At 43.2% G+C, this 71,861-nt stretch overlaps 2 protein-coding genes across 2 annotated transcripts; both read left to right on the top strand.

The window, feature by feature from the left end:
• The first annotated feature begins 2,465 nt into the window (after nucleotides 1–2,465).
• Nucleotides 2,466–25,165, top strand: LOC126004298 (C4b-binding protein alpha chain-like). The gene is made up of 10 exons (XM_049770755.1): nucleotides 2,466–2,676; nucleotides 3,768–3,867; nucleotides 6,655–6,740; nucleotides 6,828–7,022; nucleotides 8,099–8,281; nucleotides 10,489–10,680; nucleotides 12,421–12,606; nucleotides 21,472–21,642; nucleotides 24,052–24,227; nucleotides 24,902–25,165. Exons 1-10 carry the CDS (start codon nucleotides 2,466–2,468, stop codon nucleotides 25,055–25,057), a joined length of 1,656 nt encoding a protein of 551 aa, XP_049626712.1. The 3' UTR covers nucleotides 25,058–25,165.
• A 15,475-nt stretch (nucleotides 25,166–40,640) lies between these two features.
• Nucleotides 40,641–50,767, top strand: LOC126004299 (complement decay-accelerating factor-like). The gene is made up of 7 exons (XM_049770757.1): nucleotides 40,641–40,734; nucleotides 41,342–41,524; nucleotides 42,851–43,042; nucleotides 43,467–43,566; nucleotides 45,532–45,617; nucleotides 47,656–47,755; nucleotides 50,632–50,767. The coding sequence occupies exons 1-7, from the start codon at nucleotides 40,641–40,643 to the stop codon at nucleotides 50,765–50,767; spliced, it is 891 nt and encodes a 296-aa protein (XP_049626714.1).
• The last annotated feature ends 21,094 nt before the right edge of the window (nucleotides 50,768–71,861 follow it).

Here is a 71,861-nt window from a genome sequence, read left to right on the forward strand (position 1 = left end):
ATAACATTTTTTTTTGGCCATACCCAGCAGTGCTCGGAAGATGCCAATGCTCAGGGTCAGTTGCATGCAAGGCAAATGCCCTCCCCTGTGTACTATCATTTATGTTTTACAACTTTGTTGTGGTTCTTTGATGGTTCTTTGTTCTCCCAAATTAGAATCTCTATACCCTTAAATATGGTGCATTGATTCCCCCATGTAGATTTTCTTTAAACTCTGTTTCCTGAAGACTATCTCCTGTAGTAGACACATTTTCTTCCTGCCGATGGAAGCAGTCTGGATCCTGCTTCTGTCCACTACCTCTGGGATCCCGGCACAAGATGGGGCCATGCCTGAGAGCTTGTTGTTTAAATATAAAATATAAAGTCCTAAGGTGGTGGGGTGAGGATTTTCTCGGCTAAGTCCAGCACCTGTAACTCCTTTCACCAGCAGGTCTGTAGATTTTAGGGGTAAGGACAGAGAAATGATCCACAGCAGTCAGATGAAGTTTCAGGAGTCAGCCAGTTTATTCCATTGCCCTAACCTCCTTGTGCGTTTCTCCACATGACTTCTAAGCTAAGATTTTCATGCAGCCTCTTTGAGCTGTCCTCCATCCATTCTAGCTGCATCTGCTCTCTCCCCACTCCCCCAGGCAATATCTTAATTACCAACTGCAGACCCATCCCAGTTGTGGTGGGTCTGACCATCCAGATAAGGTAATATAGAATTAGGGGGAGGGTAACAAGAGCTCTCCTCCCCTTGGCTGGTGTCTATTCCAGCCATAGTGCCAACGTGCTTGGATGAGAATGGATTCAGTGACACACTCTTCATTTTATGAGTTCTTTCACAGAAAAATGTCCTGGAGGCGCCGGGCTGTGCTTCCTCCCAGAGCCCCCAGAGTGGGCCCCTTCCAACAGGTCATCTGCTCCTTCCCAGGGCTGAAGCAACAACCTGGCCCAGCTCTGCTTCAACTGGCCCTGGTTGCCTCCCTGTTCACCACTGCTCTGGGTGAGTGAGTCTGGGGGGATTGGTTAGTGAACAGCAGCTAAGAAGATGTTCTGGTTACTTCTAAGACTATCAGGGATGATAAAGCTGGTGTAGAAATCTAATTCCAATAACAAAGAGTTTATATGAACAGGGATGTGACTTACTGAAGATTTGAAATTTAGGGGCATTAGTTGAAATTTAAGAAAAATTTGCTTTTTGGATAAAAAGACAGTTTTTTAGGTACTTTTGCATTTGAAATTTCAAGACAATCTGGCAGGGGCCGGAGAGATAAGGTAAGGCGTTTGCCTTTCATGGAGAAGGTCATCAGTTTGAATCCCGGCATCCATATGGTCCTCCGTGCCTGCCAGGAGCAATTTCTGAGCATTGAGCTAGGAGCATCCCCTGAGCATCCCTTGAGCACTGCCGGGTGTGACCCAATAACCACACACACACACACACACACAGATACACACACACAGACACACACACACATAAAGCAAAACAAAAAACAAAACAATCTGGCACCCAACTATGAGTTGCAATAACCTGTTTTTGTCTCTTAGTCTGCTAAGCATTTCTTCTGTTAAGGTTGGGTTCATGAGAACAGACAGTGGTCTGTCCTGAGCTCCTGGGATTCGATTCAGAACAGTTTTCATTCCAGCAAGAAAAACACTATTAGAAGCTTTATGTTCCCAGGCGAATTAATAAAATAAAAATGAATGTTTTGATGCAAGGAGCAGTTGATAATTACCAAAGGGCTGGGGTGTGTGGGTTGTCAAGGTCAAGTGCCCATGCCAGGTGGAGGAAGAAACTGGGTTTTTCAGGGTAAACCAGATGCCACTCACCTTTGTGCTCATCTGCAGAAACAAGCAGGAAGACTGTGAGGTATTGTGATGCACAGTTGCTTCTATAGAGATTTTCCAGGCTTCAAAACACAGAACTAAGCAAAAAAAAAAACATAAAAAATAAAAAATAAAAAAAAAATCGAACTACCATCAGTCCTGGATTGGCTGCATGCAAGGCAAACACCCTACTGCTGTGCTATCTCTGTGGCCCTGCAAAAAAGATTTTGATCTCAAAGACTCCATGCTTCCTCTTTCCTATCACTCAGTATTCTGAAAGCAGTGAAAATGTTGACTTAACAATGCCTTCTTCACCACTCAGCCACCATCTTCCTCCCCTGGGGAAACCAGTTTCCAGAGTATCACTGTTTTTTTTCCCCAGAGTGTTATGAAGTTTTTCTTGTGAGGTGGTTGCAGGACTTCTGGGTCTGAGCACATTCTCTGAGCCAGACCAGGTCTGCCTGGCAGACTTTCAGAAGGCATTTCAAATCAATAGAGAGGGAAGGGCAGATCTCCGTCCATTGTCATTGTCACAGATCCACGAACAAAGGTGAAGTGAGCTCATTGAACCGTGGAACACAGGGAGGGCATCTAGACCAGAGGAGGAAAGGATGGTGCTGCTGCAAAGCCCTGAGGCTGAAGCAGAAGCTGTGTGCCCTAATGTATGACTCTTGTCATTTGCTACCAGGCAAGTGTGGTTTCCCGCCCTCCTTGCCATTTGCATCTCTACTGACTAAGACGAACCTGACAGAGTTTGAAAGTGGAACCTTTCTGAAGTACACGTGCCGCCCTGGTTACAGTCGGAGCGGCTCCAATCAGTTCCTGGTCTGTCAGGACTCAGGCACCTGGAAGTATTCGGTTTCCTGTGTCAGTGAGTGCCCTTCTCTCTCTTTCTTGGTCATGTTTTCTCTCGGGAACTACAAGCATTAGAGACAATAAGATTCCATGGAAATTAACTATGAGTGGCAGTTACTTTAAAATATATGCAACGTCAGTAAACACATCAAACAGGAAAAAAACAGGCGCTATCTAATAGTGCTGTCAGATCAGTCTGTTCTTGACAGCAGAATTCAGGAAAGAGTTATTTTGAAGTGCTTGTTGACTTTTTCCTGTTGACTCTTTGGGGGCAGTTTGGGCCACACTCTGTCTTACTCAGGGGCTACTCCTGGCTTTATGTTTAGTGATCACTACTGACAGTTTTGTAGGTCCAATTGCACACATTCAGTTTGAATGTATTAAAACAAGAGTATGTGGGTCCGGAGAGATAGCACAGCGGCAATTGCCTTGCAAGCAGCTGATCCAGGACCAAAGGTGGTTGGTTCGAATCCCGGTGTCCCAAATGGTCCCCCGTGCCTGCCAGGAGCTATTTCTGAGCAGACAGCCAGGAGTAACCCCTGAGTACTGCCGGATGTGACCCAAAAACCAAAAAAAACAAACAATAAACCCCCCCAAAAAACAAGAGTATGTGTGGAATTAAAAAAAAACAAAACAAAACACATGTGTCTCAGAAGTCTTAATGCAGCTTTTAAAGGAACATTTCCCCATGTGCTTGTTGTGTGGGAGAAGACACTGAGATTCAGTACAGTCTAACAGGATGGTCCAGTAGGTATGGGGCCCGTGTTCTGTGCGTTCTGGCCTTACCTGGGGAAGTATAGGTCTGTTTGAATGACTTGTCTTCACTGGGCCAGTGTGTGGGACCCAGCCTGTGGACTCCACTTCCACAAGGATGTAACAGGAGTTTTTTCTTTTCTTAAAACCAGAAAAAAGAAAAAAAAATAAAATGAAATGTTGGTTGTGTTTATTTTGCTTTATAATAAAAATGTAGTGAGTTGGGATCAGAATAATGCTTGAATTTGAACTTTGGGTCTTTTTGGAAACAGAGGTCAAAGTTAATTCATAAGTCTATATGCCAAAGGTATCTCTTAAGTATTGGGATCTAATCACCATTTTTCTTCTTTTGAGAGAAACGATGCAGTCACCCAGGAGAAATACGAAATGGGCATGTGGTAATTCAGACAGACCTGTCTTTTGGATCTCAGATATCATTCAGCTGTTCAGAAGGGTGAGGGACTGTATAAACAATACCTTTAAAATGAGCTATAGTCAATAACATAGTTTAAATAATTAATATTTTGAATAATAATATATATATATATTTTTTGGTTTTTGGGCCACACCCATTTGACGCTCAGGGGTTACTCCTGGCTATGTGCTCAGAAGTCGCTCCTGGCTTAGGGGACCATATGGGACGCCGGGGGATGGAACCGCGGTCCATCCTAGGCTAGCGCAGGCAAGGCAGGCACCTTACCTCTAGCGCCACCGCCCGGCCCCAAATAATAATATTTTTAATATTATATATTCTATATAATAAAATAAATGATATGCTTGTTATATGTAATTACTATATTGATAATGGCCATAAGCTAATGATATAAGTTAAATTAAAAGTTCATGTACCAGTAACAGTGATATGAAAGGTATATATTAAGAATTTCTTTCTTTCTTTTTTTTGTTTTTTGTTTTTGGGCCATACCCAGTGATGCTTAGGGGTTACTCTTGGCTATGTGCTCAGAAATCACTCCTAGCTTGGAGGGTTGGGGGTCCCCCTGGCTTGGGATGCTGGGGGATTGAACCACAGTCTGTCCTAGGTCAGCCATGTGCAAGACAAATGTCCTACCCCTGTGCCACCATTCCAGCCCCAAGAAAATTTTTTTTGTTATTTTGTTTTGTTTTGAGGCCATACCTGGTAGCATTCAGGGGTTATTTTTGACTCTGCACTCAGAAATCACTCTTGGCAGGCTTGGGTCACTATATGGGATGCTGAGAATCAAACTTTGGCTGGCCTTGTGCAAGGCAAATGCTCTGTACCATTGCTCCAACCCATATATGTTGAGAATTTTATCTTCACTCCATATTTATGTGTCCCATTTATCCCTAAATGGAGGATTTTTATTTAATTTTATGTTCTGTATTAATGTTTCCTTTATACAAGTTTATGTTTTTATTTTGTATCTCTAACTAATAAGTGTAATTTTAACTCTCACTTATTTTTTACTTGTCAGTAATACAAGCATAATTTCCTTGTTTGTATATAAACTGGTTTTTCATTGACTCACTTTTACAGCTATATTGGATTCATGTGTCATGAAATAGTAACCATCTCTTTGGTGGACATATAGCTGTTTTCAATTATTTTGCTATGCGAACAGTGCCTGATCATTCTGTGCTATATCATTTTGTACATATGTTGTTTAATTTGTTGGGTAAGTTCCCAGACTGAGAAATTATATAACTAAATATATAACTAAATATATATAATATATATTATATAACTGAATATAGGTTTGAAAATTTGACTGTTGATAATTTGCTCTTTCTAGAAATTACACATTTTTAAAGAGTATGTATATTTCTGTCCCTCCATTAACTTTCAACTTGTTCTAAAACTTTAGAAAGCAGCATATTTTTGAAAATATTTCATATTTAATGGATAAATGTGAGGTTTCTTTGGAGGTTCAATGTATATATATTCTATCAAAATGAAGTTGAATTTGTTATGTCTTGGTCTTTTTGTTTTTAGCAATAGAAAAGTGTATTGAAAAGCAGGAGAGAAAGAAACTCCACAGACAGTAAGGAACTTAGTAGAGGACTAAGTTTTGTTCTGCATTTTAGAGATATATTTGTGAGTTACTTCCTTTTGCCCCTTCCCCCCATTACTTGTTGAGGGTTTTTTATTTCAAATTTATTTTTTATTCCAAATTCCAAATCTGTTTCTGATTTTACTTTTTATTACTTATTATGCTACATCCATGGTGCTCTGGGCTTCTTGCTCTATGCTCAAGAATCACTCCTGGCTGGAATTGGGGGACCATTTTGGGGGTTTTCATTTGGGGATTTTATTTTGGGGGATTGAGTCTGTGTCAGTTGCACATAAGACAATGCTCCTCCTGTTGAACTATCATTCTGCCATCCTATTATTGATCAGGGGGACCATATGGAATGCTGGGGATCAAACCCAGCAAGTCAAAGCCCTACTTGCTGTGCTTTCACATTGGCCCCAAGGAGAAAATATTTTTGCTGTTAGATATATCAGTCTCCTGAGTTACCTGGGTTGCTGTCCCACCAATTGGTAACATATTTATTTTCCTCCTTTCCAAGTTCTAAAGTTTCTAACTTCCTTGTCTTATCTATTGATGTCTGACACATTGGTCAGGGTTTCCTTGGACAGAATAGATGTAGGTATGACAAGAGTCTCTGCCTGGATTCCTTGTGGAAGTTGGTGAAACCCTGTGTATGGCTCGTGGTCTGTGCCTGGTAATGAGCCAGCAGGGCAGAGGAGCCTGTGCGGTGAGTGGGATTGGAAATCTACCCACAAGACAGGACCTCAGTGCCTCTTGCTGCCTCCCTAGGCCTCCACCTTGAGGAGACGCCGCTGCCCCACCCAAAGGGCTCAGGCAGTGGGTGTAAATGTGGGTCCATGAGGATTAGGTGCTCTGACCTAGGTGGCAGAGTAGAGGAGAAAAAGGGTGCACAGGAAGGAGAGCTTCCCTGCTTGCCACCGCCCTGCAGTGGAAGCCAGACCTGGAAGTACCATTCTAGCACAAAACAAAATATCCATCGCCCTTCAAACTTGGAGTTCATACCTTTTTGTGTGGCACTTCCCAAAAGATGACCGTGAGATCCTTCTGGGACACACATATGTTGGCTCCTGTTCCAAAGAACACAAAGGATGTGCAGCTGTCATTGGTAGCACCAAAATTAGCACATTTACAAGGAGTTACCTTAGCAGTGGGCCCTTTGGATTCCAAATGAAAGAACTGCACACAGGTCTCTGGTCTACTTTTCTCAGGTACATCTTGGTTGGTTCAGACACCAGCTACTGTGATGTGGGAGGCAGAGGTGTTGAGTGGAGTAATCAGCTGCCGGAGTGCATTGGTGAGTACAAACCTGTGCACAGGCTTCTAGGTGCCTGGGCTCGGCATGCCTGCCTACTGACTCCCTTTCTCACCCTGTTTGTTATAGTTGCCAAGTGTGGACCCCCTCCAGACATCAGCAATGGGAAGCACAGCGGCAGGAACAAGGACTTCTATACCTATGGCTCTTCCGTCACCTACAGCTGTAACTCTCCGTTCTCACTCATAGGAACAGCTTCTATCTCCTGCTCAGTGGATAATCAAACCCAAAGTATCTGGACCCCAAGTCCTCCTGCTTGTAGGAGTAAGTCACACTGCTGGTTCTGATCCAGAGAAAGCAAGACATGCTCATGGGAGGACGCAATGACTTAGAAGAAGGATCAATTGTTGGTCATTTGTCCATATCTGACACCCGCTGACTCTAGATCAGTTTCTCAGGCTTTGTGATGAAGTTAGGTCTATCATATAGAGGACATGGCTGCCTGTCCAGAGCTCTTTGGCACAGGTTAGTTGCCAGCACAAACATCCAGGTGTCAGCTTAGTTTTCCTAGTTCTTCACAGGGAGGAGAGAATACAGACTATGCACTGCCTGTCGAGAGTTTTGGCCCAGGTGGTTCCCCTTCTAATTCCCATTGGAGCATCATACCTGCCCACTGCCAGATCCTTGCATTATGCTGCTCATGAAGCAGGTTTGGCCACAGCTTTGTCACAGAGCACTCATAGCTCGCTCAGCTCTAGAGGCACAGCAGAGCACAACAGGGAGGACCCAGGCCTGCAGCTCTTGTGCTTGGTTCCCCACTGCCACTGGCCCAGCAACCCATTCTCCGCAGCATATCTTTGCGTCCATGCAGTGTGGGACTGTGGGTGGTGGTTGCCTGGGAAATGGGCAGAGGCAGGACACTCCTGTGTTTAGGGGAGATTCTGAGTGGGAGCGAAAGCCGGGCCCCAGGTGGACTGATAGAAGCTTCCTCAGTCTAGGGGGGCATCCAGGGACTCCTTGGGTGGAAGCTGAGGGTGAACTAGACAGGCAAATGCTGACGAATAACTGTGGGGTTCTGAGGACCCAAGCTTTTGGCTCTTTGACTCTCTGAGATCTGTGTCCCCTTCAGCCACTTCCTCCCATGTCCCACAGAGAGAGCGGGTCATGAGTGAAAAGGTATGAGGACTTGGTGCCGCAATAATATGGGCATGGCTGTCCACTCAGGTTCCAGCAGGACCATCTTGGGGCCCTCATGTGACAGAGGCTCCAGCAAGTTGTGGCGTCATGGTTGTGAGCTTTGCCACCCCTATCTGGCCTGTGCAAGCTTGTCTCTAGGCCAGCCAGGGGGGACCCGCCATCATCACGTTTGCTTTCTCAACCCTCTTTTTTTCTTTCTCCAGAAATCAGCTGCCCTTACCCAGAGGTGGAACATGGGAAGCTGATAGCTGGCTTCCGCAGCTCATTCCGTTACAAAGACTCCCTGGAGATTGGCTGTGAGGAAGGCTTCAAGCGTGTAGGCGACGGGGTGATCCGTTGTGAAGTTGAAGGCAACTGGAGCCCTCCCCCACCTGTCTGTGAGATTAGTGAGTAAGGACCACGTGGCTGTACTCAGGGTCTGCTCACCCTCAGTCACCAACCAGGCTCACTCAAGTTGCATTGAAAATGCTTGTCTGGAGAAATTAATGCCCAGGAACTGCTCAGCACCCTCAGTGGATGTGAGCGCAGAAGTGTGGTTCAGTGGTGTGTGGTTCAGGGGTTTCCTTTCTTTTCTTTACTTTTTTTCTTTGTTTTTTGTTTTTTTGGGCCACACCTGGCACTGCTCAGGGGTTACTCCTGGCTATCTGCTCAGAAATAGCTCCTGGCAGCACGGAGGACCATATGGGATGCAGGGATTCAAACCAACCACCTTAGGTCCTGGGTCGGCTGCTTGCAAGGCAAACACCGCTGTGCTCTGGCTCTGGTTTAGGGGTTTCTTGAAGTTGACAGAAATTTGTTCTGTTTTAACAAAGCCATCTCCCATGATGGTTGTTTTGAACAATATATAGTAAATTGCTCAGATATTTAGATGACCTTCTAATGCTGACACCAAAAATGATAAGTCAAAAAGATCTTTGTAAAAAGTGTTTGAAGCAATACTTGGATACTAGTCTAGGACATAATGAGTGATCACTGGGTGACTCTTCCCAATGACTTTGGGTGCTTTTCTCCTAGGACTGTTCCCAACTGTTTCAAAGTCATGGCTCTAGAGATGTGGATGGGTAGAGTAGGGATTCCTGGGGTGTTAATTTTATCATCACTAAATGCAGAGTACTTCATGGCTCCTAGGAAATGTATGGTGATACTTGGAGAGCGTATCATGGGTGACTTAGTTAAACTGCCCCAATTAGCAAGGAACTCAGGGTCTTTGTCCAATAGAAGAGTTATTGAGAAACACATATTCCACCAATGTACAGCATATGGGAGTGGATAGGGAAGCCTGAGAGACAGTAGGCCCTGCAGGCCCAGCAACTGGGAAAATGGTCCCACTAGGCAGTGGGGTTGCCTATGGAATGAGAACAGGATGAGAAGTAATGTGCAACAGAGTAGCAGACAGTGAGCATTCCTGCAGCAGCGTCTCAAGACTTCACCTCAGGGGCTGGTGAGGTGGCGCTAGAGTTAAGGTGTCTGCCTTGCAAGCGCTAGCCAAGGAAGGACCGCGGTTCAATTCTCTGTCGTCCCAAATGGTCCCCCCAAGCCAGGGGCAATTTCTGAGTGCTTAGCCAGGAGTAACCTCTGAGCATCAAACGGGTGTGGCCCAAAAAACCAGAAAAAAAAAAAAAAGACCTCACCTCAGTAACCACCAGCATAGCAGAGGTCACTTCCTGTGTCCTCCCACCCAGTGGGAGGGCCACAGAAGGATTCTTGACCAGGTGTTTCTCTCCTTGCCACCTTGAGTTACTCTGAGGAGCTCTGAAGTCTTCCCACAACTGCTAGAAGGGATGCCAGTGAATTTACAATGGCCTTTTGACCCAAAGCCTATGAACATGGATAAGAGCAACTTGTGAACCACGACTGCACTCTGTATGTGGGGAACTTGGGGACCCATCTATGGTAGAGGAACCAGATATGCAGGATACAGGTGGTGTGACTATATTGAGATGACAGAGATGCATCTGAGGGGGGGAGAGAGAGAAGAGAGAGGAGAGAGGAGAGAGAGAGAAAGAGAGAGAGAAAGAGAGAGAGCAGTTAGGAGTGACTTCACAGCAGAGTTGATGCAAATATTCAATGGGCAAACAAATCTGTCTACTTAAAAAAATACTAAAAGCTACTGGATTCTTTCTCTCTTTGAGTGAATGAATTTTATGCTCTGAGACTTGTATCTAATAAATTCATTTAAAACAGAGCGCAACTCCACACAACACTTCACATGTTTGAAGACAACACAGAGTAATGACACCCACATATTTGGTGTGATGTACTTGAGTGCACATAGCTCTGGAAAGGGTGAGGCCCAGGCCCAGGTCCAGGTGACCATGTGAGAGAATGGCCCTGGGCTAGCTCTTGCATGGTGGATACTAGTGAAAGCTCTTAAGTTTCCATGAGTCAGACTCATGATGGAAGCCAACACTTGGCCTTCTGAGGGCCAATGGGAAATGGGCGGCATGGGACATGGGAGATACCAGCACCTGTGGTATTAGAACTCATCTGAAGTGATGCCCCACAAACCACAGGCAGAACTGACTGAGGCACATGGCCTCAGGTGGTTGGATGGCCCCTGACCACATAATTCTTTGGGATTACTCATTTGCAGATAGCTGTGTTGGCCTCCCAACACTCCTGCATGCCAACTGGACCTACAACTACTACTATCTGAGCCAGTTCAAGTTATTCTCCATTGGGACCAAAATGATGTTTAACTGTCATCCTGGCTATCGGGCCAGTGGGCCTACCACAGTAACCTGCCAGGAAGATCTCACCTGGTCCTCACCTCTACCCTGTGAGGGTGAGTCTCTGGTGGGGGAGGGGAATCTGTGCTGTAGGGAGGGTTGACTCGGCTGCTGAGGTGAGCAGATCAAGGAAGGAAGTGGAAGGGGGGAGGGAAGTAGGAAAGGAAGAAGGAAGAAAGGGAGGAGGAAAGGAAGGAAGGAGGAAAGGAAGGAGATAAGGAGGGAAGGGATGAAGGAAAAGGAAAAAGAAGGAAGGACAATATTTTCCTGGGATTCACAAGGCTGCCTAGCTGGTTCATTTTCTCCTGCAGTCACATGTCACTCACAGGGCAAAGGCCATGCATCTGGGAATCAGCATTATTGTGGTAGAGTGGCTTGTCCTTCTATACAGACTTTGGGGTGCTTGGTAGTAGGACTCTTTGGGGGTGTGTTCACAAACCACAACAGCTGCAAGAAAGTTGGTGTGCATCCTCAGTCTAGGGATTGTGGCTGTGACCTGCTTCCGGAGAAGAAAAGGGAGACACTATGAAGGCAGCCTGCTCTTTTGAATCTTTTTTGACTTCTGTTTCTGGTCCATAGCCCAGGGATTACTCCTGGTTCTGTTCAGGAGACTGAACCCAGACTTCAGCATGCAGAGTCTGGGAGCTCTTCCACCAGACACCCTCTGTTTTTGGAAAAGGGCACGGGAAAGAGAGGGCATGTAGAGAGGCAGGTGCATAGGATTTTCCTTGAGTTTTCCTTCCTCCTATGTCAGAATAGACCTTGTGGTAAGTGATGATTCTGAGACTCATATAGATACAAGAAAATTGATTCTACAGATGTAATTTAAAAAAAATGTGTGCACATCAGAAAAAACAAAAAAACTGTATTTGAGCTCAATTTATTGGAAGATTCTTCATTTCATGCTGAAATTGAAATGTAGTTGCAACTATTAACCTCATTGGTGAAATAAAATAAAATTTTTAAAATAAAAGTAATTAAAATATAACAAAGTTATTGTCATTATTTTATGCACCAAAGTAATTACTATGCATACATAGTCTATATACAAGATATAACTAATAAATATAAACAAGTCTTCTATGTTGATCTTTATCAAAAAGTGACTGATATAATTTTCTTATTTGCAGAAGTATTTTGAATTATATTAATTTGAACCATATGGTCCTAGTGATTTAATTATTTAATATGGACATTCTTTATATGTCTGTATTTATATAGGTTTTTCTGCCACACCTGGCAGTGCTTGAGAGACTCCTGGCTTTGTTCTTGGGGTCTCTCCCTCTGGTGTTTGGAGCCATGTGTTGGCAGGGACTGAACCTGAGCCTCCTTTATGCAAAGCCTGAGCTCAGCCCTTGAAGATTTCTTCTTGGACCCAAGGGTATTTTTAACCATGTGAAAAGCAGAAGCAAATGATACTTATGAAAGTTATAAAATCTGCTGAAATATGAACAGGGATTTAACTATTGCCCAATATTTCTGTATTACACCCTCACTAAGGATTGTTCTGGAGTCAGAGCACTTGACACCCTTCCTCTTGAGACAAGATGGATATTTTCATAGAGCTTAGCAAGGATGCTGTGGATGAGGGACCAGTGGTCACTGCTTGGAAGTTCTAAAATTTTATATTTTATGCAGGCTTAATGTAACACTTCATTTTGGAGGCCTTCTAGGAAAATGTAGTTAGGGGGGTGACAAAGGAACACCATAAGGATGGGACAATAGTGTCAGAGGCCTCCACTGTACAGTCAGGGCTCCTCAAAGTGGGACTGTCACTATCCCTGCTTGTTCTTTAGAGGTGTGCTGCCCAAAACCAGTGCTGAAGAATGGCCGGATTGTGTTCGACAGGAGACGCAGCTCTGCCCAGACATGCACCTACTTCTATGGGGATTCCATCACCTACATGTGCCGTGAAAAGGACCGATTTGAATCCAGCTGCCAAAGTGATGGCTCGTGGTATCCTGAGCCCAGTTGTGAGAACAGTAAGCCTGGGGTGCACGATACTGGGTGTGCTTGGACTAAGGCTGTTGCCCTGAGGGGAATTGGGGTCCAGCGAGGAGGAGGCACTACCAGGTTTACCCCTAACCCTACAATTGGCCCCAGCTCAGTATCTCTTCTTGCTGTGCTTATTCCATTTCATAGCCTCTCTCCTGTTCTTGCCTCTATGTTGTCAAAGTGAGATTTCCTCTCAGAGACGAACTGACTTGAAGTGAGGCTTTCTTTTAAAGATGAGACGACTTTTCTAAAGATTGTTGTCATTCTGTGCCATCTGCTCTTTCTTCTTCCATTCTTCTAGCCCATAGACAGGCTTCCACTTTTAGAGTGGGACCCGCCCCATCCACCTGTCCCTGCTCCTCAGAAGTCACATCTCCTCACACTGTGCCTTTTTCTCTCCATGGACTATTTGGACTGTCCTCTCCCCTAGTCTTTCCTCTCTTCTAGACTTTCTCCTACAATGTTCTCTCACATACACTATTTTCTCCCATAGAATTTTCTCTTCCCATAGATTGTTTTCTCCCATAGAATTTTCTCTTATTATAGACTGCTCCCATCAGGATTTCTTATTGTATAGCTGTCACAGTCTCTGGGGCAAATGCACCACTGACAAAGAAGGCCCTGTATGCTGTTGGTAAATGGGTCCCTTGTACTCACTCTGGTCCTAAGATTCACCTTAATTTCACTGAGCCCATCTATACATGAAGGCAAATCTTCAAGTTACAGTGAACACTCCTCTATAGAACCTCATCAGGAAACATGGTGGTGTCTTGATAGCTGGCACTTGAACCCTGTTCTTCACAGCACATTCCCATGTGGGAGCAGGTTCTGAGAACTTCCTGCCATATCTCAGAGACACATGAACAGTCATGGTGGCATAGATCCTGTGTTGGATGTCACCCTTGTGGGACTAGGGCTGACAGTCCTGTAGGCAGGGCCAGTGAGCAATGCCTGTGCCAGTGTTGGTGCCTGTCAGAGTGAGCACTGTCCCTGCAGGACAAGCAGTTCCAAGAATCCTACCAAGTGGCCTTTGGTGTCTTAGGGATGTTATATCTTAGCCTTGATGCTGTTGTTGACAAGTTGGAGAAAGAGAGACGGCAGTGGCAGTGGCCTGTTTTGTGGGCCAGTCACAGGAAAGTTTGAGTGTCCCAATGAAGGTGTCTTACATGGGACAAAGGCTGGGGTCCTGAGAGCAGGAGCCCTGAATTCACGAAGCTAAGGGTCATCATACTCCCTTTCCTAAAAAGTTCCCAGGCCTGAACTATGAGGGTTTGATGGCGGAGGCAAGGACATGTGCCCCACTTCTAGGAGCTGAGGACAGAGCAGGGTTGGCTATGGAGATAATTCTATGGGGTCTTAGCTTGCAGTTTCACACAAGAAACCAGACAGAGCCATGGGAGAAATGCATTTTTGTCCAGGCATTCTTTTTTTTTTTTTTGGTTTTTGGTTTTTGGGCCACACCCGTTTGACGCTCAGGGGTTACTCCTGGCTATGTGCTCAGAAATCGCCCCTGGCTTGGGGGGACCATATGGGACGCCGGGGGATCGAACCGCGGTCCGTTCCTTGGTAGCGCTTACAAGGCAGACACCTTATCTCCAGCGCCACCTTCCCGGCCCCTGTCCAGGCATTCTTAAGAAGCTTTTTGGATCTTATTGAACCAGCCAAGCATCTTATCTCTGCTGCTTTCCTTGCCATCTTTTTTTCCCTCTTTTCTTCCTTGCCACTTTTATTAGCCAGAGATTAACATAAATCACCTGAGGATCAGGGTTGACATCTTGAGGATACTTGTGCTAATTAACTCAAAAAAGGTAAGAGGAAAAAGTAAAGTGATTTTACAGGTGTATGACAATAGTAGCCAAACCTCTTTCTGAGGACCCATTTCTGGTAGCTATGAGAGCACACCCAGACCCCTTAACTGGAGTCTGCTGAAAGAGATGAGGTAGGCCATAACCAGAAATCACAAGTTTTGTCACCTCCATAGAGCTACTACTGTATGTGGGCCAGTATTCCCTCAGGTATGTTCAGGTGTGGACCTGCCACCCCTAGTAGGACAGGGAAGTTGTGGGTGTGGTCGAGAATCTCATGCTGTGTTGCCATCCCTCTGTGATGTGTTGTCCCATGGCTTATACAGCAGAGAAACCATGAAATAGAGGATTGTGACTAGAATGGGGGAGTTGATGTCCAGTTAGTGTGGAGTTAGTATCTAGCTGCTGCACTCTGATTTAGTGCTAGGGCAGTAAGTAGGGACAAATGACCTGCCCACTCCTGTTTGACCACTGTGTGTGTAATGGCTCTGAGGTCCACCTGGGACTGGCCACCTCAGATCTTCCCAGACTTCCTGGGATTAAGCACCATCACCCCAAAGGCCATAGTCCAACCTGGGGTATCTGTAAAATAAAATCTCTACATGCGTATTTCCACTCCTAGGTAGAGAAGTCTGAAGAAGCAGGGTAGTGGCAAAAAAAAAAAAAAAAAAACCACGCCAGTCAGGAGAGAGCCATGGAGTCAGTCTGCACTTCACCTCATGGTATCTCTGTCTGAGCCAAAAGCCAGAACTGTTCTTTCTTTATTAAACCCAGTACAAAATTAAAACAGGTGGGGCAGGGTGGAGTAAGATCCAGGTGGACTTTTACATATCAAAGGAAGAGGTTTAGGGGAAAGAGAAAGATGGGGGACTGCCTTTGTTTTGGGTTAATAACTGGGTGTCATCTTACAGGTGTCAACCCCAATGTCTATTCTGCTTTACTTGGGGGAAGCCCAGGTTGTGGGGTAGGCAGAAGAAGCTGGAGGAGAGGAGAGTGTTCTGCAGCCACAGACTCACATACTCAAGGGTGGGCCTTGCCAATCATGCTTCCACTTTTTATTCTTGTCTCACTGTCCAGGCTGCATCTACCCACCTGACATTGCTCATGGGTCATATGAGAAGGTGCTAACGTTCTTATGGGAAGAGGTGAAATACACCTGCCACCATGGGTACACTCTGGTCGGAACGAACAAGCTCTCCTGCGACAAGGGCAGGTGGTCAGAACCAGCACCTCAGTGTAAAGGTAACCCACAGTCTCCCAATGTGGCTAGCAGAAATGGGAACATCCAGGTGCTGCTGCAGGTGCTGTGCCACAGATGTTTCACGCAGTGTGCATTGCTTTAGATAAACAGTCATGCATTCTGAGAGTGGCTGCAGACAGAAAATGGGGTCTACAGGGACACGAAGAACCCTTTTTCCTTTTCACAGGAATAAGACACAGCTAGAGTCAGTTTTCTTTTTTGTTTTTGGGCCACACCCGGTGACGTTCAGGGGTTACTCCTGACTATGTGCTTAGAAATTACCCCTGGCTTGGGGGACCATATGGGGCACCGGGGGAGATTGAACCGTGGTCCATCCTAGGTTAGTGTAGCATTAGAGCCCTTAGGATGGGCATGGACGGTGGTGGATGCAGAGGGAGGCCTTTCTCCTCCAGCCCATGACAGGTGGCCCTGAAACCCCCTTCAGCTATTGGGGTGGTGAAGAGAAAATCCACTCACAGGCAGGCTTTGGGAGATATTAGCTTTATTTGCCCTGGCCAACATGTGTGGCCTATAATCTTAAACATGGTCTTGTCAGCTTGCCCTGCGTCTAGCTTCTTTCAGCCATCTCTCCTCTGACCTCCATCCAGGCAAATTCCCTTTGCCCTTCTGGTCAAAGCCTTATCTAATCTTCCCAAAGATCCCTCCCAAAAATGGGAGGTCTATTAGCAGGTAAAATTAGGTAGGAGGATTGGGGGTGTGGCAACAGGTTAGAACGTGTAAGGCAAATGCTCTACTGCCTGGACCACTGCCCCAGCCCATAGAGTCAGTTTTCTCATACTTCCTACAAATGCTCAGCTCCCCAGGTGTAGAGCAATGAGGCCTGTGGCATGAGAGAGAGAGAGTGAGAGAGAGAGAGAGAGAGAGAGAGAGAGAGAGAGAGAGAGAGAGAGAGAGAGAGAGAGAGAGAGAGAGAAGATTGGGAAAAGGTTGCCTTTAGGGCTCTCCAGGAACCAAGAAAGAAGGGGTGGTCCCAAATCCAGGGTCATAGATCATTGTGCACTGCCATGTTAGAAAACATCATGACCTTCATCTCTCAGGATGTCATTTCCTCCAGGTAAATGGGGCTCTATAGGGGTCACTTCTGAGCAAAGTCAATGGACTGCATGTTCTGAGTTTGATTTCTGGCACCCCTTAGCCACCTGAATATTGTTGGGATGGCTTCCTCATCCCCCAACCACCGAGTTGGGAGTAGCTCCCAAGTACTGCCAATTATGACCCCAAAACCAAACCAAAAATTATATATATGTATATATATTCCCATACATATACACATATGTATATGTATCAATGAAGGCCTGGGAGGTAGTACAAGTGTCAGGATGTACACTGCACCCATGGAGTTTCATCCCACTACCATATGATCCCCAAAGCATCCCAGGGTGTGATTTTGGCCTCTGAGAACTGCTAGGAAGCTGACAGCAATGCACCCATAAGCCCTGAATTGAACCGAAATCATCGGTGGTCCCTAGACCACCTGAGCACAGCAGGGAGGCTCAGAAGACACAAAGCAATATGTACAAGTCCTATCTCTGATGCATACTAATGCTCAAAAACTATGACAATAACGATCATTTTCCTCATAACAAAAAGAAGTGAATAGTGGGGAGTAGTACGGCAGGGGAAGCACTTGCCTCACATGTGGCTGATCTGGGTTTGATCCCCAGCACCCCAGAAGGTCCCAAGAGCTTCACCAGAAGTGATCCCTGAGTACACAATTAGGAGTAAGCCCTGAGCACAGCCAGGTGTGGCCCCAAAACAAACAAAAGATCAATAGCACCTAAAATAAGTAAATCATAATTACATATAATAAATCACATTATAATCTGATTATAATTAAATCATATAATTTAATATAATAATTTTATATTTTAACTTTTATAATTAAATATAATTAAATTATATGTTTTAAAACTAATCTATTCCCTAAATGCTGCCTGCACTTTAGCCTTGTGTCAGAGACCAGAGGTTAAACATGGGAAATTGTCCAGGAGTGAGTCTCAGTACCAGGAGCAAGACAAAATAACTGTCCAATGTAACACTGGATACCAGTTGGTTGGGAATCATACTATCACCTGCTCAGAGGACAGAACCTGGTCTCCTGAGGTGCCCAGGTGTGAGTGGGTAAGTGCCACCATTGGGAAGTGTCCATGCCCACAGACCACAGTCTAACTAGCCACAGTGGGGCCTGTCTCGTCACAGTGCCAATCAGAACTTTACCCACCTTGCTGGTGACTTGGGAACATTCTCAGTGGTTCAACTCTCTGGGAACCCTGTACTCCCGGGGGAAGGCAATTCTGGGACTGTGTGGCCTGCTCATCCTGAGCCCTGGTGCCCCTGGCCCTGGCCCTAGGCTCCTGCCCCTGAGCTCTGCTCCTCACAGAAGCTGCCTCTGCCCTTCAGGAGTTCCCCGCAGGCTGTGAGTCAGTGGCCAAAGGCTGGAAGATCATGCAATGTCTCCCCAGCCCTGAGGAGGCGAAGCTGGCTCAGGAGATGTACAAACTCTCCCTGGAGATTCAGCTCTTGGAGCTACAGATAGAGCAGGCCAAGAGAGCTCAACTGCAGCCATCAGAACTCTAAGCCCACACGGATCTCATGGAGCCTTGACTCCCAGCATCCCACCACTCCCCAACACCCCCTGCATGTACCAGAATAAAAACTTTGTCAATACCATCCAACATGAGCCTCTCAGTTTGTCCACTGGTCCTCCAGCTCACCAACTCCCAGTTTGGCTCCTGTCTGGTCCTCCAGCTCACCAACTCCTTCCACGCTGAGCCCACTCATTGCACTTTGAGTTTAGGTATCTATAAACCCCAAATCAAGAAAGAACCTCCCATCATGTTCCCACACCTTAAATTCTGAAGGTTGTGCTAAAGAAATCACAGTTAAGGAATATGAGTTAAATAACAAAATTCTCCATTGAAGGTTCCCTCCAAAGGGTCTATGTAAACCCACACAGTCACGACTTTGCTTCCCAGGCATAGTCTTGATGCTTACGTGGACATTGAAGGTGGGTCTTCTTTTAGAGCCAAGACCTTTCTCAGCCCCAGCATGAAGCTGCTCAGACACACCCTGCAGAGAACAGGTGCTGCTGTTCTCTGCTGATGGAAGAAGCCCCACTTGGCTGAGCCTCAGGGTGGTCTGTGGGACCTGCCCTTGTTCCCTCATTAGCAGTGAAGGAAAGCCATGCTGCCATCTCTGCAGCCTCTTTTCCCCATGCCCCCTCTGTTCCCTATGCCCTACAGCCTCCAGTCCCTGCTCCTGAGACTCACTCAGACCTCAGTCTTCAGACTCTGTATCCTGAGCACAGAACCCCAAGGCAGTGCTTTCCTGAACTCATGGGGCACAGAGCTCTGAGGCACTGCTACCATGGAAAGGTTCAGGAATTATGACCTCCCCCATCACCTGCAGCCCTGGGAGAGGCTGAGCTGGGTGGGTAGGAGCGCAAGGGAGGCAGAACAAGGGTGCCAGTACTGAGGCTCCCTATAGACTCCTGACAGGCTGTGACTGGTATGTCCTGCAGGGGTAGGCCTGGCCAGTGGCTCCCTGTCCCGAATCACCTGCTTCCAGGACCTTTCTGCACTGTGGGAACTGGACAGTTTTGTGTCAGGGCTGGTGGCCCTGTGGGATATTGGGAACCACTTCCCAGGGTAGGCAACATTTTGGTTAGTTTCTGAACAGAAAGCTGCTTCTTGTTCCACTTCCTCTCAGCCTGTGGGACCCAAACTGCTGACGGGATGTTGGTGGGTTCAGCACGTGATGAGCACAGTTCCTGGCTTCAGGTCCTGAGGAGAAGAACCTGACCTCAGTGACCTCCTTTCTTCCCAAGTTATCACCCAACCACGGCACAGTCAGAACATGCACTTTTTCTGCTGTCTAAAGAGAAGGCCCCTTCGCACTGAGCAGCTTCGCAAAGTGAATCAGGAGGTGTTTTTACACACAGACCAGGGCTCAGGACAGGGAAAGCCAGTGAGAATCAATCACTACAGAGACTGGTTCTTAATTGGGGAGGAAGGAGACATTCTAGAACTGAGCCCTCATTCTTCTGTGGGAAGTCACTGCCTCTCACACAGACTGTCCCCTTGACAGGCCCCTTCCTTGTCACATGTTGAGAGTTGATGCTGCCACGCTCCATCTCAGGGACCAGCCTCAGACCAGCTCTAACTGTCACAAAGGCCACTAGCCATCCAGGGTGCTTGCCTCAGGCCCACACTTCTCCTCAGGGGGGCCAGGGCCTCTGGCCCACAGTCCACTCAGCACTCCAGCTTCTGGCCACACCTCTTCTCTTGGGTGACACAGCTGGCCTTGACTCCTCTGCTCAGGAGCCTCCCCTCAGAAAGGAGTCTGCATCTTTCAGGGGTCCGGCAGGCTGGGCCCACAGGAGCCCAGAAGCACCATGGCCCCCATGCAGAGTCCTTTTCTGGCATCGTGCTTTTTGGGGGCCATGGTGCTATGGCTGTCCCCTTCTGTGCAGTGTGGTGAGTTGCTAGGGCATGAAACTGGTTGGCTTCTGTAGACCTGGGAGAAAAATAATGTTGAGAAATTAAGGGGCGAGTCACAGAGTAGTGAAAAATAACTTTTTGAGAAAGTTCTATGGACTATGTTATTATTTTTGAAAAGCTTTGAAAATGAGATTTGGGGGGGTCTCTGGAGAGATAGCACAGCAGTAGGGTGTTCGCCTTGCATGTGGCCCACCAGGGGTGAACCTAGGTTCGATTCCCAGCATTCTATATGGTTCCCCCGAGCCTGCCAGGAGCAATTTCTGAATACTGCTGGGTGTGGCCCAAAAACCAAAAACCAAAAACCAAAAAAAAAAAAAAAGATAAAGAAGAGGAAAAAAAAAGAAAATGAAAGTTGTTCTAGAGAAAGGCTATTTTATGTCAAGAACAAAGTGGGTAGTAAGATTGTGCATATATGTTAATTTTCACATGAGTTTCTTTTGTTTACTAATGCTTCATATGTTAAAGTACATTGGCTTTCTAAGTAGGTTAACTCTACCTTCTATGGTCTTTTTGATAGAAGACATAGAAAATTTCCCATCACAAAAGCCAAAATTGTGCTTGCCAATATGGAGTAAATTTTCCAAAGCAACAATCTGAGGTATTTTAGGAACTGTAAGCCTAGGTATAAATGTAGTTATAACTATTGAAATGCACAGTAGTTTCTACAAACTCAATAGAAATGTTTACGAGAATGTAACAGAGAACTCAGTTCTGTTGCTATGAAAGTTAATTAATTTATGCCACCTAAGTAAAATTTTTTTTTGTTTTTTTTGTTTTTTGTTTTTGGGTCACACCTGGCATTGCTCAGGGGTTACTCCTGGCTGTCTGCTCAGAAATAGCTCCTGGCAGGTACGGGGGACCATATGGGACACCGGGATTCGAACCAACCACCTTTGGTCCTGGATCGGCTGCTTGCAAGGCAAACGCCACTGTGCTATCTCTCCAGGCCCCTAAGTAAAAATTTTTAAGTGAAGGGACACATTTGTGAGAGCTAGCCTCTTTTCTCCAAAGGAATGAATTACAATCATGACATAAATGATGATGACTATTTCCTCAAAACAGCCATCATGGCATGGAAATAGAATTTGGGATGCTTAGAGAACTGGGCCTGAGATTAGCTGAGTACAGCTCTCACAGTTGGGAAGCTCTCAGCATGTTTGATCAGTGCACACGAACTCAGTGAGTCATTGCAGTGATGCAACTGAGGGAACAGGTTCCTGAGCACTGTGGACAGAGTAGAGCATTCGAATCTCTGCCTCTAACCCTGTTGTCCTCTAACTGCTCAAGACTGCAGGTTGTTTCCTACCATCGCCCATGGCTCCCACCGAGACGTGAGCTCCTTCTTCTCTTTTACCACCGTGGTGAAGTATGAATGTGACGAAGGGTATCTTCTGGTTGGGGAGCCCAAAATCTCCTGCAGGAACTCCCACTGGTCGGCCACAGCCCCCCAGTGTAGAGGTAACAGAGCTTCACAGGACACCCCCCCCAGGAGGATGTTTGGGGTTCTTGGAAATTCATTTTCTCCCTTTCTTTTGGCTCCTTCCTTCCCCCTCTCTCTTTGGCCTTCTTTGGACATATAATATCTATTTAAATTGTGATTTACTTACAGCATGAATATCCACTGAATCAGTCAGCTGTAAGTGATCACAGTTACCAGTAGACTGTTTCTAGAGATTTCTAGGAGCCATGTTTTGGCCTTGGCTCTGTACAGTTATTTAAATACAGTCCAGGAGTTGTGGAAGGGACTCAGATGAAAGGTCACATGTCTTGCTCCTTTAGTCTCAGGAATCCATTCCTGGCTCCAGCATCACACAGCCCTGAACACTGTAAGGTGGATTCCCACTTCTGAACACCACAAAATCTATCAAAATACAAATAAGTAAACTGTAGTGCCATGAGACTCAGGAGGTATGCTGGCCAGCAATGGTTAATCAGAGTGAAGCAGCTCAGCAAGTGTTGTGCCTTTGACCACAGCAGGGCTCCAGGATGTCTCGAGTGAATGTCTGGCTTGACATTGACCTTGCCCTGAGGTAGCTGTGATTTTAGGCTCTGAGCTCTTCTCTGAAACATGCTCATTGACCTCCCTGTCTTCTCTTGGTGACACAGTCACCAAGTCAGCATTTCCATGGGGATTTAGCTGGGAACAGTGGCACTGGACAGACAGTGGATGGAGCAAAGTTGTTCATGGGACTATGCTGTCATTACACCTAGCATGTGCATGTGCTTGTCTACATCTTGATAACCATAAATTCCACATACTGCTCTGGACAATTCTCCCATTTTCCCTTGAGGTTTCAGACTTTGCTTCTTGCTTAAAAGCTATTTGCTGATCCCCTGCATCTCATAGGGTCCCCTGAGCTTGCCCGGTGATTTCTGAGAGCAGAGGCAGGAGGAACTCCTGAGTGCCACCAGGTTTTGTCCAAAAAGCAAAACAAAACAAAACTTGCCTACAACAAGCAAGACCACAAAAATATTCTCCTAGATTATCTTCCAGAACTATTTCTGTGTTATCGCTATAATACCTTTATTGATGATTTCAAATCTACTTGAAGTTTCTGTGTTTCTATGGAGGGCATTGGAAAGCATTGTGTGATTTTTCCTGGGATAATCAGGAGATTAGAAACCCTGAGCTGCCCATGGAGCTGGGATGTAGATCTGCATCTGCATTGACTGACAGAATCGAGAGTGTCTGGGAGGGTTTTGCTAATCTCAGTCAGCACCTGCCAGTGCTGGAGCTTTGGGTAGTTCCCAAGGGCTTGAAAGAAGTGTCATTCCCTCAGGGCCCACACATGCCATGCCTTATCAAAACAAATGCCTGGGAGCTCGATGGTGGTGTATGTTGCTTTTCTTCAAATAGGCTCATTCTCAGCCAGTCTCAGCTCATTGTGTTGGGAGCCACCAGAGCTACTTTAGCAGTGCTGGAGGCAGAGAACATAGTACCAGGGATCAAGTCCAGAGCCTCACACATGCCTGCATGTGCTCTATCATGGGGAACATGAGCCCATCCTTGCCCTGTGCCACTTTATGGGGAGGATATCTCAGTAGTGCTCGGGAGCCCTGGAGGTTTGGTCACTCCTGGTGAAATCAACCCCTGGAGAAGGGTGTTTCAATGCCAGGTTTGGTGACAGGTTCTCCCAGGGTCCCAAAATGTGCTCAGATAGAGCACTTATACTCTTGCACATAGCTAGGGTGATGCAGGCCACCCTGCAGTGTTTGTCCTTGGGCCCTTGCATGGAGCTGCCAGCCCAGTGGGCTGGGAATTGCCAGGAAGGCTGCTGCTTCTTGATTGTACCCTAACAATAGTTACAAAGCTAATTTACCACCACTGTCTCTATTTCACACAGAAAATTATTAAGATAATGAGAATAAAAATGACCTAGTTGGAGAGGCCAGAGTGGCAGCACAGTTGGTAGGGCATTTACTTTGCATGCCATTGACCCGAGTTGACTCCCTGGCATCCCATATGGTCCCCCAAGCCCACCAAGAATTATTTCTGAGTACAGAGCAAGGAGTAACAACCGAGCACTGCTGGATGTGGTATGGTGGAACATTCCCATAAAAAGACCCTGTAGGGCCCTGAAAGGTCTGTTCTGAGATATTATAGTTGTGGGCTCAGGTTCCAGTATAGAATAGCTCATCTGGGTCATAGCCAGGCCATGTAGGACCACAGACAGTCCAGGACCCTCTTGCAGCCATTTTCTTCCCAACAACATGGGCATGATTTGAGTCTGTTCAGGAATGTTCACCCGACTACCTTGTGTGGGGCTGAGCTTTGGGGTTATGGTGTCTCTCCCTCTGTGATCTTCATGCTCCTCAAACCTTATTCTGAAACCCTCCTGGGGGACCTATGTTGTGTTTCCCTTGTAGCTCTGTGTTCGAAACCACAGATAGCACATGGTCTGCTGTTTGTGGAGAAGGGCCAGTATGTGGAGCAGGAGACAGTCACCGTACACTGTGAACCTGGCTATGACATGGTCGGCCCCCAAACCATCAGCTGTTCAGAGAACAGGACATGGTACCCACAGGTGCCCAAGTGTGAGTGGGTAAGTGTGCACTGGGTGCTGCCCCATGGATAAATGAGAGTGGTCAGAGCTCATGGAGCTCCACCATGAAGTGAGAGATGGGTGCTCCACCATATATGAATGATCCTCCATACATGGGTGCTCTACCATGAAAAAGTGGGAGTGGTTAGAGCTCATTGTGATCCACTGTGGAGAAGTGGGTGATAAGTGTGCACTGGGTGCTCCTCCAAACATGGGTGCTTCTCCATGGAGAAGTGGGAGTGGCAGGTGTGCACTGGGTGTCTCACTCACTACTTGTGCCACAGCATAAACGGTTACACTGTGACCTGCTTTGCTGGGACTTGCCTAAGCCATTTCAGCCATGTGAGAGGTCAGTGTTGGTGCAGACCTCTGTAGCACTGGCTGGCTTTCTCTTGGGCAGCAAGAAGGGCCTATGGACAGGTCCCTGCACATAACAAAACTTTGGTTTTCTGCAGCTGATGTTGTGCTCTGGTTCTGGTCTGTGCTTCACTGTTGCCTGACCCTACCTGGGCCTATGTACCTGGTTCTGATGGGTCTTTGTCATCACTCATAGCTCTTCTGACTGTGGGCCTCGGTGGGTTCCCCTAAGAGCCCAGGTTATTAGCTCTCCCTGCAGTCAGTGACTCACCCTGGAAATGGGGGCCTCACTCTGCACCCCACCCCATCTCTTCCAGGCGGTTCATATAGGCTGTGAGCCAGTGGTTGCAGGTAAGAAGCTCATGCAGTGCCTCCCCAGCCCCGAGGAAGTGAAGCTGGCCATGGAGCTGTACAAACTCTCCTTGGAGATCAAAGCCTGGAGCAAGCGCGAGTCGTACGGAGGATCCGGCTAGAAATCAGAAATGGCTTTCGTCCCACCCATGTCCCAAACCCAGAAAGAAGCTTCTCTCTTTCCCCACCACAACCACCCTTGCACCCCTTGGCTTGATGTATGCTGGACAGAAGCATACATTGGTCCTTGGCAATGATGCAGGAACTCTTCTCTCCAGGTCCTGTGATGCAGAGGCAGAAATAAATGACCCTGGTCATAAGGCAGTCTGCGCCAGTCACATCTATGCTGAAGCTTCTCTGGCTCACTCTGGAAGTCGCTAGGCATAGGGCCCACCCTCTCGGCCCCAAGTACCTTCACCTACACCCACAGATCCAGGCTGTCTCCCTAAGCCTTCTTCTCCTGACCTGATACATGTCTCTTGGGGTTCATTTGGCCTCTTCCAGCATCTCAGCTGCATTTTAGGGGGGAGTTTGGGTCACACTCAGTGGCACTCAGGGGTTACCCTTGGCTCTAAACACAGAAATTGCTCCTGGCAGGCTCAGGGGACCAGATGGGATGCTGGGAATAGAACCAGGGTCCATGTCCAGTGTTGGCCGCATGCAAGGCAAACCCCCTACTGCTGTGCTATCTTTCCAGCCACTCAGTGGCATTTGCATCCCTGCTGGTGCTCTTTTGCCAGGTCCAGATTCCTCCAGGCTCTCCCAGGGCACAGCCAGGCCCCTGGGTGGATGGGTGGGTGAACTTTTGGCAAATGAACCTGGAAGGACCCAGTGACTCTGAGACATCCCAGGAGGGGACTCGCCATGTGGTACACCTATCTGTCAGGGGAATTGAATGTTCCTGAGTGAAAGAGTCTGGTGTACCCTATTGCTTAGGCTGTGGATGTGCTGCCTGCTTGCTGAGGCATCCCCTCTCATGGAACAATGCAAGGCCTGGCCCTGAGAACCCTGAGGTACAGAGACCAGAGTGGGGAGGGACCCCAAAGAATGCTGTCTCTCCCGGGGTGTCCCACAGTTCTGAGTGCTCTGAGAATCTTGCCCTGCTGACACTCCAATGCTCCCAAGCGGGAGGGTCCCTCTCTATTCTGTATTAATACCTTGTATATTAATACCTTGTAATACCTGTATTAATACCCCCTGCTGGGGGTGGGTGGGCTCTGGGTCACCCACCTCCCATGTCTTTCCAAGAACAGCCATAGGAGCAGGAAGAGGCTATCAGGCAGGTCTGCTCCCTCCCTAACTGAGTCTCACCCCCGTTGGCTCACTCAGGTTACTCCTGTATTGACCTCCCTGGGGCCTCCAGGATCTCCTGCCCAGGACTGTCCCTGCTCAGTTTCCCTATCACCTGCCAACCTCACAGTTTATTGCCTTCATGCTTGGGCACATTTCAGCTCTTTCCCCTCATCTTGGGGCTTCACTAGCCAAAATGCACTGGTTCTCAGATAAGCAAAGGTCCTTCCTGCCCTGAGCACTGATGCAGAGACCTGGGTGACTGAGTCTCCCCGTAGGACAGGAGGGCTTGTCTCACCCATGGGATTAATGTTGTCTTTTCATCTGCAAAGTCAGTGGCACAGAAGTGCACTTGAGAATAAGATATGCACCTGAAAAGAACCCAGACCTCACACAGGAGCATGTGAGCAATGAGAGTGAGCGTCTTCAATCTCAAACCTCCTAAGCTCTTGCATGACCTATCAGATCTTCAGGGTAGACCCCACATAATGCATCATGAGATTCTGGCTCCAAACTCTGCTCACACCTCCTGTATGAAAGATAAGTTGAGATCCACTTCCCTCTCCTTTCTTACTAGGCGTAAAACTTAAGAAGCTCTGAATTTAGAGGATTTTTGACATTTCATGAGCTAAGACTAAAACAAAAGATTAATCATTAGGATTTGGAGGCCTGAGGTGCCACAGACCAAGCACAAGTGATCATCCCCTGGGCATTGCAGAGGAACAAAGCACAGCCAGGTCACTTTGGAGACAGAGGTCTAGAGGACTGGGATCCACCAGTTTCCAAGACTTAGAAGCCTCCAATAAACAGGGTAGCATACATCAGTATAAGTAGAAGTAGAAGATTATTGGTGGTTCATCACATCACCCACTGCAATTTCTATTGATTTTATGGTATTTATATTGATTTCTAAGGAGACAGTGTGGTAGAGAAGGTTTTATTTTGGGTGGATTTTTGGGCCACACCTGGTTGGTGCTCAGGGGTTACTCCTGGCTCTGCACTCAGAAATCACTCCTGGCAGTGTTCAGGAGACCATATGGGATGCTGGGGATCAAATCTGAATCTGTGTGCAAGGCAAACACCCTCCCTCTGCGCTATCTATCTAGGCTCCCTCAATAACAAGAGAAAAAGAAAGAAAACACAGGCATTCCTTATTTTAGCTTCAAAGCTGCAGAATCTACCATTTCCGGTTGGTCTGTGAATATCCTGGGATCCGGGTGGGCCCCTGGGTATACCAGAGGAGCATCTGCTTCCAGAGGGTTTGTATCTGCCTATACCAGGGACACTCAGGGAAGGACAAGGAGAAGTGAGAGGGTCCTCTCTTGCTCTAAATCACTTGTCACAGTACAATGCCACACAATGAGCTTGCTGAGGGAAGGGAGAAGAGAGAGGCCCATGCAGCGGGTGTATAAAATGGGATTCACTGATGAGGCTGTGTGAGACCTCTGAGATGCAGCTGTCCTGAACCCAGGACTCTGGTAGTTCTTTTTTTTTTTTGGTGCCACACCCGTTTGATGCTTAGGGGTTACTCCTGGCTAAGCGCTCAGAAATTGCCCCTGGCTTGGCGGGACCATATGGGACGCCGGGGGATCAAACCGTGGTCGTTCCTTGGCTAGCGCTTGCAAGGCAGAACCTTACCTCTAGTGCCACCTCGCCGGCCCTATAGTTCTACTACTCTTTCTCACAGCAAGGTATCCCCCAGATACTGATGTTTCCTGCTGACTTTCCACAAATAGGAGGAGCAGATGGAATTCTATGCACCAAGGAATGGGCAGGCATGATGGGCCCAGGAATTCATTCTAAGCTGGAAGTCAGGCATGGCTCTGGATCTAACAAAGCTTGGCACAGAGCAGGTTTCCTCAGCTTCCAGGTCTGGGGCACCTCTTCCCCTGAAATCCACAGTCCCTAGCTAGGTGGCTACCTCAGACCTGGGCTCCGGTGTCATAGTCAGAGTCCCAGTCCAGGGCCTGTGACCTCTGTGCCCTTTTGCCGGTTGCTGAGCAACAGTGCTGGTCCCCAGGGCTGAGCAGCAGCTGAGTTTGGCTTACCTCTTAGCACAGCCCCCAGAGACACCTGCAGACCAGCCCAACACAGACTCTGCAGAGAGCCCAGCTGAAGGTGTGGAATAAATAGATAAATAGATCTCACTTAAAGCATCTTCTACCTTGCCTAGCTCCCTGGGGAAGGATCAGCTCAGAAAATCTCTGGGGTATCTCTGAAGTTTACTGAGCCCTGAGATTCCACACCTGAGCTAGCAAGTACCAAGGGGAAAGCCTGGGGGTGTCCTGAGCCTGGCTAGGGGCACAGCTATGCCACTGATCATCTGGGAGTCTGCATGGAAATGGGGAGTGAAATGAAACCTTCAAGAAAGGGGATCCCTGCAGAGATGATCTTCTGGGCCAGAGTGGGGTTGCGAAGCAACAGGGGTAACAAGTTCCAGAGTTCATCAGAGCCTCAGCTGCAGGGCGGAGCTAACAGCATGGGTGCCCAGTGGGTGTGGGGGTAATTCTGTGGAATCTCAGCTTGCAGTTTTGCACAAGAAACCAGACAGATTCAAAATTGCATTTTGGGCCAGAGGTGTTGAGAAATTTCTTGGATCTTACTGAGACAGCCAAACTTTTCTGCTGCTTCGCTGCCACTTTTATTGGCCAGAATTTAACATAAATCATTTGAGGGTCAGGAATGTTTCACTCCCTTTAGTTGAGGGTGTAAGGAAGACACGGAGATTATTATGCTGAGAGAACTGAATCAAGGAGAGAGGGATAGGCATACAATAATCTCACTTATTTGTGGTATTTAAGAAAAATAAAAGACAGTATGATAATAGTATTCAGAGACAATAGAGACAAGGGCCAGAATGACCAGTCTAAGGCAGGAAGCTTGTGACAAAGAGCCGGGATTGCAGTTAGGGTAGAGAAAGTTCCACTATGACAATGATAATTAGAACTGATCACTCTGGACACCCTGGGTGCTGAAAGGGGATAAAGTGATATGTATGGTTCCCCTTCATTATTACAGTGCAAACCAGTGTCAGAGAGAGGGTGGTGGTGGGAGTAAAATGCCTGTCTTAGAAAAGGCTGGGTGAAAAGAAAACTCGGAAACTGGTGACATTGGTGGCAGAAAATATGTACTATATGACAAACTCAATCATCAACAATTTCGTAACCACGGTGCTTAAATAAATTTTTTTTTTTCAAAAAGGAAAACAGAGGCCGGAGTGATAGTGTCACGGTAGGGCATTTGCCTTCCACGTGGCTGACCCAGGACAGGCCTGGGTTCAATCCCCTGTGTCCCATATGGTCCCTGAGTCAGGAGCAATTTCTGAGTGCATAGCCATGAGTAACCCCTGAGTGTCACTGGGTATGGCCCCCAAACCAAAAATAAGTAAATAAATAAACCACAAAAAAAAATGAAAACAGACTGAGAAACAGTTTAACAACCATCTCTTTAGTGTTGGCTAAAGAAACTAGAGAGGACCTGTGTCTGGGAAAGGCAACAATGAGAGTCAAGAAAGACTATGAGGGACTTGAGAAAGGGGCCCTAGGAGGACATTAGTCCCAAAAGTGAGCACAGCTCCTGCCAAGGTAAGCAGCCATCTTGCTATGTCATCACCTGGCTTCACCCTGGAGACATACTCCCTCTTAAAAGGCAGCTGCCTCACACTGTAACATAGAGCTGGGAAATGTTTACCCACTAACGAGAACATTTGAGGACAGTCAAGAAGCTTCCAGCTTCAGCCACGCCTCCAATCAGAAGGGGCAGATGTCAGGTCCTGGCTCAAATCTGGGCTCTGCTGCTGATTCCCTTGTCATCTCATGGAGTGACAGTGACGTCACACAGGGGACCATGATTGTCTGAGAGTGAAGCAGGAAGATTAGAGCTCAGACCAAGGGTGGGGTCCACAGTCCCTGAGACACATGTCTTCTCTCATTGCACCTGCTGGCCTGACCTCAGAGTCCTTCTTCTTGATAGTGAAGCCACGTCCAAACAGGAAATGCAGATGGACTCCAGAGCAGGGAGAAGGGGAGCCAAGGTTCAGGCAGGCTGGGGATCTTGGTGAATGGCCTGTCTTTGCCAAAGAACACATTCTAGAGTGTGGGGAACAGAAAGGGGACTAGCTGGTGATCTCAGGTCTTCATTTCCAGCTCTGTGATGCATATCTCAGAGCCCACATCATGACACACTCTAGTTTATAGATACTGTGAAGAATGGGCTGGTCCTGGTCCATGTCAGCCACTGCATCTACTGCAGTAAATATTTATCTAAATTTTCTGTGGGCCAAGAAATATCCCGGATGCTTCATATTCATTCTCTCATGTGTCCTCACAGATCCTATGATATAGGGAACACTGTCACCTCTTTTATAAGTGAGTTTCTCTGAGGCTCCTGCAGCTGAATCGCATGCCACCTGTGAGGGACTTGAAGTCAGTTAGTGTTTGGGTCAACCAGACACCAACTCGCAGACTGATACATTCGCAGTATACAGAAAGACTCAGATATGCCCTTCACACACTGATGGCCAGTTCGAGACTGGTCTCTGCAAGTTGCAGATACACAGGCACCAATACTCCCCAGACCTTCAAGCATCCTCCACCACTGATACACATACTATCCCACATACAAATAAATTTACAGACACCCAAACTCACACAAATACTTTAATATTCCCCACCACTGATACACAAACTCTCACACGTACATATAGACCCACACACAGACACAAATACAGATATACAAGCAGTATCCACCACAGATACACAGACTTTTACATATACACATAGATTTATATATAGGCCTCAGTATACTAATAGATACTTAAGTATCCTCCACCACTCATACACAAACTCTCACGTGGATACACAGACTTATACACAGCACCAATACTTATACATATAATCTAGTATCCTCCATCACTGATATACATACTCTTACACATACATATATGTGTATGTGTAAGACAGACACAAATACTCATACATAGATACTCAAACACTCATCAACACTAGTACAGATACAATTATACACATACTATAGATTTACACATACCATATTTTTCGGTGTATAAGACGACTGGGCTTATAAGACGACCCCTAATTTTACAGTTAAAACATAGGTTTAGGCCTATATTCGCTGTAACAGACAGAACGTTCCTGTGCTGCAACTGTGTGTACCACAGTGAGCCAATCACAACAAGCAAAGATTCAAAGGTTCTACTGTAGTAGACTTCCTCTCTGACTCTGGGCAATTTGAGCAGGCTTTTTACAGTGTAGATTCAGGTCCAGAACACTGTCTAATTTGCATGCTTAAAAAGCCTGCTTGGATTGGCTGAGTTAGAGAGGTGGTCCAAGTAGCCTTGAGTGATTGGTGCAGGATCGAGTTGGAAAATTCATTTTGTGGCAATATTCAGACAATTTTCGTTTAGTGGCATATTGAAACATTTTTCGGGATATACTTGGCGTATAAGACGACCACCGATTTTCGGTTGACTTTTTTTGTTTCAAAAGTCGTATTATATGCCAGAAAATACGGTAGATACCAATATATATACTTGAGCATCTTCCACCATAATACTCATGTACATTGTCTAACTTGATACACACACTGATTTACACATGGAGACACTAATACACTCACAGATACCAAAGAACATGTATTTAGATAAACACATACTCAGAGTTATGCATACAGATACAAAACATTATCCAGATAATATGGCATCCTCCACCATGAAAATATATGTATGCACATACATATACATAGATTTACACACATCACACACTGATACACGCACAATTCCCAGGTTCTATTCACCACCATATACACTCAGAAAACTGAAACACACTGTTATGCTCACACACACTTCTGTATTGCACACAAGATATACTTACACATGGGTGCTCTGATGCATGTTCACACAATCATGCACAGACCTCAGATACAGATACAAAGAGATTCACATATACACAAACACACATTCTCTGGCTTTGCCAGAAATTTCTCTTTAGAAAAAAGTTGTCGCTCATAGAAAACATATGGTTGGTGAGGAAACGCTTGCTAAAAGGAGCCAAACATTGTACTTCCTTTGGCCGAGGGCCTTTGCTGTCATGCATAGAGAGCTACTGCAGAACCACGGAGTTCAGGACCATGTCATGGTGTTTGGCCTGTTTGGCCTGGTCACTGACAACCAGCCCTGGTATATGAAAATAATAGGTGTGGGATGCCGGGATTTGAACCACCATCCTTCTGCATGCAAGGCAAATGCCTTACCTCCATGCTATTTCTCCAGCCCCTATGTGTCATAACTAAGATGATCTTAGGATGAGTGAGGGAAACTCTAAGAAAAATGCCAACCCCTTGGGGTTGGTGGAATTTGGTTTGAGCTTAGCAAAATTTGTGTTGTGTTGTGTGCTTTTGGTTGAGGCTTGTGTCTATCTTTGATAACTATTTAATCAGCAACTCTGGTATCAGTTATTTACTCCCCTAGCAACAGCCCAGGAACAGAGTGGGGGGGGGGGTTTGGGAAACTCTAGACATTCTCAATCAGTTGACAGGGCTCAGTTTGCCCTGGAGACGTCAGTATTTATTTTTTCTTGACATTCTTAGGGGGAGGCAGAGGAACATAAACTGTATGTATAAAGGTATGGTGCTCAGCCCTTTGTTGTCTGTGTGAAATGCTAAAATTGTTAGTCAGGGTGAAATGAGAAGAAGTACTTAGACCTGTACAAATGGCATTATCATCAGAGGATGTGTCTGTCTTGCTTCATTTCTGAGTCTGTTATTTTTTTTTTATTTTTTTATTTTTGGGCCACACCTGGCGTTGCTCAGGGGTTACTCCTGGCTGTCTGCTCAGAAATGGCTCCTGGCAGGCACGGGGGACCATATGGGACACTGGGATTCGAACCAACCACCTTTGGTCCTGGATCGGCTGCTTGTAAGGCAAACGCTGTTGTACTATCTCTCTGGGCCGTTATTGTTATTTTTTACCTGTCTCTTCTCTCCTCCCAACAGTGGAACTGACTGGAGATTGTCAGAATGCAGATAAGATCAGTTTGACTCTAGCTGGTAAAAAGGGAACTATTAAGGCATTGGGCATTGGGAAACTTTGGAAACTCATGCCTAAAGAAGTTAAAATACTCCAGAGAAAAGGCTAAGGATACTTTGAAAAAGAGAATGCCCAAGGTTTAGCTCTCTCTTTTATCACCTGCCCCTAAGGAATTCCTCAACTTTGGGCATTTATTGAATCTAAGGAGTCATTTATAAATGACAGACTAAAGGGAAAAATTGGCCATTTTAAAATGTAGTCCAAGCAGGATACAAAGAGCAGCTTTAACTTTTAGTGGTTTTTACTAGAGTATATAATTTTGAAAATATTATGAATTGATTCTTCAGCAATTAAGGGGCAGAATTTGCTTCAGTTATCTGAGCAGGGAATCTATTCTTAGCTCCTCCTCCTAGATAACCCAGATAATTTATTGTCTGTTTGCTAACGAGTAAACAGCTGATAACTGACCAAAAAAGAAAGAAATAGGCCATTTTAGTTTTCAACTGTAGAAGAACTTTAGAGGTTTCTATGAATGAGGAAGAAGGTGGAGAATGTTGCAAATTATTGTGGTTTACTTTTTCATACAAGGTTATTAATTACTTTTCCCAATTCATGTGAATGCATGATATTGTTCAAGTGAGTCAATTTTATGTCAATTTTGCCACATTAAACTTAATGTTGGCTTTAAGATAGCGTTAAGTGTGAAAATCTCAATGAATCATGGTAAGCTTAATAAAGGCTATCTTAAACATAATTGTACTTAATTGTGCTTATGTTAAAAAATGGGAAATTTATTTACAGGTATTTAATAGGTACCTTAAAGGACAATTAGCTCCTTTTTGTAGAAGTTGGCAGTGGCCAGGGCAGTGGGACCACCTAGTCGAAGGATGAAGAGAGAAGAGGTTAGAGAAAGTATAGATGTGCAAGAAAGATAATGGATAGTGTTGTTAATGTTGGGGAAAATAACAAAGAGAATTCTGTGAAAATGTGACCAGTTAGTTACAAATTGGAAAGAAGGAAAATTACAGAATGAATGTCAAGGAATGTGCAGAAGATTTGAGGTATGTGTACTAAGGAAAGAAAATGTATGGTCAAACTAGATTGTTATTAGTATTTCTCTAAATTAGAAATGATCTAATGTTTTTGTATAGGGAATTCTATGGAAAAGGAGCTTATATGATCTAAATTCTTTTCTTATTAATATCTCTATTTAAACACCTTGATTACAAATATTATTGTAGTTGGGTTTCAGTCATGTGAAGAACACCCCCCTTCACCAGTGCAACATTCCTATCCCCAATGTCCCACATCTCCCTCCTCTCCACCCCACCCTCACCTGTACTTGAGACAGATTTTTTGTGCCGGCCTGCAGCTTTAGTTTATTCGTGGTTGTGGAAAGGATCTGCACCTGAAAAGGAAATGGGTGGGGAAAAGGGGACCACCAAGGATTCTGATTATGGCGTCGATTTATTTTTGAAATGCCATGACATACAGTTTTTACACAAAGGGAAGAGGGGACAATGCAAACATTTGTCAAGCAAGCATTTGTCATCATGCAGTTTAAAAGGTTTGGCATGTGCCTGTTAATTTAATACAAGTTTCCTGAGGAACATCCTATTATCACACCAAATGCTCTATCTATAGGTCTGAGTTTCCTGAGCCAGAAGAGTGTGACCTTATGGTTCTTTTGATCTGCGTCAACTCATGGCCAGTTGGCACATACACAACATATATAGCTCAATTAAAGGACAGGCCTGTTAGAAAATGGCAGTTTGCTACAAGATGGCTGTGCTTAAGCCAAGACTGTGAGGGTGAATCTGGCTCCCTACAGTTTTCTACTTCCCTCATTCATTCACATTGTTATGATAGTTCTCAGTGTAGTTATTACTCTAACTGCACTCACCACTCTTTGTGGTGAGCTTCATGTTGTGAGCTGGACCTTCCATCCCTCCTCTCTTTGTCTCTGAGGATTATAGATGCTCTAAATTCTAAGAGCCTAGTGTTCTTAGAAAATTGGACCTTTCGAAATCACAGGAAATATAAAATTATATGTATAATTGTTGTTCTGTGTGTTTTGTAAATTGAGAAACATTTACTTTTTCTCTTTTCTTGGCACTTTCAGTATTTTTTATGCTTCATGGTACTATGTTGGTTTGCATAAATGCAAGTAGAAAGTTTTCTTCTCTGCAGTGAGGATTACTCCTCATATAGACAGGAAATCTTAAAAGTCAGACAGGGAACCCCCAGAGCCCTCTTTGAGTGAAACAGAGTTGAAAAGGGTTGAAGTTAAATGACAGGAGCATGTCCAGTTAAAATGGGTACTGTTATAAGTACTATGCTAACCTCAGGAAGACCATAGAGGCAGAATGGATTAAGGATATCAGAAATCGTCTAGGAATATCTAGATCTGCAACTATTGGCCATGGCCTGGACCTTGCTCTAAGCATTAGAAAAGTCCTGGAGTCCAGGGTTTCTCTCAACCCTGGAGGGTGATGGGTAGATTCCCTCCTACCAGGTCACTCCTACAGAGAATGAGAAGCCCAGGGCTATTGTTGGCTCATAATGCTAACCTAACCTTTGCATTTTTACATCAGTCTAGCTATGGTAACCCTAACATAACTGGTAAAGTATTAATGCCTTTATTGATAAACCACCCACTCTGTCCTAGATCAATTCCCAGAAACTCTACGTAAATAATGGGGTGCCCCAAATGGAGTTTCTCCAGTCTTGTTGGGTTTATGTAAAGAAATAAGCCAAGTTTATTTAGCCATCTGGCAAGGTTCAAGGTGAAGTAGAAAGAAAAGCTATTTTTCTGTAGCTGACTGAATTAAATGTATTCTAATGTGCTTAACTTAAAGCCCACTCCTCTTGGATAACCCACATGTAAGTATATTTACTGGTTGTAATAAACTGGTCATGAAGTAACTAAAAGCTATAAATGCTATCACTAGTCTGACTAGGATAGCAGAGGCCAGAACATTACCAGGGAGAAGTTAGGATAAGCAGGGCAATGGGGGAAGTAATTATTGTTGCTACTGAACCTAGTGGGAGTTCTAGGCCTCCTCTTGAGGCAACACCTATATAACAGTAGAGAGCTTATTCTGAGGAAGACTGCCAGTGTGATCTCACACAGATGCCTAAATACTCAGAAAACAGGTCCATCTCAGAGAGAGCATCTTCTACTGCTTTGTCCTCCTAAGGATAGAGAAGACCATTTACTGCCTGGTCATTTAAAATGGTATTCCTCTGTCTAAATGATAATAATTTCAAATGTTGGTAACTGCAAACCAGAACCAGTCAATTGCCTGGGCCCTCATTAAAAGCTAAGGGAACAAGAGAATTCACCCCTTTTGCAGGTAGTCTACCATTCTTTTGCCATCCTGAAGAAGTTATAGAAAATGGACCATCTTCCACACTCCCATTAATGACTTCTAGGGTGATGAAATCTCTGGGAAAAATGTAAAGGTTAGCAGGAAAGCTATCAGGAGAGTAGGGGCAAGAAGTGCAACAAGAACTAGCTAAAACCTAGCAGGAATTACAGCCTAACTTGAAAAGAATTAGCATCAGGTGTGGGAGGCATTTCTGATAGAGTCACTGCAGGAAGGGCACCATCCTTCACAGCCTGTCTTTTTAAGCAACTGGATTCTAGGGCCCTATGTTGTTGTCCTCTCCACTCCAACAGCTATTAAAATTGCAGAATTGAAGAGAACCCACCTTGTTTCTCAAGGTGGGGGTTCACCCACCTAGATGAGAAGGACCCCCTTGAAGATTCAGCTGACTAAGCTTCCAGACCAAGACAGAGTTCAGATCATCCTGATACTCTTGCAGATGGTGGTGAACATGGGACGTCTGGCTGGAATGAACACACTCATTTGCTTATGGACTATATTTGTACTCTTAGCTGAACTGTGGATAGAAGGTCTGTTGGTCAAACTGTCAACTCAGAAATCCATCTCCTAAACTTTGACTTATGCAATTTGTTTAGGTTTCTGATTATGGTCAACAAGATCTATTTACCTGTTTTATTCAGGCTTGCACAGGTGCAATTAAAATGCATGTACAAAGGTCCCAATATGCAGCCATTGACAGAGGCCTGGATGGGAAACTAAGGAGTCAAAGATTTGACCCAGGTTTATTTAAAAAGGAGTAAATGTGAAGGACCCTGAGTCAGTTGTTCTGGGTCCAGAGAAAGACCAATTGGGCATATTCTGCTTTATGTATGTAGTTACTTGTTCTTGAGCAGCATAATGCAAGATCCAGTTATAAGCTGCATGGAGTTGCCCAAGGCATCTGACCATACTATCTAAGAATAAGCCAACAACAACAGAATTGAAACCCAATCTACAACAAGCTAGACACAGAAGAGACCACTTATACTAGCAGCCCAGGGGTCAAAGGAGAGAGATTGAGATGCATACTGGGAACAGCGGTGGAGGGAGGAAAACACTGGTGGTAGGAATGCCCCTGATTAAATGTCATTATGTACCTAAAATATTACTGTGAAAGATTTGTAATCCACTTGGTTAAAATAAAAATTATTTAATTAAAAAAAAGAATAAACTTCCATTTCCCACTGTGAACTTCCCTGTGCAAACTCCTATATAAACTGCTTGTGACTCTGGGAGGGGTTGCCTATTTAGTAGGTGACCCTGGTTGGCCAGTTTGGAGCTGTTGGTAGATGGAATAAAGTGTTACTTCACTTGAATCCACTTGAGTGGTCTCGTCCTTCAACTCCAGACCCTAGCAGAAACTTTAGCAGGGTGACAGATATTTGGTTTTTGGAATAACAAGACTGTTTCCCCTTGACAGAACTTTGTCTTCTAAAACCTAATTGGAGACATGTGTTATCTAGACTATTGCAGAGTAAATCGAGATTCAGAACTGGCTCTGGTCTCACTCACAACCTCTGCCCATATCTCTGAATCCCTCATCTCCATCCTCCCACCTCCAGGGCTGCCTAATGCCTCCTGCTGCATATCTCCCCTAACCTCTTTCTATGCTCTGACTGTTCTTGGCCCGATGCAACTCACTTAATTTGGATCATGTTCATCTGGCCCATGCTTTTCTTTATTGCACCAAAAGTCATTTGTCATCCTAGCTCAGGACACAGACTTCTCCCACCCAAGCCCCTCTGCTTTCTAAACCCTACATTAGATTTAGTACACAAAGCTTGGTATGAAATGAGAGACAGTTTTTTTGGTGTGTTTCTCAGGACTAAGGAACCTTTGATTAAGTCACTGTACAGGACTAATCCTGTTCACTCAACACTCCTAAAACGTTTTTAAAAAATGATTTTCTTCCTCATCTCACACATGTATCTTTGGGGAACTAGAAAACTCTATACAGATTATTTTATTTCTAAAACTCTTGGGGGGTATGTAAAGTGTATGTCTCTAACTTATTTCTTAATCAGTATGGCATAAAGTCTGGCATAAAAAAGGAACATATAGTTGGTCATATAGTTGGTCCCATGAAGATGAGCATATAGTTTGCATGCTAGAAGCAGTTGAATTCAAAACCAAGCAAGAGAATTCAGCCAAAAACAACCTTCCCTGAGACCCCACACATAGAAACCATCCCAGAAAATTCCACCCAAATTTATAATCCCAGAAAAATTCTTTCAGAGAAATTGTTCCACAGAAACCTTCTAAGAAAATAAAACCCACAAAAACCTACCCAATAGAAACCCACACAGAACCTCCCCCCCCCCCCGAGAAACTCACCCGCAGAACCTACCACAAAATATCACCCAAGAATTTGCTGCTAGTGCCTCAAGTGCTGAGCACAGGTTGCAGATAGATGAGCCTCAGGCCTATGCTGGGTCTGTCACACAGAACTAGTGACCCTCTCGACCTGTCCTATCTAGGCACCATGCCCAGTGTCTCCACTCCAGACACTGGTGATCTGGCTTCATCTATTCAAAGCAATTGGAATACAGCAACAAAGACCATCACTAACTTTAGAGATGCAAATCTGCTGTTTTCTTCTTCACCTGGATGACTTTTAGATACATAGATCTAGGTAAACCAAATACATGGAAACTGGATTTCTCTTGTGCCTTCAGAGTGTGGGGTATTTGGGAATGGTCATATATTCCTAAAGATTCCCCCAGTGACAAAAGTGTATTTAATAAAAGGGAGGTGGTGAAGAGATAGCACAGCAGTAAATCATTTGCCTTGCATGCAGCCAAGCCAGGACGAATGGTGGTTCAAATCCCGGCACTCCAAATGGTCCCCTGAACCTACCAGGAGCGATTTCTGAGTGCAGAGCCAGGAGTAACCCCTGAGCAACACCAGGTGTGACCCAAAAACCAAAATAAATAAATAAATAAATAAAAAAGAGGGGCCAGAGAGATAGCATGAATGTTTGGCGTTTGCCTTGCATGCAGAAGGATGGTGGTTCGAATCCCGGCATCCCATATGGTCTCCAGAGCCTGTCAGGAGCGATTTCTGAGTGTACAGCCAGGAGTAACCCTTGAGCGCTGCTGGGTGTGACCCCCAAAAAAATAAAAAAGAAATAGGAGTTGGCTGATCTCCGGCATCCCATATAGTCTCCCAAACCTGCCAGTAGTGATTTCAAAGTGCAGAGCCAGAAATAATGCCTGAGCACTGCCAGTTGTGACCCCATAACAAAAACAAAAACAAAAAGAACTGTATTATTAAGACATGTTTTAGGACTAAACCTAGCTGTGCTCAGAAGTTGCTCTTAGCTCACTGACCAGGGGTCACCCTCACTAGAGCTTAGGAGTTCATGCAATGTTGGGGCAACATTCAGAACTCCTAACCCTTGAACTATCTGACTTAAGCACTAAGGCTTTGGGAGTTGGATACTTAGGAGAGGATTCTGACAGAGCAGAGCTCCTGCCTCTGTTGGATGGAAGCTTCTCTGCTCACTTTCTCCAGACCAGAGCTGCCCACTGTGGCTCCAATTGTCATCATAATCCTCACCGCTGGCACTCACCATGAAGCCACTATGCCACTCAGACCAGCCCCCCCCCCCTGCTCCAGGGTATGTCCTTAGGTTGCCCAGATGAGCTCACATCCCAAGGTGTTTGGATGAGGTGTTTGGATGACACCTGGCAGGCAGAGTCCTCATAATAGGGCAGTCCTAGGATCCAGGAGGTGGGGCCTGACTTTCCCCCTGTATGCCCCTTACCTGCCTGGCAGAGCAGGGTAGGGTGGGGAGGTGCCTCTTCCAGGCAGAAGTTTCTTGGTTCTCAGCCTGGCTGAGAGTTCCTGTTTTCTGGTCAGCAGGTGTCTGCTGGGCACTGTACCCCACCTCTGGAGCTCCGAAGCTGTCCCTTGTGAGTCAGCACATGGACCACGACAGGACCCTCACCTCATTACTTGAGTTCTTGCAGCCTGGCTTGAGCCATGTGCCCTGCTGTGTGCATCCCTAGCCCTGTGCTGGGTGCCAGCACAGGTGCACTGCTGCTGCTGCTGCTACTGGGGCCTCTAGGAGCAAATGGTGAGGGGACAGGCTCCCCCCAGAGTTCTAGTACTCTGAGGTGGTGCAGTGTGTGGCGAGAGGAAAGTGTTCAGGATGCAGGGGGTCCAACAGGGGGACACCGTGTAGGGGTCCAGGGCAGAACAGGGGTCATCAGCAGGCCAGATCAGCTAATATGTCCACGCTCTGGTGCTTCTGAATTGCTAGGCTGGTGAAGGTAAAGATCCACCATGGCATGAGACCTAGAAACTGAGGTTGCTGGGACTGACCTGTCTAAGTTATGCTTAGATGGGCTGGGACTGACTCCTTTGTTACCTACTCAAATGGACTGGGACTGGCCCCTCTGCATCTGCTCAGATGGACCAGGATTGACCCCTCTGCTACTCACTCAGATAGGATGGGTCAGACTGACCCTTTGTTGCCCCACTCGAATGAGCTGGGACCCTAGACATAGGCCTGCTATTATGAGGTCAACCCTGAGTCTGGCTCCATCAGCCGCATCCTATGCCCTCTAGACCACACCTGGTTCAGACCTTCCTAGCTACCAGTGTTAGTGCAGAGCTTGGGGCCCCTCTCTGAATGCCCCCTGGGGATCTGGTAATCTTCAGCTGTGCCCTTTGCTCCCCAGGTGACTGTGGAATCCCCCCAGAGATGCCCAACTCACAGCACAACCTGAAGGGGGTGAACAGAAGTCCTGAGGGGACCATCGTGACCTATAAGTGTGACCCCGGCTTTGTGAAGTTGCCAGGCCTGCCTGACTCTCTACATTGTGAAAACGGCCAGTGGTCCCAGTTGCAAGTGTCCTGCAAGCGTAAGACCTGGCTGCCCAGAGCTACGGGAAGGGAGCGTGTCCTAACGAGGTTAATGGGTCCCTCTTTGGTGACTGTAATTGATAGTATTCTGGCTTTATTAAACCCCAGGGCCTCCCGTGTAGCACCTTACACTCCAGCTAATTGACGGTGCCACTTCTTAGAATAGGTCACGTCTTCATTAATGGTTTTTTCTACCTCTGGCTCCTGAGTTGCCTATAGAGAGAATAAACAGTCTGTGCAGGGCAGAGAGTGCTGTGTGGGGCCCTGGAACCCGGGATTGGGTGGGCCCTGGTTCACTTCAACTGGAACTCACCCAGGACACTGTAGGCACAGTCCAGTTCTCAGGAGCCTGGAACCTGCCTGCAGTTTCGGCCTTCTAAGGCTCCAGGCAGCCAAGCAAAGATCTGGGCTCCCCCTCCAGGGTGAGAGTTGAACCTGGGAACAAGATTTTGAGATCAGGTCAGGGCCAATGAGCTGAACCACAAAGCATGTCCATGTTTTAGCTGTTCTACCTGCAGAATGTCAGATTCCCCAGGTACCTGAACTATGAGGAGGGACACTCCAATGCGGGGGGTGGGGGTGGGGGCAGGACCTCAGAAGTTGACCTCCTCCCTGAGGCCAGCAGTCTTTGAGCTGAGATCTGGCCCATCTCTGCTGCCCCTGACTGACTGAGCAGTGTCATGGTGCCATTGGCTGGTCTGCTTGATTTTGGAGTCACGGGCTCACCTGGTTACATGAGTAAAAGGCTTAGCAGTATCGATGATTGTTGGCTGTGACTAACTGGGATGCAGTGTCTGGGGTGCTTGTGTGATCATAAAATGCTGTTGTCTGTGCTGGGGGTACCTGGTACCATCCTGGCAGTTGCAATGGAGTGGTTTTCTGAGCAAACCCAAGGAGTTTGTGCCATGTGCCCACCACATTGGCCTCCAGCAATCAGGGCAAGAGAGCCAATGTGTGACATTCTCATGTACCACTGACCCGCTAATGTAGACCAGCTAATTTCCTGGTTGTACAAGTACTGACAGTTGGGGGTGGAGCAATAGTAAAGTGGAGAGGGTGCTGCATAATGCCAACTAGAGTTCCATCCTGAACACCCCACATGGTCCCAAAGCCCTGCCAGGAATGACCTCTGAGCACAGCCAGGGTAATATCAGAGCAGTTCCTAGTGTGGCTCCAAAAGAATGAAACAAACCAATAGACAGAAAAGTAACAAAACAAAACAAAACAAAAAACCTGGGAGAATCTAATGCTCAGATAAGTCCAGGCTGTAATACCGAGTTGATCAAAATACGTTAATATGACTTTTTCCTTATTGCCACATGTAGGCAGCTGTAATGTTCCTACAAGACTACTTTTTGCAGCTCTCCAAAAGCCTTATAATAGCCTGAATTACTTCCCAGCGGGCACCATTGTGGAATATGAATGCCGGCCAGGCTTCTATAGGATTGAATCTCTCTCCAGGAAACTCATTTGCCTCCAGAATTTTACGTGGTCCAAAGCAGAAGAATTCTGTAAAAGTAAGGATGGTTTTGATGACTTTAAGTTATCTCTTTCTGGGTGCTGGGGTCTCACCATGGAGGTAGACATGCTGTACCAGAACAGTCCTTAATCAAGTCTTGAAGAATTGCATCTCTCCTCATGTTAAACTCCTTGTGTGCACAGTAATTTAAATGATTCTTGAAAGATTGATAGTATTTTTATCCTTAATTAGGTACATTTCTGTTAACTTGGAACATTCATCGATTTACAGATTTTACCTTTAATTTCTTTGAAACATAAACTTAAGTAAGCCTATATTCTGAGTATATGCTTTCTTATTGTATTTAAAATGTCATGAAATGAAAGTCTGATGTCTAAGATTAAAAAATAAAGCTCAGACACAATATTGGCTCAGAGGTGCCAGATAATGAAGTGAAAAGGTCCATTGGTGTTCTCTTTAAGGAGAGTCATGTCCGGACCCTGGAGAAATAAAAAACGGTGATGTCCGAGTAACAACTGACATTCTATATGGTTCATTCATCACCTTCTCATGCAATGCAGGGTAAGTCTGGCAGAAAAGTCACCAAATAGTTAAGATTGAGTTTGGAAGTTCTTAGATTCGTAGCTCATGTAAAACAACCTTGTTCTCAAAGATCCTTCTTGATTCAGCACAGTTCCAATGTCTAAATGGGGCAAGATAGAAAGATAGAACCAGGTTCTCCAGCTGCTCAAATCACTACAGGTGTGATTTATTAGAAAATTCTGGATGTGATTAGTCATGGGAAACTTGTGATATGCAGCTGATACTTATAGAAATAAAATACTTCAAGTAAGTAATCTAAAACTTTCATTTTCTTAAAGCAAGAGTTTGTGTTTTTTCGCCCATATGTACACTGTCTATTATTAAATACAGTTGAAAGGATGTGTCACTTGATAAAAGATGGTGGGAACTGACCATTGGAGGGGCAGAATTTGGGGGTGTTGAGTGATAGCTGGTTGTGCTCAGGGAGTACTCCTGGTTCTCTAATCATTAATCACACTTGTTTGTGTGGCGCAAGACATTGAACACGGGTTGGCCATGTGCAAGATGTGTATCCACTATATCTTCTCCATGGCTCTTAAATACATGTATTATACACAAGGTCTCTACTAATTGGAATTTTAGAATGAAGAAAATGAAATATTAAAAATATTTATCTCTTAATTATGTTTAAAACATTTTTACTATTTTCAACTATATGCTCTCACTAATAAAGATGCCTTGTGTATCTTCAATATTGAATAGCATTTATTTTAGAAGCCTTTCTAGATAGTTACAATATTTGCTAATGAAAATTTTAGAATATTGGTGATGTGGAGAGAAGGGAACTCTCATTCTTGCTGGTGAAAATGCTTTCTAGTCCAGCCTTTATGGGAAGCAATATGAATATTTCTTAAGAAACTGGAAATTGAGCTCCCATATGATCCAGCTATATCACTTCTAGGGATACACCCTAAGAACACAAAAACACAATAAAAATGCCTTCTGGACATCTATATTCATTGAAGCACTATTTATAATAGCCAGAATCTGGAAACAACCCAGATGCCCGACAACAGATGAGTGGCTAAAGAAACCATGATCCATATACACATTGGAATACTATACAGCCCTCAGGAAAATAGAAGTCATGATATTTTCCTGTACATGAATGAACATGGAAACTATTATGCTGAGTGAAATAAGTCAGAGGGAGAGATAGACACAGAATAGTCTCACTCATCTTGGGATTTATGAAAAATAAAAGACTATTGTAATAATACTCAGAGACAATAGAGATGAGGGCTGGAAGGACTGGCCCACGGTATGAAGCTTATCATGAAGAGTGGTGAGTTCAGTTAGAGAAATAACTACACTGACAACTATAATGACAATGGTAGTGAGTGAGAGAAGTATTGTACCTGTGTCAAAAACAAGTAGGGAGCGTGGGAGGATGGGGATGGAAATATTAGTGGTGGGAAAGTTGCACTAGTGAAGGGCGGTGTTCTTTTTTTTTTTTTTTTATAACTGAAACCCAACTACAAACATGTTTGTAATCATGGTGCTTAAATAAAGATATTAAAAAAATCTTTAAAAAATTTAGAATATATTGGGCCCGGAGAGATAGCACAGCGGCGTTTGTCTTGCAAGCAGCTGATCCAGGACCAAAGGTGGTTGGTTCGAATCCCGGTGTCCCATATGGTCCCCCGTGCCTGCCAGGAGCTATTTCTGAGCAGACAGCCAGGAGTAACCCCTGAGCACTGCCGGGTGTGGCCCCCCTCAAAAAACCAAAAAAAATATTTAGAATATTTATTGATGCAACATTGGTTTATGGTGTCACCTTTAAAATACAATACTTCCTTGAAAGTGCAGATGAAATTTCTATACCAGTAAACTATTGTCTGTCTCCATCTACTGGCACTGTTTATTGAAGATACTTTACTGGACAACTGACAGGAAGTGAAATATCTGTGAACTGACATGATTCTTCTTCCCTGGTTGTTCTAGGTACAGATTAGTTGGGGAAGAGTCTAGCTATTGTATCGTGATAAAAGGCAAAGTTGGGTGGAGTGACCCCTTGCCAGAATGCAAAGGTAAGACAGAAGCATTCAAACCAGCAGCCAGGCAGGCTGCATCATCCCTGTGGGTCCCTCAGCTGTTTTGAGCATTTTTGGCTGCTTCTGAGGCTCTTCCTGTGACTGGTCTTTGCTCACATGGTCTTTTTCTCACACAGCCTTTGTAGCCATGGTCCTGGATAAGGCACTGGAGCTAAAATGCTGGGAGTGTACATGGCCCTTACCTGATTGTTTCTTGACATCAGATGAGAGGAAAGCTTCCTCCATATCATTATCATTCTCGGGTGAAATCAGCTGATCAGAGATGGGTCTTGTGCCCCTGTTGAGAAACCAGAGCTGCATGTATGACCTCAGACCCTTTCTCTTGCCAGGATTCTGCTTCCCGAAAAGGCTGAGGGGCATGAGCTGAGCAGATCACCCACAGTAACCAGCTGATCTCTCTCCTTACAGAGGAACAGACACAATGGCATTTTCCTTTAGGGTTTGCTTAGGGCATAGTGTGCAAGAATGATCCACTGTGAGCACATGAGTGTCCACAAGAGACAGGCTGTCCTGAGAGCTGGGAACTGGGGAGGTTGCTCCATCTCTGACCATACTACTGTTTCCTCTTGTTGGATAGGTTGACACATTCAATGCTGTACAATGTGAAGAATATGAATGACTGTCGTTCCTTTATGTGATGGGCTGGCCATGAGCATTGCTAGGAGTAGATATCAATCTGAGGGATGGAGAGAGGGAGAATGGGAGGTTGGAAAAATAGAAAGAAGGAAGGGAGGATGGAATGAGGAATTGAAGAAAAAAAGGATGAAAGGATGAAAGTAAGGAAGAAAAGAAGGAAGGAATGAATAAAAGAGGAAGGAAGAAAAGAAGGAAAGAGAAAAATGTGTAAGAAATATCAAGCCAGAACCTCAAAGTTAGTTGCCTTGTACAACATTCTGTTCCCTTAGTACCTCCAGGAGTCACTCCTGAGCACAGAACTGAGAAATAGCTCTTGAATACACTGGGTATAACCCTAAAACCAAAAAGCAAAAAGATACCAATTATATGTTTGATACTTGAGTGTCTAGTAACAGTGTTTTTATTCTGTACACATTTTTATAACTAATTTCATTTTTTTTTTGGGCCACACCCGGTGGTGCTCAGGGGTTACTCCTGGCTGTCTGCTCAGAAATAGCTCCTGGCAGGCATGGGGGAACCATATGGGACACCGGGATTCGAACCAACCACCTTTGGTCCTGGATCGGCTGCTTGCAAGGCAAACGCCGCTGTGCTATCTCTCCGGGCCCACTAATTTCATTTTTAAAACTTTGAATTTCCACTAGGAACACAAAGTTCTAATTAAGGTTCCTGTGTATATTCTTTGTGTGTGTGTGTGTGTGTGTGTGTGTGTGTGTGTGTGTGTTTGGGTCACACCTGGCAACACTCAGGAGTTCCTGGCTCTATGCTCAGAAATCACTCCTGGCAGGCTCAGGGGACCATATGGGATGCCAGGATTCAAACCAATGACCTTCTGCATGCAAGGCAAATGCCTTACCTCCATGCTATCTCTCCAACCCCCTTGTATATATTCTTAACTTATTTATTACATTAATATTCAAGTTAAATTGCATGTAGGGATTGCAATGTTTAGGCAGCACATGTTTTATTTTTCATGTTGAGTAGACTGATATTTTTAGATTAAAAGAGGGTGAACAATTGTGTATGATAAGGATGGCATGGAATCTTTGTTTTCATTCACAATAAATTAATGTATACACATTAATTTAAATAATTCTTGAAAGAATGACAATTTTGTTTTGTTTTGCTTTATTTTAGACCTACACTTAGCAATGCTCAAGGCTCACTTCTAGCTTTGAACTCAGGAATCACTCCTGGCAGTGATAGGAAGACCATATTGAATGCCAGAGGTTGAAGCCAGGTGGCTGCATGCAAAGCAAAAGCTCTTTTGCTCTGGCAAAAGAGTATTTTCATCGCTAATTAGATCAACATCTTTTGCCTAGATAAGTTAGAGGTGCCTGATCATTAAGTGAAAAATTTCATTTGTATTTCCTTCTAGAAAAGTCCTGTCCTGATCCTGGAGAAATAAAAAATGGTCACGTCAATGTAACACATGGCATGCTGTTTGGTGCAAATATCACTTTCTCATGCAGTAAAGGGTAAGTATGGCATCCTCAGCACTGTAAAGATCAAGTGGACAAATAGTTCAGATTGAGGATGGAAGTTCTCAGATTTGTAACATGCTAGTAGTAATGAAACAGCCTCCATTCTCAAAGCTCTGTCTTGACTCAGCACAGTTCCAATGACTCAAATGGGGTAAGACAAAAAGAAGAACAAGATTCTCCAACTGCTTTAATCACTTCAGATGTTATTTATTAGAAAATTTTGGATGTGATTAGTCATGGGAAACTTGTGATGTGCATCTAATATTTGCAAAATTGAAATTCTTCAAGTAAGAAATCTGAAACCATCATTTGCCTAAAGGGTTTGTGAGAATTACAGTACAGAACAGACTCACCAGTGAACCTCCAGGCCACATCCCATGAAGATAGGTTCATGGTTGGTACCAAACTTCACATGGAAGTCAGAAATTTACTCCATGTTTCTGAAGTGGCTGAACAATAATCTCACGTCCTCCATAAAGCTTCCTCAAATATCTCCATGGCAATGAGGAAGGCACCAACTAAGAGGAAAAGCTACACCTCCAGATTAAAAAATGAGCCATAATAAAGAATCCAGAATCCCAGCATGGGTAATGGGCAAGGATTATTCCTTAGGAATTTATTAGTAATAGCCACCTATATATCTCTCTTAAAAGGGCTTTACAATGAAAATTCTTAGGATCTTTAATGAACTCAAAGAAAACATGAAATAAATAGCTTCTCCCTCACCCCCAAATATAAACCTCACAAAGATGTGAAAAATTAGATACTGCAAACAGTAATGTCAGAATTGAAAAACTGGGTAGGTAAAATGAAAAACTCACTGGAAGGCTTCACTAGCAAAGTAACTAACAGTGCTGAAGATAGAATCAGTGAACTTGCAAATCAGGTCTCAAAAACCTCCAGGTCACAGGAAAAGATGGAAAGAAGCCTAAAACAATAAGATGATGAGAGAACTTTGGATTAATTTAAGAGGAACAACATAGAAATCATGGGGTTTGTCATTGTGTCTAGGATGTGTCTTGGGGTGTCTTTTTTCGGATCTCTTTTATCTGGTACTCTTCAGGAATGCATGATTTGGTTGCATGCACTCTTTATTCTGGGAGTTTCTCTGCAATGATTTCCTTGACCATTGATTCTTCCTGGGAGTTTTCTACCTGGGCCTCTGGGACGCCAATGATTTTTATGTTATTTCTATTGAGTTCATCAAAGACTTTTATTTTCATTTGTTTACATTCTTTGAGGATTTTTTCCACTGTCTGATCATTTTTTCAGTCTCTTCCATTCTCTTTTGTTGTATAAAGTTATTATGTATCTCATCTTCCAGGTCACTGATTTAGTCCTCAGCTGCCATTACTCTGTTGAAGAGACTTTCCAGTGAGGTTTTCATTTCACTTACCAAGTTTTTCAGTCTTGTTATCTCAAATTCTAGTTTTCTGATTTTTATTGTCATATCCTCTTGATTCTTATTCATGTTCTGTTTCGCTCAATCTATGCTTTCTTTGAGTTCTATGAACATCCTTTATATCTCTTCTCTAAAATCCTTATTCGAGAGGCTATATAGATGGTTGACTTTTTTTAATTTGATAATATCTTTATTTAAGCACCATGATTACAAACATGTTTGTAGTTGGGAATCAGTCATAAAAAGAAAATCTTCACCAGTACAACATTCCCACCACCATCTCCATCCTCCCCCACCCTTGCTGTATTCGGGACAGGCATTCTACTTCTCACACTCATTAACATTGTCATGATAGTAGTTAGTGTAGTTATTTCTCTCACTGTACTCATCACTCTTTGTGGGGTGCTTCATATAGTGAGCCAGTCCTTCCAGCTCTCTTCTCTATTGTCTCTGGGTATTATTACAATAATGTCTCTTACATTATTACAATAATGTCTCTTATTTTTCCTAAAACCCATAGATGAGTGAGACTAAGATGTTTTTCTCTCCCCTCTGACTTATTTCATTCAGCATAATAGTTTCCATGTCCATCCATGTATAGGAAAATTTCATGACTTCATCTCTCCTGACAGCTGCATAATATTGCATTGTGTATATGTACCACTGTTTCTTTCTTTCCTTCTTCTTCTTCTTCTTCTTCTTCTTCTTCTTCTTCTTCTTCTTCTTCTTCTTCTTCTTCTTCTTCTTCTTCTTCTTCTTCTTCTTCTTCTTCTTCTTCTTCTTCTTCTTCTTCTTCTTCTTCTTCTTCTTCTTCTTCTTCTTCTTCTTCTTCTTCTTCTTCTTCTTCTTCTTTTTTGGTTTTTGGGCCACACCCGGCAGTGCTCAGGGATTACTCCTGGCTGTCTGCTCAGAAATAGCTCCTGGCAGGCACGGTGGACCATATGGGACACCAGGATTCGAACCAACCACATTTGGTCCTGGATCGGCTGCTTGCTGTGCTATCTCTTCGGCCCTGTTTCTTTCTTTCTTTTCTTTTCTTTTTTTTGGCCACACCTGGTGACACTCAGGGGTTACTACTGGCTCTGTGCTCAGAAATCACTCCTGGTTTGGGGGACTATATGGGATGCTGGGGGATTGAACTACAGTCCATCCTAGGTCAGCCGTGTGCAAGGCAAACACTCTACTGCTGCACTATCCCTCCAACCCCATGTACCACAGTTTCTTTAGCCACTCATCTGTTGTTGCGCACCTGGATTAATTCCAGATTCTGACTAAATAGCACTGCAATGAATACAGGTGTAGTTGCACTTTTTGGGTCACTGGAGCTGCCATCTTCATTCTTTATGCATGGTGTTGGCCTGCATTGTTTCCCTATGTTGAGTCTGTAATGTGATGTTTTCTGCATGTCGTGCTAGGGTTCATTGAATAGGAAATTTGTGGCTGCAGAGTGAAGTGGACCTTCTTGTAGGGTTGGCAGCAGAGGCTTGAGAGGCAGTCCAGGTTCCACCCTTTTTGAGAGGTTCCAGTTCACCTCCAATCATGTGGATTCCACAGAAGCTTCTGGCCAAAACCTACAGTTGCGAATTCAGGTAGCAGCAGCTTGAGAGGCTGTTGGCTACGATTAAGTTCCACCCTCTTGGGCAGTGCCAGTTCACCTCCAATCATGTGGTTTCTGCAGATGCTTGTAGGCAGGGTTGGCCCCAAAACCCACAGTTGTGGGTTCAGGCAGCAGCAGCTTGGAAGTTGGTATATGTGGTCAAGCTCCAGGATATTTCATTTTTTTCAAAGAAATTAAAAAAAATCATACACAGAATGGAAAAAACGTATCACTCAATGTTCATATGATAAGAGGTTACTATCTAAGATATATAAGGTAATTACAGAGATGAACAAGAAAAAATTATTCATCCCATGAAAAATGGGGAGAAGAGATGAACAAAAACTTTTTCAAAGAAGAAATACAGATAAAAATAAGATACAGGGGGGCTGGAGAGATAGCAAGGAGGTAGGGCATTTGCCTTGCATGCTGAAGGACGGTGGTTCAAATGCCGGCATCCCATATGGTCCCCTGAGTCTGCCAGGAACAATTTCTGAGTGTAAAGCCAGGAGTAACCCCTGAGCACTGCCGGGTGTGACCCCCTCAAAAGAAAAGAAAAGAAAAGAAGACACAGGAAAAAGTGTTCCACATCATTAATTACTAGGGAGATGCAATCAAAACAACGAGATATCTTATACCACAGAGACTGGCACACATCAAAAAAGAACAAGAGCAATAATGAGTAGTGGCATGGATATAGAAAGAAAGAAGCTCTCATTGACTGCTTTAGAAATATTAACCTACTCAGACTTTTGGAAAAACAATATGGACTCCCCCACCAATAGAAATTCAACTTCATAGACCCTGAAATACCACTCCTCAGAATATACTCTAGGAGCTCATTGCAGAAAAGTTATCTGCATTTCTACAGCACTGTTCACAATAGCTATTTCTATAAACAAACCAAGTGTCCGAGAACGAATGAGTGGATACAGAAACTATGGTACATCTAAACAGCTTTTAGGAAAAGTGAAGCCATGAAACTTGCTTATATATGAAAGGATATGCAGAGTTTTATGCTGAGCAAAGTGAATCAGAAAGAGGGTGGACATAGAAAAGTGGCACTCATTTGTAGGCTATTAAGATATTATAAGAATAATATTAAAAAAAAAGAAATGAGGTGAGGAGTGTAGTTAAAATAGAGAAGGGATTCTAAGACAATAATATTTGGATATGATCACTCTGGACAAAAGCTGGGTGCTGAGATTAGGTATATTGATATGCATGGTACTCTTTCAGAAACAGTATTGTAATACAGTACACCTAAAAAGAAAAAAAGGTAGAAAGAATTGAGAGAGAGAATAAAAATGGTTTGCTACAAGAGGGAAACATGGGAAATTGGTGGCCAGAATATATTGAAGAAGTGATGTGTGTTGTTACATTGTATGACTGAAACTTAACGATTAGGAACTTTTTAAACCTGTATTTCATTGTGATTCAATCAACAACAAAAGAAATAAAAAATGAAGGAAAAGAAATAAGAAAGAAAGAAAATAAAGAAAAAGGAGGAAAGAGAAAGAGAAAAGGAATAGAAAGAAGGAAAGAGAAAGAAAGAGAAAAGGAAAAGAAAGAAGAATAAAGAAAAAGATAAAGAAGAAAAAGAAAAAAGAAGAGAAAGAAAGAAAAAAGAAAAGAGAAAGAATGAAATAAGAAAGAAAAGAAGAAAGATGGAAGAAAAGAAAAAAGAAAAGAGAACAGAAGAAAAATGAAAATTAAGGTTAGAAAGAAAGAATAGAGAATATAGAAAGAAGAGAGAAAAAGAAGGAAAGAAAGAGAAAAAGACAGAAAGAAAAGTTTGCCCATTTTATTTCCTGTACACACACAACCTGTTATTAAATATGGGTTGAAAGTGTGTGTCTTTCCAGTGAAAGTGAGTTGGACATGGCCTGTTAGTTTCAGTCTGTGGACAATAGTCACCCCTATGTGAGGGATGTTCCTGTCAGATATGACCTGGCTTTGAGAGTGACTTCAGAATCCTTCATCATTTCAAGTTTGCAGAATGTCATATCTCATGCCATTTGTGCATATGTGTCCTGCTGTAAACATACCAGCATCCTGTGTTCCCTGTGCTAAATCAGGGGTCTCAAACTCAATTTACCTGGGGGCCATAGGAGGCAAAGTCGGGGTGATCCTTGAGTGCAGTCAGTAGTAAGCCTTGAACATTGGGGGGTGTGACCCAAACAACTAAAACAAAACAAAACAAAACAAAACAAAAAAAGATTCCTCTAGGGCAGGGCCACAAAATGTTGTACGGAGGGCCGCAAACGGCCCGCGAGTTTGAGACCCTTGGTTAGATGAACAATGTCATTAGTGTAGAATTGGAAAAAGGGCTTTCAACTTACTCAGTACAATATACCAGTAGGAAAATGTGACACTTTGCTTGCTCGAGGTATACTCTTTGTTATATGCTCAGGTATTCCACCTGTTTGTGCTCTGGGGATCAATATGTAGTACCATGCATAGAACAAGGGTTGGCTACGTGTGAGTCAAGGATTCTACCACTTTACCTTCCCTCTGACCCTTAATAGTACATTGAGTATTCTCTTAGATATATTGAACTGAATTTTAGCATGAAGACATATAAAATACTAAAACATGTTTATCACTTGAAATGTACAAAACACTTTTACTATGTTCAATTATGTGCTCTCACCAATCAACAATGTCTTCTGTGTCTTTAATATTGGATAGCATTCTTTTTAGAAGCCTATCTAGATATCTACAATTTTTTCTAATTAAAAATTTAAGGTATATTTATTTATTTGTAGTTTTTGGGTCACACCTGGCAGTGCTCAGGGGTTACTCCTGGCTTCATGCTCAGAAATTGCTCCTGGCAGGCACGGGGGACCATATGGGACTCCGGGATTGAACCGATGACCTTCTGCATGAAAGGCAAACACCTTACCTCCTTGCTATCTCTCCGGCTTCAAGGCATATTTATTGATGCACATTGGCTTAAAAATTACAGTGCTTCCCTTGAAAGTGCATATAAACTTTGTATGTATAGACTATTGTCTGTCTCCACATACTACATACTATTGATTGAAGATGTTCTCCTGGACAACTGACAAAAAGTAAAATATCTGTGAACTGACATGATTCTTCTTCCCTTGGTTGTTTTAGGTACAGATTAGTTGGGGCAAAGTCTAGCTATTGTAACCTGATAGGAGACACAGTTGGGTGGAGTGACCCCTTGCCAGAATGCAAAGGTAAGACTGAAGCATTCAAGCAGCAGCAAGGCAGGTTGTTTTCTCCTTGTGGGTTCCTGAGCTGAGTATCCTTGGCTACTTCTGAGGCTCTTCCTGTGGGTTGGTCTTTGCTCACATGGTTCCTTTGCAGCCATGGTCATAGATAAAGCACTGGAGCAACAATGATGGGAGTGTTCATGGCCTTTACTTGGTTTTTTCATGCCATCAGGCGAGAGAAAAGCTTCCTCCACAATCATTATCGTTCTGGGTTGAAATCAGGCTGATCAGAGATGGGCCATGTGCCCCTGCAGAGAAGCCAGAACTGCATGTGTGACCTCAGACCCTTCCTCTTGCCAGGATTCTGCTTCCTGCACACCCTGAGGGACATGAGCTCAGTAGGTCACCCACAGTAACCTCTCTCCTCACTAGAGGAAAAAGGTCGTACACTCACAGGCACTATGGCATCTTTCTTTGGGTTCTGCTCAGGGCAGAGTCATGTGGGCATATCAGTGTCACCAGAGACAGGCTCACATAAGAGATGAGGGCTGGGGTGGATGCTCCATTTCTGAATGCACTGTTTCATCCTTTTGGAAAGATGGGCACATTCAATGCTGAATGATGGGAAGAATTTGAGTGATTGTCGTGCATTTGTGTGCTGGGCTGGCCATGAGCATTGCTAGGTGTAGATCTCAACTAAGGATAGGGAAGGAGAGAGGGAGAGGAGATAGGTTGGAAGGAAGAAAAGGAGGAAGTAGGGAAGAAAGGAAGGAAAGAAGGATAGAAGAAATGAGGGAGAAAATGTGTAAGAAGTACCAAACCAGAACATGAAGTTTTTTTTCTTTCGTTAAGCACCATGATTACATACATGATTTTAATTGGGTTTCAGCCATTAATAGAACACCCCTTTCACCAGTGCACTATTCCCACCACCAATGTACCTATCTCCTTCCTACCCATCCCCTGTCAAGACAGGCATTCTACTTCTCTCACTCATTAACATTGTCATGGTAGTTGTTAAGTGCAATTATTTCTCTAATTGCACTCACCACTCTTTGTGGAAGCTTTATATTGTGAGCCAGTCCTTCCAGCCCTCATATCTATGGTCTCTGGGCATTGTTACAATAATGTCTTTTATTTTTCTTAAAACCCATAGATGAGTGAGACTATTCTCTGTCTCTCTCCCTCTCACTCAGCATAATAGTTTCCATGTCCATTCATGTACAGGAAAATGTCATGACTTCATTTCTCTTGGCAACAATATAATATTACATTGTGTATATGTAGCACAGTTTCTTTAGCTATTCATCTGTTGAAGGGCATCTTGGTTGTTTCCAGAGACTGACCATTGTAAATAGAGCTGCAATAAACATAGGTGTGAGGAAGGCATTTTTTGTATTATATTTTTGTATTCCTAGGGTATATCCCTAGGAGTGGTATAGTTGAATCAAATGGGAGATCAATTTCCAGTTTTTTAAGGAAACTCCATATTGTTTCCCAGAAAAGCTGGACTAGACAGCATTCCCACCATCAGCGAATGAGAGTTCCTTTCTCTCCACAGAATCACAAAGTTAGTTAATTACCTTGCACAACATTTTTTCCCTTAGCACCACCACGAGTCACACCTAAGCACAGACTCAGAAATTGCCCTGACCAAACTGGGTGTATCCCAAAACCAGAAAGCAAAAGGAACCAGTTATAGAGTTTGGAAAAAGTATTTATTCTGTATACATTTGGTTTTTGGTCCACACCCAGTGATGCTCAGAGGTTACTTCTGGCTATGAGCTCAGATATCACTCCTGGCTTGGGGATCCATATGGGATGCTGGGGGGACCCAGCAGTTTGTGCTGGGTCAGCTGCATGCAACGCAAACTCCCTACCGCTGTACCATCACTCCAGCCCTGATTCTATATACATTTTTATGATTTTTTAAATATTTTTATTTATTTATTTATTTTTGATTTTTGAGCCACACCTGGCAGTGCTCAGGAGTTACCCCTGGCTGTCTGCTCAGAAATAGCTCCTGGCAGGCACGGGGGACCATATGGGACACCAGGATTCGAACCAACCACCTTTGGTCATGGATCGGCTGCTTGCAAGGCAAACGCCACTGTGCTATCTCTTCGGGCCCTGATTTTTTTATTTTTAAACTTTGAATTTGCATTAGTAACACAAAATTCTAATTAAGGTTTCTGTATATATTATTAACTTATTACATTAATATTCAAGTTAAATTGCCTGTTGGGATTGCAAAGTTTAGGCAGTACATGCCCTTTTTTTATATTGAGTACTAATTGATACATTTAGGTTAAAAGAGTGTGGACAATAGTGAATAATAAGTATGACATAGAATCTGTAATTGTGTATAATAAGGATGACATGGAACCTGCGTTTTCTTTTTTTTTTTGGAATCTTTTCATTATACTAAACTCTGATGTGTACACATTAATTTTAATGATTCTTGAAAGAATGATAGTACTTTTTTGTTTTGTTTTGCTTTATTTTAGACCCACACTCAGCAATACTCAAGACTTACTTCTTTTTTTTAATGATCTTTATTTAAACACCGTGATTACAAATATAATTGTAGTTGTATGATTACAGTCATGTAAAGAACACCCCCCTTCACCAGTGCAGGATTCCCACCACCAATTTCCCAGATCTACCTACTCCCCACCCCACCCACACCTGTACTCGAGACAGGCTTTCTTTTTCCCTTATTCATTCACATTGTTATGATAGTTTTCAGTGTAGTTATTTCTCTAACTGCACTTATCATTCTATGTGGTGAGCTTCATGTCATTAGCTGCACCTACATGGGAGGATGGGGGGAAGTAAGGGTTGGGACTGAGGCAGTAAAATATTAGAAATGAGCTTTGTAGGCCAGTATCAAGGTCCCAATACAAGATGGATATTATGGATATATAGAATATATACAAACAATACTATCAATATGAAAACAAAGAGAAAAAATTTCCACTGACTGTCCCAACATAAACCAGTGCTAGAACAGCCTGCCCTCCTCACATAGTGCATTCCCATTAGTGTAGGGAGAGATAGGGGGAAAGCCTGTTGACCCCTATAGAGTCCACCAAGACCGGTGTCCAGGGAAAGGCTGAAGTCCAGGGGAGAAAAACCCTATACCTGGCAAGAGCTGGTCTCTAGAATCAAGGAGGAAACCGGAAGCCAAATGTCTGCCCGCCCTCCTCCCCATGCACCTCCCCCCTGGAGCACAGAGGGAGGGGGAAGCCTGAGGACCACTAAGAGTCCACCTGAACCCACTTCTGGCCATCTGAGCTGGCACCCAGGGAAGGCCTGGAGTCAGGGGAAAAAGACAAGCATGGCTGGGGGCCTGCTAAGCCTCCCAGCATTACCCAGGCTAGGGAGAAAGGCTCTGGTATGGGGCCTCCCCAAGCCCCATACCTGGCAAGAGCTGGTCTCCAGCATCAAAGAGGAAACCGGAAGCCAGATGTCAAGACTTACTTCTGACTCTGCACTCAGGAGTCACTTCTGGCAGTACTTAGGAGACTGTATTGAATGTCAGAGGTTGAACCAGGTGGCTGCATGCAAAGCAAAAGTTCTATTGCTCTGGCCCCCAGTATTTTCTTCTTTTTCTTTTTTCTTTTGGCCCCCAGTATTTTATTGCCAATTAGGTCAACATCTTTTGCCTACATAAGTTAGAGGTGCCTTATAATTTAGTGAAAAATTCCATTTGTATTTCCTTCTAGAACAGTCCTGTCCTGATCCTGGAGAAATAAAAAATGGTCATGTCAGTGTAACAAAAGGCATGATATTGGGTGCAAATATCACTTTCTCATGCAGTGAAGGGTAAGTATGACATCCTCAGCATTGTATAGAGCAAGTAAACAAATAATCAGGTTGAGGATGGAAATTCTCAGATTCGTAACTCTAGCATGTGTACATGCTAGTAGTAATGAAACAACCCCCATTCTCAAAGCTGTTTTTTGACTCAACACAATTCCATTGATTCAAAAGGGGTAAGACAAGATAGAACAAGATTCTTCAACTGCTCAAATCACTACAAACGTTATTCATTAGAAAGTTCTGAATGTGGGGCCGGAGAGTTAGCATGGAGGTAAGGCATTTGCCTTGCATGCAGAAGGTCTGTGGTTCGAATCCCAGCATCCCATATGGTCCCCTGCACCTGCCAGGAGCAACTTCTGAGCATACAGCCAGGAGTAACCCCTGAGCGCTGCTGGCTGTGACCCAAAAATAAACAAAAAAAGAAAATTATGAATGTGATTAGTCATGGGAAACTTGTGATATGCAGCTGATTACTTACAGAGATGAAATTCTTCAAGTAAAAAATCTGAAACTATGGGGCCGGCGAGGTGGTGCTAGAGGTAAGGTGTCTGCCTTGCAAGCACTAGCCAAGGAAGGACTGCAGTTCAATCCCCTGGCATCCCATATGGTCCCCCCAAGCCAGGGGCAATTTCTAAGCGCTTAGCCAGGAGTAACCCCTGAGCATCAAACGGATGTGGCCCGAAAAACCAAAAAAAAAAAAATCTGAAACCTTCATTTGCCTAAAGGGTTTGTGAGCACTACAGTATAGAACAGATTCATCAGTGTGCTTCCAGGCTACATTTTATGAAGATAGACTCATGGCTGGCACTACATGGAATTTAGAAATCAACTCCATGCTTTGAAAGTGGCTGAACAATAATCTCCCATTTTTCATATAGCTTTCTCAAATATCTCCAACCTAAGAAACATCCCAGTTTAAAAAATAAGCCATAGTAAAGCATCCAGAATCCCAGCATGGGTAGTGGGCAAGGATTGTTTCTTAGGAATCTATCAGTAATAGCTACCTCTCTTAAAAAGACTTCAGAATGGAAATTATTAGGATTTCTAATAAGCTCAAAAAACAAAACAAAACAAACAAAACAAAACGGGGGCTGAAGAGATAGCATGGAGGTAGGGTGTTTGCCTTGCATGCAGAAGGATGGTGGTTCAAATCTCGGCATCCCATATGGTCCCCCAAGCCTGCCAGGAGTGATTTCTGAGCGTAGAACCAGGAGTAACCCCTGAGGGCTGCAGGGTGTGACCCAAACCAAACCAAACCAAAACACCAAAAAACCAAAAAAACAAAAATGGTATAGATAGCCTCTCCCCCACTAAAAAAAACAACCTCTTAACAGTATGTGAAAACATAAATGAGAAAACTGCAAACAGTAATGCCAGAATTGAAAATTTCAGTGGGCAAATTGAAAAACTCACTGGAAGGCTTTACTGGTAGAATAACTAACAAAGCTGAAGATAGAATCAGTGAGCTTGTAAATGAGATCTCAAAAACCTCCAGGTCACAGGAAATGACAGAAAAAAGCCACAATATAAACAGATAATGAGAGTATTTTGGATTAATTCAAGAGGAACAACATAGAAATCATGGGGTCCCCAGAGTGCCAGGAAGCAAAGCTCAATGAAAAAGCAACAGTTAAAGATATCATTGATGGGACATTCACAGAGCTGGAGAATGTATGTACTGACATCTTGGAGGCCTGAAAGGTATCAGGTTGGAGAGATCCAAATAAAAATATTTCAAGACATCTCTGATCAAAGTGATTAAAACCACGTAGAGATAGAATACTAAATGGAGCAGTGTCAAAGTGGGAAATTACATACAAGACACTCATTAAGATTGATAGCAGACTTACCAGACAAGACCATCTGAGCCTGAAGACAATTGTGAGATATGGTAAAATATACAAATAAGAACAAAACATCTAAAGGAAATGAGTGCCTCACCAAGAATTCTTCACCCAGTTAGACCTCCACTCAGATTTCAAAGAATTATACACAATCTAGAAGAAATGGATAAATTCTTGAACTTTTACAACTTCCAAGAGCTAAACCAAGATGATTTGGAGTACCTGTAAAGATCTATCACTAACAAGGAATTTAAAATAGCAATCAAAAATCTTCCCCAGGCCCAAGTAGATTCATGAGTGAATCCATTCAAATATTTTAAGAGGACCTAATGCCATTTTTTGCATGCTCTTCCAGGAAATTAGAGAAATATTAACAGTCCTAAATAATTTCTATGAAGTAAACTTCATCCTGATGCCAATATCCTTGAAGAACACAGATGCAAACTTTTTCAACAAAACTCTAGCAAAACAAGTCCAACAAATTATCAAAAAGATCATACACTATGAACAAGTATTCATCCCAGGGATGCAGGGATAGTTTAACATATACAAGTTAATCAACCTAATATATAATATTAGTAAGGAAAAATAAATACTGGGGCCAAAGCAGTGATGCAGTGGTAGAATGTTTGCATGCTGCTAACCTTGGATGAACTGTGATTCAATCCTCCAGTGTCCCATATAGACCCCTAAGCCCGGAGCGATTTCTGAGTGCATAGCCAGGAGTAACTCCTGAGTGTCATTGGGTGTGGCCCAAAAGCAAACAAAAAACTCCCAAACAAACAAAAAAAGGAAAATAAATATCATATGATCTTATCAATAGATAAGATGCAGAGAAAGATGCATATCAATAAGATGCATATCAATATAAGATATAATCTAGCACTCATTCATGAGAAAAGAAACTCAACAGGATGGAAATTGAAGAAACTTTCCTCATCATAGTCAAAGTCATTTATCACAAGTTTATGACATTATACTTAATAGAGAAAAATTAAAGCTTTTTTCTTAAGATAGTCTGGCAGCAAGATTGTCCACTATGCCACTTCTATACAGTATAATCCTGAAATTACTTGCCATAGCAATTAGGCAAGCAAAAGATATCAAGAGCATCCAGATAGAAAAGGAAAAAGTCAAGGTCTGACTTTTTGCACATGACAATATATTTAGAAAATGCAGAAGATTATGAAAATGTTCCTAGAATCAATTAAATTATATAGTAACATAACAGACTACAAAATAAACACCCAAAGTCCACGATCATTCTGTGTACAAATAATGAAAGAGAAGAAAGATATATTCTAAAAATCTCATTCAGAATTGTGCCTCAGAAAATTAAGTACCTCTTAATAATACAAATTAAAGGGGAAAGAAACTTATACAAAGAAAACTACAAAACACTCTTTCAAGAAATAAAAGTAATAGGAGGAAATGAGAACACATCCCCTGCTCATGGATTGGGAGGATTAATATTATAAATATGGCAAATCTTTGTACAGAGCTGTCCCTATCAGGAGACCCAAGCTATTTTTTTCAAATAAATAGATAAAATCTTCCTAAAATTCATATGGAACCTAAAGAGTTGCCAAATGGCTACAGCAAAACTAGGACGAAAAGATGGAAGGTTTCACTTTCCCAAAATTCATGCTCAACTATGAGTCAGTGGTAATTAAGACAGCTTGCTACTGGAATAAAGGCAGGCACTCAGATCAATAGAGTAGAGTTAAATATTTTGAGACAGACCCTCAAGGCATAAGAAAAGTTAACCTTTAATAAAGGAGCAAACAAAATGAAGTGATGCGACAAAGTCTCTTCAAGTGTTTTTGGGAAATCATATCACTACCTGTCAAAAATGAACTCAGAACTCTTTATAATACCATGCAAAAAAGTAAAATAAAAATGAATTTAAGATCTTGATATCAAACCTAAGCTAAATCTAAATCTAAACTAAACCTAAATCTGTAAGGTACATAGAGAAAAACATAGGCAGAACTGTCTTTGACATTGAAACTAAAGGTATCTTCAAGGATGAAACACCATTGGCCAAGAAGTGAAAGAAAAGATAAACAAATGGGACTACATTAAACTAAGAAGTTTCTGTACCTCAAAGTAAAGAATGATCAGGATGCAAAGATCATTCAGATGATTCAAAGATCAACTGGTTTCCCCCAGGCCTCTAGAGGTGGAAAGGGACCAGTGCCTGGTTCACTGCCCTGAAGGAAACCAAAAGGAAGATTAATCATCAGGGAGATGCAAATCAAAATGATGATGAAGTATCATCTCATGCCACAGAGACACAAAGAAGGAGAACATACAGAGCTGGTGTAGATGTTGGGAGAAAGGACTCTCATTCAATGCTGGTGGGAATGTCATCTACTCCAGTCTTTTTGGAAAACAGTATGGATGGTCCTCAAAAAACTAGAAATTGAACTCCCATATGATCCAGCAATACCACTCTGAGGGATATATCCTAGGAACATGAAAACACAACACAAAAATGCCCTCTTCACTCATTTGTTCAATGCAGCATTATTTTCAATAGCTAGAATCAGGAAATAACCCAGGTGCCTGAGACAGATAAGTGGCTAAAGCAACTATGGTACATCTACACAATGGATTACTAAGAAGCTGTTAGGAAAAATGAAGTAATGAAATTTTAATATAAGGAATTTACATGGAGACTATTATGTTGAATGAAATGAATCAGAGGTTGAGAGATAGATTCAGAATAGTCTCACTCATCTGTAGAAAATAAGAAAATTAATAGTATGGTAAAAATATCCAGAGACAATAGAGATGACAGCCAGAAGGACCAACCCACGATATGAAACTTACCATAAAGAGTGGTGAGTGTAGTTACAGCACTAAGTGCACAACTATCATGACAATGGTAGAGAGAGAAGTAGAATGCCTACCTGAAGACAGGCAGGGCATGGGGAAGAGAGAAATGTGGAACACTGGTGGCGAGAAAGTTAACACTGTGAAGGATGGTGTGCTTTTGATGACTGAATCCCAAATGTGAACATTTCTGTAATCATGGTGCTTAAATAAATTGAATTAACTATGGTGCTTAAATAAAAAAATTTAGGAAAAAAACTATCCATTTACACTTACAGAATGGAAGAAATTAATCACCCAATATTTATATTATAAGAGGTTACTATCTAAGATATACAAGGTAATTACAGAGATTAGCCAGAAAAAAAAAACCATTTACCCCATGAAAAATGAGGAGAAGAGATGAACAGAAATTTCCTCAAAGAAGAAATACAGATGAAAATAAGACACAGAAAAAAAGTGTTCTACACTGTTAATCACTAGGGAATTGCAAATCAAAACAACAATGAGATATCTTACACTACAGAGACTGGCACATATCAAAAAGAACAACAGTGAGTAGTGGCATGGATGAAGGAAGAAAGGAACTCTCATTGAGTGCTGTTGGGATTATTGACCTGTTCAATTTTTTTTTTTGGAAAAACAATATGGATTCCGCCCCTGAAAGTGACCTTCATAGACCCTATGATACCACTCTTCAGAATATCCCTAGGAGCTCATTGCAGAAAAGTTATCTGCATTTCTACATTTACTGCAGTACTACTCACAATAGTTGGCATCTAGAAAAAACCCAAGTGCCCAAGAACCAGATGAGTGAATAAAAAAAACACAACTATAGTATATCTAAACAGCTTTTAGGAAAAATGAAGTTATGATATTTGCTTATATATGGATGGATATGCAAAGTATTATGCTGAGTGAAGTGATTTAGGGAAAGTGTAGACATAGAATGATAGCACTCATTTGTAAAATATTTAAAAATATCATGAAAATAATATCCAAGACAACAGAAATGAGGTGAGGAGTGCAGTTAGAACAGAGAAGGGACTCTATGATAATAATATTTAGAGATGATCAATATGGATGAGAGCTGAGTGCTGAGAGGAGGTATATTGATATGCATGAAACTCTAAGAAACAGGATTGTAAATCACAGTATCTAAAAGGATAAAAGGGTAGAGAGAGTGAGAAAGAGAAGACAAATGTTGGGCATAGTGGTAAAGTTGGGGTTGGGTACAAAAGGGAATGGGAAATTAGTGGACAGAATGAATATTGGAGAAGTGATGGGTGTTGTTGCATTGTATTATGAAACTCACTTAACTTTTAAAACCAATATTTCATGGTGATTCAATAAACAACGAAAGAAATAAACAAATGAAGGCAAAGAAAGAAGAAAGAAGGAAGGAAAATAAAGAAAAGAGAAGAAAAGATAAAGAATAAAGAAATAGAGTGAAGAAAAGAAAAAGAAAGTTGAAAGAAGAAAGAAAAAGAAAGAAAACTGAAAATAGTAAAAGAATAAAAGAAGAAAAGAGAAAGAAGAAATAGAGTTGGAAAAATATATTGCGAAGAAAGAAAAAGGAAAGAAAGAAAAATAAAAATGAAGGAAAGATAAGAAAAGAGAAGATAGGATAAATAAATGAAAGAAGAAAGGAAGGAGGGAAAGAAAGAAAGAATGTGATAAGAGTTTGCCCATGTTATTTATTTTCTTGTGTGCACACAGCCTGTAATTAAATATGAGTTGAAAGTGTGTCACTAAGTGAAAGATGGTTGGACATGACCTGTCCCTTTCACTCTGTGGACAGGTGTCACCCTTGTGTGCAGGACTTTCCTGTTAGCTATGACCTGACTCTGAGAGTGACTTCAAAATCCTTCATCATTTCAGGTCTGCAGATTGTCATATCTCATGCCATTTGTGCTTATGTGTCCTGTTGTAAGCATATGTCCTGTGTTCCCTGTGCTAAATAGAGTTTAGATGATCAGTGTCATTAGTGTTGAATTGGAAGTAGGGCTTTCAACTTGCTCAGTACAATATGCCAGTGGGGAAGTGCAACACCTTGCATTGCTCGAGGTGTACTTCTTGTTCTGTGCTCAGGTATCACACCTGTTTGTGCTCTGGAGATCATATGTGGTACTCAGGCATAGAACAAGGGTTGGCCATGTGCAAGTCAAGGATCCTTCCACTGTACCTTCTCTCTGACCCTTATAATACATTGAGTATTCTCTTAGGTCTATATTGAACTGAATTTTAGAATGAAGATATATAAAATACAGAAACAACTTTATCACTTAAAATGTACAAAATGTCTTCTGTGTCTTCAATATTGAATAACATTCTTTTTAGAAGCCTATCTAAATATTTACAATTTTTTTCTAATTAAATTTTTAGAGCACACTTACTGATGCAACATTGGTTTAAAAATACAAGTCTTCCCTTGAAAGTGCAGATGAACTTTGTATAGACTATTTTTTGTTTCCACACACTACACACTGTTGATTAAAGATGTTGTTCTGGACAACTGACAAAAAAATTAAAATATCTATGAACTGACATAATTCTTCTTCCCTTGGTTGTTTTAGGTACAGATTAGTTGGGGCAAAATCTAGCCATTGTATCCTGAGAGGAGACACAGTTGGGTGGAGTGACCCCTTGCCAGAATGCAAAGGTAAGACTGAAGCATTCAAGCCAGCAGCCAGTAAGACTGCATCATCCTTGTGAGTTCCTGAACCATCTGAGTATCCTTGGCTGCTGCTGAGGCTCTGTCTGTTTGGTCTTTGCTCACATGGTGCTTTAGCAGCCTGGATAAAGCACTGTAGCAACAATCATGGGAGTGTGCATGGCCCTTACCTGGTTTTATCACACAATCAGGTGAGAGAAAAGCTTCCTTTATAATCATTATCATTTTGGGTTGAAATCAGGCTGATCATGATGGGCCCTGTGCCCCTTCAGAGAATCCAGAGCTGCATATGTGACCTCAGACACTTCCTTTTGCCAGAATTCAGCTTCCCGAACACCCTGAGGGACATGAGCTGAGTAGCTCACCCACAGTGAACAGCTCATCTACCTCTTCACTAGAGGAAAAGGGTCATATACTCACAGCCACCATGGCATTTTTCTTTGGGTCCTGCTCAGGGAAGAGTGTATAGGAATGACCCTCTGTGGGCACATCAGTATCAACCAGAGACATGCTCAAGTAAGAGATGAGGGCTGGGGTGGATGCTCCATTTCTGAATGCACTGTTTCACCCTGTTGGAAAGATGGGCACATTCAATGCTGAATGATGGGGAGAATTTAAGTGACAGCTGAGCCTTTGAGAGCTGGGCTAGTCCTGAGCATTGCTAGGTGTAGATCTCAATCTAAGGGATGAAGGAAAGAAGAGGATAGAGGGAGGTTGGAAGGAAGAAAAGAAGGAAATACGAATAAAATGAAGAAAGGAAAGACAGAAGGAAGGAAGAAAAGAGGAAAGAATAGAAGGAAGAAAGTGAGGGAGGAAGGAAGAATGAGGGAGAAAGAAAAATGTGTAAAAAATACCAGCCAGAGGCCCGGAGAGATAGCTCAGTGGTGTTTGCCTTGCAAGCAGCCGATCAAGGACCAAAGGAGGTTGGTTCGAATCCCGGTGTCCCACATGGTCCCCGGTGCCTGCCAGGAGTTATTTATGAGTAGACAGCCTGGAGTAACCCCTGAGCACCGCCGGGTGTGACCCAAAAACCAAAAAAAAAAAAAACCAAAAACCAAAAAACAAAACAGCCAGAAATTCAAAGTTAGTTACTTGCCTTGCACAACATTTTGTCCCTTAGCAAGTCTAGGAGTCACTCCTGAGCACAAACTCAGGAATACTTCTTGAATACACTGGGTGTATACCCAAAATAAGAAAGCAAAAGATAACTATTATAACATTTGAAACTTGAGTGTATAGAAACAGTGTCTTTATTCTATACACATTTTATAACTTGGTTCATTTTTAAACTTTGAAGTTCCATTAAGAACACAAAGTTCTAATTAAGGTTCTGTATATATATTAACTTATCTATTATATTAACCTTTAAGTTATATTGCCCATTAGTATTCAAAGTTTAGCAGTACACATATTTATTTATTTCATTTTGAGTATTAACCAATAATTTTAGGTTTAAAGAGGGTGGAAAATTGCATATGAAAAAAATAAAATGGAATTATATTATCAATCATACTAAACTTTGATATGTACATATTAATTTCAATGATTCTTGAAAGAATGATAGTATTTTTTTTTTTTTTGCTTTCTTAAAATTTGCTTTATTTTAGACTTACACTCATCAATACTCAATGCTTACTTCTGTCTCTGCACGCAGGAATAAACCTGGCAGTGCTCAAGAGATCATATTGGATGCTAGAGGTTGAATCCAGGTGGCTGCATGCAAAGCAAAAGCTCTATTGCTCTGGCCCCTCAGTATTTTCATTGTTAATCAGGTGTTGACCTGATCTTTTGCCTACATGAGGTAGAGGTGCCTGATCATTAAGTGAAAAATTCCATTTGTATTTCCTCCTAGAACAGTCCTGTCCTGATCCTGGAAAAATCAAAAATGGTCATGTCAATGTAACACATGGCATGCTGTTTGGTGCAAACATCACTTTCTCATGCAGTAAAGGGTAAGTATGACATCTTCAGCATGGTATAGAGCAAGTGAACAAATAATTCAGATTGAGGGTGTACATGTACATGCTAGTAGTAATGAAACAACCCCCATTCTCAAAGCTCTTTCTTGACTCAGCACAGTTCCAATGACTCAAATGGAGTAAGACTAAAAGAACAAGATTCTCCAGCTGCTTAAATCAATACAGATTTTATTTATTAGGAAAATTTGGATGTGATTAGTCATGGAAAACTTGTGATATGCAGCTGATATTTGCAAAATTGAAATCTTTCAAGCAAGAAATATGAAACCATCATTTGCCTAAAGGGTTTGTGAGCACTACAGTACAGAACAAATTCACCAGTGAGCTTCCAGGCCACATTCCATGAAGATAGGTCCATGGCCAAACCGTACATGGAATTTGGAAACCAACTTCATGTTTCTGAAGTGGCTGAACAATAATGTCCTGTCCTCCATATATATATATATATTCCTCAAGTTTCTCCCTGGAAGTCAGGAGGCTACCATTTAAAGAGGAAAAAATACCCCTAGATTACAAAAGGAGCCATGGGAAAGCATTTAGAATACTAGCATGGGTAGTGGGCAAGGACTGTTCCTTAAGATTCTATCAGTAATAGCCACCTATAGATCTCTCTTCCAAGGACTTTAGAATAGAAATTCTTAGGATTTTTTAATAAGCTCAATGAAAACATGAAATAGTCTCTCCTCCAGCCCCCTCCAATCTCACAAGAGCATGCCAAAAAGCAAATGATAATTTAGTACCTCTAAATAATCCCAATTAGAGAGGAGAGAAACATCTGCAAAAAAACCTACAAACTCTCTTTGAAGAAATAAAACAGGAGGAAATGAGAACACATCTCCTGCTCATAAATTGGGAAGACAGCCAGGAGGACCATCCTATGACATAAAGCTGACCACAAAGAGTGTTGAGTGCAATTACAGCAGTAAGTGTACTGACAACTATCATCAAAATGACAGTGAGAGAGAGAATTTGAATGCCTGTCCAGAAGATAGGCAGGGCTTTGGGAGGAGAGAAATGGAGAACAGTGGTGGTGAAAAAGTGACACTGGCGATGGGTGGTGTATATTTGATGACTCAAACCCAAATATAAACATCTGTAACAACAATCCCTTAAATAAATTAAATTAACCATGGTGCTTACATACATTTTTTTTAAATTATCCACGCAATGGTCTAAACTAGGAGTCCTCAAACTTTTTAAACAGGGGCCAGTTCACTGTCCCTCAGACCATTGGAAGGTCTGACTATAGTAAAAACATAAACTAAGCACGCAATACTCACATGACAAGTAGTTATTATCTAAGATATAGAAGGCAATTATAGAGATTAACAAATAAATCATCTAGCCCATCAAAAATGGGTGAACAGAAGAAATGAACAAAAACTTTTTCAAAGAAGTAATACAGATGGAAAAAATACAGGAAAAATGTTCCATATCTTTATTTTTTTTAATTTTTATTGTGACCAAAGTGCATTACAAATCTTTCACTGCATCATTTATGGTACATAGTGACAATGAATGAGGGGCATTCCCACCACCAGTGCTGTCCTTCCTCCTCCCCTATTCCCAGCATGCATCCCACATCTCTCTCCTCTACCCGCCAGTATGCCAGTGCAACTGGTCTCCACTTTACAGTTTGTTGTAGATTGAGCATCCATTCCAACATCATTGGAGATAAAAAGGATAAGAAAAAGGGGAGAAAAAATTTGGTGACAACTACCAAAAAAAGAAAGGAGAAAAGGAAAAAAAAAAAAGAAAAATGGAAGAAAAAAAGAAAAAAAAATGGACCCGGCAAATAAAAATAAAAATAAATATCTAAATAATAACCACAAGTGTGAAAAAGGAAGAGAAAAGTGGAAGAACAAAGAGAAGGAAAATAAAGTCAAAAACTAACAAATCAAAACAAGACACGAAAAAGTATGGGTGCTGGAGTGGTAGGGTTTGGCGTTTCCCCCACCTTTTTTTTTTTTTTTTGCATAGGCACAGTAAGCATTGGGGAAGAAAGGGAATTCCCATGGCCTAAGAAATTCAGGGTTTCTCCAGCCTTGAAGCATACCATCATGGGATCAACTCCTGGCTCCATATATACTCATTACCCCATCCCAAAGGCTTTTTTTGTGATGCCAGGAAAGTTTCCTCTCAGTTGTGTGTGAGAAAATCAAGCCACTGTAGCTAACGATCTTGGTATTTGCGCAGGTTATAGGTCAGGGTCTAGGATAGAGTCTCTAGGTTCTAGAGGTTCCTATCCATCGTTGTTGTGGTGTTCAGTCTTCTGTAACACTTGCTCCCTGTTTTCATTCAGTCCCTAAGCCAAAGCCTAGGATAGTATGGATCCAAAGGTTCTGCTCAGTCTTTGTTGTCCAAGTTGGACCTCTGCAATAAGACATCTTCCCGCCCCCCTGCAATAAGACATCTTGTCACATCTTTAATCATCAGGGAAATGCAAATCAAAACAATAATGAGATATCTTACACCATAGAGACTGTCACACAACAAAAGGAACAAGAACTAGTGAGTCATGCAACGTATATAGGAAGAAAGAAACTCTACTTGAATGTTGTTGGGAATGTCAATTGGTTCACCCTTTTTGGAAAAACAAGTTGGACTTTCTCCCCAAAACTAGAAATTAAACTTCATAGACCCTGTATTACCACTCCTCAGAATATACCATAGGTGCTCATTGCAGAAAAATTACCTTCACTTCTACATTCACTGCAGCACTATTTACAATAGCTGGCATCTAAAAATAGGCAAGCAAACATTTGCCTATAAGTAGGCAAATGTGGATGTGGATGGATATTCAGAGTATTATGCTGAGCAAAGTGATTTAGGGAGAGGGATAAACAGAATTAAAAATATCATGAGAGTAATATCCAAAGTCAATAGAACAGAGGGGGGCAATGCACTTAGGAAAGAGAAGCGACTCTATGATAATAATATTTGGAGAGGATCAGTCTGGACAAGAGCTGGATACTGAGAGGAGGTATATTGATATGCATAATAATCTCTCAGAAACAGTACTATAAATCACAGTACCTAAAAAGAAAAGGGAAGAGATTGAGAAAAGAAAAATGTTTGGCATAGTGGTTGGCTTCAGGTTGAGTATAAGAATTAAATAGGAAATTGGTGGCCAGAATGAACATTGGTAAAGGAATGGGTGTTGTTATATTGTATGAGTGAAACTCAACCATCAACAACTTTTAAAACCTATATATCATGTGATTCAATAAAAAAGAATAAAGAAAAAAAAAGGAAACAGAAAGTAAGGAGAAAGAAGGAAAAGGAACAAAAGAGAAAAGAAAAAAGGGAAATGAGAAGACAGAAAAGAAATTCAAAAATAAAGAATAAGAAAGAAAAGATGTAAATGAAATAAGAAAGAAGGTAAAGGAAAACAAGAAAAGAGTAACAAAGTAAAAGTAAAAGAAAGAAAACAAGGGGGCCAGGCGGTGGCGCTAAAGGTAAGGTGCCTGCCTTGCCTACGCTAGCTTTGGACGGACCGCGGTTCGATCCCCCGGTGTCCCATATGGTCCCCCAGGCCAGGAGCAACTTCTGAGCGCATAGCCAGGAGTAACCCCTGAGTGTTGCCGGGTGTGGCCCAAAAAAACCAAAAAAAAAAAAAAAAAAAAAAAAAAAAAAAGAAAGAAAACAGGGCCCGGAGAGATAGCACAGCGGCGTTTGCCTTGCAAGCAGCCAATCCAGGACCAAAGGTAGTTGGTTCGAATCCCGGTGTCCCATATGGTCCCCCGTGCCTGCCGGGAGCTATTTCTGAGCAGACAGCCAGGAGTAACCCCTGAGCACGCCGGGTGTGACCCAAAAAACCAAAAACCAAAAAAAAAAAAAAAAAAAAAAGAAAGAAAACAGGGCCCGGAGAGATAGCACAGCGGCGTTTGCCTTGCAAGCAGCCAATCCAGGACCAAAGGTAGTTGGTTCGAATCCCGGTGTCCCATATGGTCCCCCGTGCCTGCCGGGAGCTATTTCTGAGCAGACAGCCAGGAGTAACCCCTGAGCACGCCGGGTGTGACCCAAAAAACCAAAAACCAAAAAAAAAAAAAAAAAAAAAAGAAAGAAAACAAATAAGAAAAGGAAGAAAAAAGAAGAGGAAGTAAGGAAAAAGAAACAAGGAAGAAAAGAAAAAAGGAAAGAGAAAGAAAAAATAAAGGAGAAAAAATAAAAGAAGAAAAAGGGAGGAAGGAAAGGAGGAAGAAAAGAAGAAAGGAAAGAAAAAGAAAGAACTAAAGAAAGAAAAGAAAGGTTTGGCCAATTAATTTTTTCCTCATGTGTACACAGCCACTTATCAAATACAGACTGAAAGTGTGTGTCTCTCCAGTGAAAGATGGTTGGACATGACCTATCCATTTCACTCTGTAAACAGGAGTCACCCCTGCGTGCAGGACATCCCTGTAGTTATTATTTGACTCTGAGAGTGACTTCAGATTAACCCTTCATCATTTCAAATCTGCAGATTGTCATATTGCATGCCATTTGTGCATGTGTCCTGTTTGTTATAAACATATCAGCATCCTATCCCCTGTGCTAAATAGTTATGTTTAGGTCGTCAGTATCATTAGTGTAGAATTGGAAAGTGGGCTTTCAACTTGCTCAGTATAATATGCTAGTAAGGGATTGTGCACATGTAGTGCTCGAGGCATATTCTTGTTTCTGTGCTCAGGATTCACACCTGTTTATGCTCTGGGAATCTTATGGGGTACCAGGCATAGAACAAGGGTTGGCCATGTGCAAGTCAAGGATCCTACCA

Source organism: Suncus etruscus, chromosome 3 (genome assembly GCF_024139225.1).
Source record: "Suncus etruscus isolate mSunEtr1 chromosome 3, mSunEtr1.pri.cur, whole genome shotgun sequence".
Taxonomy (NCBI): domain Eukaryota; kingdom Metazoa; phylum Chordata; class Mammalia; order Eulipotyphla; family Soricidae; genus Suncus; species Suncus etruscus.

What these genes read in the sequence shown, in the direction of transcription:
- LOC126004298 (XM_049770755.1), top strand. Translation starts at nt 2,466, where the DNA reads ATGTATGACTCTTGTCATTTGCTACCAGGCAAGTGTGGTTTCCCGCCC. An exon ending in GTATTCGGTTTCCTGTGTCA is followed by an intron (nt 2,677 to 3,767) that starts GTGAGTGCCCTT and finishes TCTTCTTTTGAG; the next exon opens with AGAAACGATGCAGTCACCCA. An exon ending in TCATTCAGCTGTTCAGAAGG is followed by an intron (nt 3,868 to 6,654) that starts GTGAGGGACTGT and finishes TACTTTTCTCAG; the next exon opens with GTACATCTTGGTTGGTTCAG.
- LOC126004299 (XM_049770757.1), top strand. Translation starts at nt 40,641, where the DNA reads ATGTGCCCTGCTGTGTGCATCCCTAGCCCTGTGCTGGGTGCCAGCACA. An exon ending in ACCTTCTCATGCAATGCAGG is followed by an intron (nt 43,567 to 45,531) that starts GTAAGTCTGGCA and finishes TGGTTGTTCTAG; the next exon opens with GTACAGATTAGTTGGGGAAG. An exon ending in CCCCTTGCCAGAATGCAAAG is followed by an intron (nt 45,618 to 47,655) that starts GTAAGACAGAAG and finishes ATTTCCTTCTAG; the next exon opens with AAAAGTCCTGTCCTGATCCT.